At 38.5% G+C, this 72,089-nt stretch overlaps 1 protein-coding gene across 1 annotated transcript; it reads left to right on the top strand.

Moving 5' to 3' along the window:
• Positions 1–42,542: 42,542 nt before the first annotated feature.
• On the top strand, positions 42,543–61,497 carry LOC311091757 (uncharacterized protein). The gene is made up of 3 exons (XM_084127838.1): positions 42,543–42,637; positions 60,597–60,726; positions 61,151–61,497. The coding sequence occupies exons 1-3, from the start codon at positions 42,547–42,549 to the stop codon at positions 61,368–61,370; spliced, it is 441 nt and encodes a 146-aa protein (XP_083983964.1). The 5' UTR covers positions 42,543–42,546; the 3' UTR covers positions 61,371–61,497.
• The last annotated feature ends 10,592 nt before the right edge of the window (positions 61,498–72,089 follow it).

The raw sequence follows: 72,089 nt of genomic DNA, 5'->3' as shown, positions 1-72,089 counted from the left end.
CAGAGAAGTCCAAATTAAACAATTCCCCATCGTAAGTACACACTGATGGCCTAAGACACGAAACGAGCGGTTTGTGTGAGAAAACGAACAGTATTTATATCGTTTTTACCTCTTGTCAAACATAGACTGTAAAAAAAATGCTTTCAAACATCAAAATGTCATTTATTAATATGTATTTGTGTCAAAATGACATATAAACATCTTTTCCTATTCTATTTTGCCTGGAAGCGCTTCCAACACGCTTGCGTGTCGCATGAAAAATAGGCGTCGGTTCTATTTCTAGCATGCACGCGTTTTCTGCGCGAGCCGCGCCTGAGACGCGGCAGTTTCTTACTGTAAGAAACTGTTCCAGTGGGTGGAGTTTACTGATACTGAATATTACCTGTGTATACTCCATGACTGATGACACCCAATCATAGAGCAGAGCATGAGCCTCTGCGTCATCGTTTCTAAAGTCCTCCGTTTTGACCCGTCTTCACTAAAATGCCCTCCGGAGATTCAAAACGCGAAACGGGGTCGGCAGCGTTTCTAAACTTCTCCGTTTTAGGTCTTCGTTTTTGCCGTTTTAGTCTGGACGGGAGGTGCAAACGTAGCAAAAGGTCTCCGTTTCTAAACGAAAACGCAGTAGTGTGGATGGGGCCTTATGGCACTTTTCCATTACCAGTACCAGTACCAGCTCAGCTCGACTCGTCTCGTCTCGCTTTTCGCTCCGTTTTCCATTGCAGATAGTACCTCCACAATAGTACCTGGTCGTCATAGCGACGCCGCAGGAAACTGCTGTGACTTAATCTTCTACGCGACACACACCCGCTACCCTCACACACAGGACAATGGAGGAAATCGAGTGTATGCTGTTTTTAGATGTTTTTGTTTTTGCTGTTTTTTATTCAGGATACTCCATCTGGCGCGTGCAATGATAACGCAGTGAATAGTGACGATTCTCTCTGACCAATCAGCAGTCTGCCGTGTTTTCACGTCACATTTTAGTATTGCCTCAGCTCGCTTAGAATCTCGCCAGAGGTGGTACGAAAAAAAGTACCTGGAAGCGGGTACAAGTACAACTTTTACACAGTGGAAAACCAAACAAAGGCGAGTCGAGTCGAGCCGAGGCGAGCTGGTACTGTGTAGTGGAAAAGCGCCATTAGTCTCCCCTTTTTTATAACTCCGAGAGAAACCACTGGCTTAAAATACTGTATTGATATTTTGTGATTAAGATTTCTTACTCTTTTGTTGCTCAGCTGGTTGAACATGGCACTAGTAATGCCAAAGTCATATGTTTGAATCCCAAGGAAATGTGCGGACTGATGTATAGCTTGAATGCAGGATAAAGACATTCTTTAAAGGCATTCTAACTAAAGTTAAAAAAGTTAAAAAGTATAATAGGACCCCTTTAAGAGCCCAGAAAGGTTGTGCCAATGCTCAGATACCCTGCAGTACAGTTTTGTGAGTCCTTACAAAGTCTGTTGTGAGGTTGTAATAGTTGGGTTGCATATATGTGTGTGCGTGTGTGTGTGTTTTACCTCTTCCTTAGATTGTCTTATTTAATTACTAATACTCACTTCTAAAATCAACACCAACAGATTCACACCAAATCAGGTTTGTTAAGCCTTCTGTGAGTGTTTCATGCATGAGGTGCTTTGTGCTTTCTTTACTCAAGCACATAAATTATTTTTAGGCAAAATGTGCTGATGAATTATTATATATAACTATTTTTAAACTGAAATTTGTTCTTGTGATTTCACAATGTACTGTATGTGCCAGTTATCTTAAATTGGTCCTATTATGCCCTTTTACGAAGAATTGATTTTGTTTTCGGGGTTGTACTAGAATATGTTTTCATGCTTGATTGTTCAAAAATGCATTATTTTTTCACATATTTTACATTATTACAGCTCCTCTCTACCCAGTCTGGTTGAACATGTCATTTTCGATGAAGCCCCTGCTTCCAAAATACAAAATGTGCTGTGATTGGTTAGTTGGCCCAGTGTGTTGTGATTGGCAGCGCCTACCAGGTGTTTGGAAAATGTCACGCCCCTTCATACCTGCGAGCTCTACTCAGATGTAAATCTTCAATTTCAAACCATTTCGAGCCAGATTCAGACCCTGACAATGTTAACGAACAAGAGGATCATTCAGAACGGATTTCGTGCACAGACTTTGCAAGCACGGATTTCACAGGACGTTTCAGAGTGGTATGTTTTTTTTGTTTTTTTTGTTTAATTATAATTTAGTATAATTTAGTATAGTATAATTTTCTTATAGATACGATGTTATCCACCATTTAATCACATTTGTCGGAAAAATATGGTAATACAAACAGTAATAGATCATTTTCCTAAGGGGTGGTGAACAGTCTTCAATACTGTAATGTTAGTTAGCAGGCTAGCGGAGGAAAAGCTTTGCCCTTCAGTTACATCATAGCTATCATACTACAACATAAAACTTATAATTGGAACTGTTAATAGAAAACACAACTACAAATAATAAGATGATGACTAATAACTAATGCGATGATAAGTTGGGATGACTTCATAAGATCCGGAAAAAGTGCATTGTAGTCCAAACAAGCTGTTCGTTATAGTTCTTGAAAAGTGTATTCTTTTAAATAAAATATCTCCCTTTGGAGTGGACTTTGAGCTTAGTAACCTTGCAGATCTTTTTTTATGCTCAAACAGCAACGTTACAGACTAACTAAAGTTAAAAAATTGGAAAAGCATAATAGGACCCCTTTACAACTATTAATAACATTTTTATACATTGAAGTAATGCTGAAATAAAATAAAATATACATATTAGATGGAAAATGTACTAAATTAGAGACATTGCCTTGGCAACTAACTGAAATAAGTTTAAGATGAAGCTTTAAAATGGAAACTGTAAATAATTCAAAATGAACTAGAACTTAAACTGAAATAAAATAATAGTTATATTGAATTACAACTATTGTGACTACTACTACTACTACTACTACTACTACTAATAATAATAATAATAATAATAGTATTAATAATAATAATATTAATAATAATGACAAAAACATAATTAGAAAAAACTATTTTTTAATGAAAATTTTAAATATAAAATTCAGCTAATTAAATATTAATAATTAAAAACTATAATAGCATAAAATTATACTAAAATAACACTGGTATGTGCATGTGACAATGTGTCACTGTGTCACACCATCCTGTAGTATGTGTGTGTGTGTGTGTGTGTGTGTGTGTGTCCCTCACAGTCACCTTCATGAGTCAGAAATAATTACAGACAGGCAAGTGACCAGAGGGAGCGGCAACCCACCTCGAGCGTGTGGACATGTCCTTGAGACATCTTCATTAAGGGCGTCATCTCACTCACACATATAGGCAAATACACACGAACACACACAATCACACACTGCTCACCATCAGCATCGTCAGTATCTTCAGCTCTGCAGGAAGGGGCGACCTCTCTCCCTTTCAATTGTCGTCTTTTCTCTATATTCCCTGTCCTTTATCACACTCTTCCTCAAGCGGTCTCTGTCTGCCAGCGGGGTCAGGCGAGAGGGGAGAGGACGGTTGGGGGAAGAAGGGGAGAGGAGTGAAGGTAAAGGGGTGCTCGACTTGAAGGCATGGAGATAATTCGCCACACTGTTTAAGGTTATGCTGCCATTAGCATTTCAAAAGCTGTGCATGATGTAGCCACCTCAGGGACGCTGCCTGGCCCATGGCATGTCATAATGTCAGCAGGCGCCAAGGCCTTGATGGAATTAATAGAGCAGCCCATGATTGATAATATCCCTCATCTGGCATGCCTACCCTTCTCTTTCCCTCTCTCTGCTCATCTTGCATGCGTCCTGTTTTGGATGCTTGCTCGTTTAAGAATATTACTCGTGCATGTTTATGCATGGGCCTTTAGGTACGCTGCCCCACCAAAGCGATGGTCCCTGCTTCCCCTGCCTTTAAAAGTCGTTTGAACACAGTGTGGAGCACTGGGTGATGGAGAGAGCTTTGCTAGGTGTGAGGGAGGAATAAAAATCCGAAAACAGAGTGAGCGAAGATGAGACAGGTGTGAGGAGGAGGAGGAGTGCAGGCAGTGATGAAGAGTTTTCAGGTGTGAGGATGAGGTGTTGATGGAGATGAGATGTGTAAATAAGAGCAAAAAGTGAGAGAGACTGACACACCAAGTCAACAAGCTTACAGCTGTAAAATATCTTGCACAATTACTTTAAGGCTAATATGACAAAAAATGGCTATATTTCTGGTGAAAAACTACAATTTTCAGATTATGATGAGGGGAAAAAAGATTCTTTAAATATTAGAAAATATTAGATCATTTGACTTTTTTTAATCTCTAGTAAAGATTACATGATGCGACTCCCCGGAAACTTTTACTATTTATATTTCTCACTTATTCACTCATTTGTTTGTTTGTTAGGCATTTATTGATGAAGTTCCCCTACATGTGAACTGCATCCGGATCAAATTACTCAGCACTTGTTAAGAGTTGATCATTGACATCATTAAAAAGCTGTGTTTCTAAGCTTTAAAATGATACCTATTTTGTGTTATTCCATTCGGTGGTTCCTTATAGTAATTTGATTATGGATTATGGACTACGGCGGTACACTTCGGGTGGGTTTAAAGGGTTAAAGGGGTACTTCACCACTGGTAAAATGGGTTTTCAATAAAACTTGACTGCCTATACAGTAGAAAAGCGAGACAATAGTAATAATAATTTAAATCAGTGCTAACTACAGAAAAAAAGGCTGTTGTCTTCTCTTTTGCCAAATAGGTAAGAAAACGATAACACCCATTAAGCACTAGGCATGTTTCCGTCCAAGGCCAATCTCACATGTCCACTATGGATACACTTAGCAGAGTCAAATACCGCCTTGCTTATTTCTTAGCAGACTTTTAGCCATAATGGTGTTGACTTGTCTTGTTCCTGGGTGCAAGTAAATGTTTAGCGGGAGTGAGTTACTTTTAGTTTCCAGTGAAGGGCCCAGTGCTTTGTGGCTAAAGGCTGCAAAGAATCATAAGTAGGGAGAGAAATTCTGCAACGGAAAATATTAAAAAACCTCAGTGTTTGCAGTCAACATTTCAAATTGGATGACAATGAACACAGTGTTTTAACTTAAACGGAGGGGAAAATATGAAAAAATCTGCCGTTCTGTCAGTTCCGCCCAACACTGTTGCGTACAGGTAAGAAAGCTGTTGCCATAGTATTCCAGTTTAACGAGTAAACATTTTTCATTTACAAATACTACCAACAGAACAATACAAAGCAGGTTGAAAATCGGCATAGTTACACTTTAAGACTGACGCACAATTTTTTAATATATTTTTTTTTATTAAATACACCACATTACGGAAGTGTTGCAAAGACATTTCATGTTCTTGCACTTTGAGACAGAACAAGACATTCTGTCAGAGACCCTGGCCTGCAGAGGTTCCTGTTTGCACACCTCTGTTGAGAGGCCAAAAGGGTTAAAACAGGTAATGGGTACATTGAGAGAGTGAAAGAGATGTGACACTGCATTGATGCACTTGGGAAAGGGTGTCAGTGATAAATAAAGAGAGAAACAGCCAGTGTTTAACACCAACTAATGGATGTTATAATCTGGGCATAGAGGTCAAGATGTCACTCTTTTCCCCTCTCCCCCCTTGACTTGCATATCTCCCTCTCTTCCTGATAACACCATCCCCAGTTTTCCATCAGCAATTCCACTGAGGAATACAAAGTATTCCACAGTTCTCTCAGGGAAATGCAGCTCTGTGTTTTTTTGTTTTTTTTTGTTCTTAAACAACCAGATTTATTGTTATCAGTCCTAACCGCAGGGAAAGGGGGTTTGGCTGTGATCTTCAGTGCTGCGGTGTGGGCTACAAACACACTCACTCTGCCTGCGTTGCTCCATATTCATTTCAAAAGCAGTTAATAAGCACATATTATTGCCCCTCCAATCACTCACTGCCTGAAAGATGAAATGAGAGAAGCACTAAAGGGTCTCTCATCCTTCTTGTCTGCCCCCCCCCCCCCTTTTTTTTTTTCTCTTTTTCTCACTTATTCACTCATCTACACTGGCCATTATCCCAGTGTATTGAAGCTGCAGAGATAAAGAGAAAGAGAGAGAGGGAGTGTGCGAAGGAAGAGAAAAAAAAAAACACATGAGAGAGAGAAAAAAAAGAAAAGAACAATAAAACAGGCAGAGGGGCGAGCGTCGTTTGAATCAATTACATCCTAAATAATTTTTCATTTGCATTCGTATCTGCACAGAACCTGAACAAATGCCAGCTGCCTTTGTGTCTGGATATTTTTAGTTTTTTCTTTTGATAATTGTGTAGGAAATATCAAATTTGCATAGAGTGATTATTGTTGATTGTTTATCTAGCCGTCAGGATGGCTCAATATTCTAAGGCTGACAGGTTGTCAAGTACTTAAAACTCATTTATTTGGTGAAATTTGCATGTAATTTGGTGTTAATTAGGGGGAGGCGCAGGGCGTGGATTAGAGCCCAGTGATACAGGAGGAGATAGAATGGACTGGCTGTCATCTCTCCTCACAGCTAACCAAACACACACACACACACACACATCCCTTAACATGCCACCTATCTGTCTGAGTGGACATCTGAGAGCGTAAAACATAAACTAAACCTGCGGAAGTTGAATTGCAATGTTATTCAAATCAGAGAACTGTGCTAGCTCTACCGACTAGCTAAATTAATAAAGGAGGGTAGAGGACAGTTCTGTCCCCTTTGAAAGTGTGATTAATTAGGTTTTTATTAACAAACAGAGAACAGATGACAGACACCTTCACCAAACATGGACGCGAACGGACTGTCCCAGTGGCCCTTCATCCCTGTTTGTTGTTGTTTATCGGCATTTTCTTTCATTATTTCTTGGGTTAATTGCCAAACTCTCCATACAAATGAGTAAACATACACTGTAAAAATAAATAAAAATAATTGGTAAATTTTACGCAAATAAAAATGGCAGCTGAACTTTACCTTTAAAAATATGGTAGCAAAATGTTAAGTTTTACGGGTTAAAGGATATATTTTATTAACTGATATATTGTTGGTAAGACACATGACACTAAATAATGCAATTAACATTAAATTAACAGCATGAAAAGTAATAACTGATGACAAAAAAAAGAAAAAAAAGAAAAACCATCAAATGTGATGTTAATACAAATTTACGGTTAATAGTAAGGGAACTTCCTGTCAACCAACTAAAATGTTTTTACCCTAGCATTTTCACAGTTTTACTGATCATTACAATATTTTTTTAAGTGAACTCCCTGCAACCAGAGGACATAAAACAAGATGCCTTCTAAAGCCAAATTATATTTCTTTTTTTCACGTGTACGCTAGCGTATGCATAGTCAAAAGCGTAGCCTTTCAAAGTACACATGACACTAAATAATGCAATAATTTTAAGGCGTGCGACGTGAACGCAGGCGGTCAACACATGCCCTCTAGAAAGTTTCATCTTTGTCCAGTGTCTGCGCTATTTTTCTCCAGAAGTTATGACCGATGTCTTTGTATTATTTTAAACTTAAGTTGCAGTTATCTCATAACGCCCTCACACAATTGCTTGTCAATGTGGGTGTCTGTTGTTGTTGTTGTTCTGTCTCTTTAGTTTTGTTTTCTACTGTAAAACAATGGCCCTGGCCAGTGTTAACACCTTGTGGAAGAACTGATTAGTGCAATATGCGACTTGTGTATACACGTATACTATTCTGGTGATTCTTTGCGTCACGCACACTGTACGCACCCTTGCGTATGCTTAAAAAAAGTAGTTTACTTTGGGCTTAAGAGCGCTCGAGGGTATGAAGGAACTTAGCGCCATTCCCTCCATCTGAAGACCTCTGATAGAAACTTTGTGTAGTGTACTTTGAGGGGGAAAAAAAATCTCTAAAATCTTTATTAGTGGTCTTTGTGATAGTGAGGAGGTTGTAGCCATCACTCGCAGCCATGAAACATTCAGTCCGTCTTAAAACATTAACCACTCCACCCTCAGAGCCACGTCACTTTAAATCAGAGCTTCTGAAACTTCTGTCTGATTTTATTCTAAACCTCTGTAAATCCAAGCAGGGCTCTTGTGTGAGATTCACATGCATTTGTGTCTACTGGAAATCCACGTGTGGCTCTTAGGTCAAATGGCAGCGTGATCTCTCCTCCTCTTCTCCAGCTGTGGGTCCACCTGCCGACGATCCATGCACCGGTGACAGAGCGTTTAAGGCAGGGGGTGGGGGGCTAATAACTCCCAGAGCGGGCGGTTAAAAGCCTGGGTCACAGCTTTAAAGAGAGTCTGTGCGTGAGCAGATCTCTGCTTAACAGCGCTGGAAAGGACCTCTGAATGGGAGCAAGTTCCTGAGTGCTTTCAAAGGCAGTTAAGGGGAGACGATCACTGCCCTGCTCAAAACTACTCTAATGCAGGTACACACAGAGAGACAGAGAAATGAGGTGTTTGACAAATGAAGAGGCCCTTCACGACTGCCTCTCTTTCACATTCGCTTTGCTAAACCACAGCATGCAGCATCTCTCCTCTCCAGCTCTTCATCACTGCATCTCTCCAGCCTGCACTGACCTGCATTGACCCACACCACCTTAACTCCTCTCAGCACATCACCAATACTGGACAATTGTGAGAGGCTTATAAGGATGTTTAAAGTTAACCACATTGCAAAAAAAACAAAAAACGATTTGGATAATGGGAGATTTGGTTCACAATTTTAGAATGTATATCTCAAAAGGTCATGTTGCTAGATTGCAAATTACTTCTTTGATTCAGCTTTTTATTTTATTTAAAGGGTTAGTTCACCCAAAATTGAAAATTCTGTCATAAATTACCTTTCAGAACTATTTTCAGAACACAAATGAAGTTTTTTTTTTTAATGAAATCTGAGAGATTTCTGCCCCTCCATTGACAGTCCATGCAACTACCACTTTCAAGCCCCAGAAAGGTAGTAGAGACATCATTAAAGTAATCCATGTGACTCCGGTGGTTTAACCTCAATTTTATGAAGCAAAACAAGTGTTTAAAAAAAAAAAAAAAAAAATCCATATAATTTACCGCTTTATTTACAAAATATTAATCTCCAATTCACGTTCATGAGAGCACCACGACAACGTTCTTATTATTGGGAGATACAAGGGTCGATGGCTCTACCATTGCAGAAGGTGTAATGGCTAACTTGGATCACATGTGCCTTGATAACCAATCACATTACAGCCTTGTCGCCATTGAATTTTGTAGTTGTGCGACAGTCAATCACTTTGCGGATACCATAGAAATGAATGAGAAGTGCCGTAAACTGAATCATACCTGCGTGTCGCTCAATTGTCCGTGACTTCTCTTATAAAACAGAACTTTTTTCGATGTACACTGTAAAAATAGATCAATCCAAAACGAATGCTTTAGAGCAAACATGTTGAAGATTAGCTGATGGGCTGTCGATTCATTAAATGATAGCCCGTTTTCCTACAAAAGCAGTTATTGTAAGTGAAACTGAAACCTCTCCTCAATTGACATCCAAAAAAAATAAAAATCTGGTTTCTGGTCTCCTTTCCTGCATACCACAGCATTAGCAAGCACTCTTTTTTTGCTTACTTGGCTTGCAGGCTTGCGTTCAAGTGGCTTTAGGCAGACTCGCGTGTGCTCACGAGAGCACCACAACACATGTGTTGTTTAAGCTCAAACAAAGCACTTGTATCATTTCATAAAATTCAGGTTAAACCACTGTAGTCACATGGATTACTTATGATGTCTTTACTACATTTCTGGGGCTTGAAAGTGGTAGTTGCTTAGGCTGTCAATGGAGGGACAGAAAACTCTCATATTTCATTAAAGATTCTTCATTTGTGTTCCGAAGGTTAACACAAGTCTTAAGGGGTGGTCTGAACTCTAACCTACGAATCTGTATCATGTGAAGCCATGTGATCAATAGAAGATCGATAAGTCACAACGTCACTTGAAAGTGCAGCATTGCAGGAAAGTGGAGATGCTGGCATGATTTTACATTTTGGATTTGCGAATAGATTTATCATGCTCAAAAGTCTAGTGTGACCACGGCTTTACAGGTTTGGAACAACATGGGTGAGTAACTAATGACAGAATTTTCATTTTTGGGTGAACTAACCCTTTAAATGTTCTTGTTTGTTGTTTTTAGTGGTAGTAGTGCTAATAATCAAAGTTATATTATGACTATATATACCAAGGATACTCATGTTCAGACTTATTACATAAGTGGCCTTTTAACCGCATCATTAGGTTTTTAATCATATATAACTATTGATCCACAGTCAGGACATCATACTGATTACAGATGATAGAAAATACATTGATCACAACTATGCTTGGATAGATGACCTCTGTCTGAAATTGTTCTCTAATTTATTGTCTTAAGATAATGGAGTTTAAAACCCATTTCCCCCCCAAAACTGATATTCAGAGTGGTCTCCCTGACTTTCCTCTCGCACTTTCCTCTCGCACATCTCTCTCGAACCTCAGAACACATTATACCAATGTAAACAAATAATTATGTGAATCGAATTGCAACGTGCAAACACCTGCACCATTTATAATTTTTTTTTTTTTAAATAATAGAAAACATAATTACAGTCTTCAGCTGATTGATCACCATTCAGATGACTCTTCACTCTACTTTAGTTTATTCCATACACTAGTGATCAATGTATTGATTCAGATTTAGGAGTAGAGGAGACCAGGGACTGTTGTAACACATTTTGTTCCAATGTGTGTTTTGATTTGTTTGAATGTTTATTTATTTATTTATTTTTTTTATTTTTTTTGCTGTCTTGAACTTTAAACTTTTTTGTATATGTCAAAATAAGTCTTCTTCTTCTTCTTCTTCTTCTTCTTCTTCTTCTTCTTCTTCTTCTTCTTCTTCTTCTTCTTCAGATTCTGCTGCTGCTTTTTCTTGGGCTTTTCACACTGCACTTAACCCCGGGTTATCATCATTCTAAACCCTGCTTTTAACCCCGGGTGAAGGAACACTTCACACTTGCAATTCAGATGGTTTGTTAGCACGGCTTTTTACCCAGGGTTACCCAGGGAACATCCCGCACTGTGGTGCCAAACATCTACAGTGTGAAATTATGTGGTTTTAGAATGTTACGGTTAGATGCTTGGCAACCGACAGCCAATGGTGTGCCCTTATATTCAGATGCTTTGCAAACACTCAAATGCTGTGTGTTGTATAAACAGTTGTTTCAGCGTTTGAAGGGGAAAATGTAAAATGGCAACTGAAAATGCGTCAACTGGAGTGAAGAAGAGACCGTTATATTCTTATCTATATAGTCCGAAAAGTCCATTCAGGATAAACTTGATAGTATATTCAGAATGTTTTGGGGAAAGTTGCTTTGAAAAGTAATGTATCGTAATATTGCGTTACTCCCTAAAAAGTAACTAAATGTGTTGCTTAGTTACTTTTTCTCATCTGGGCTGGGGCTGCTTGTTTGTTTTTTAGTAAAAAAAAAAAAGTAAAATCTGTTTTTGGCAAATGTAAAAGCCCCTTCACACCAAAAGTGAAATGAATAAGCCTCAGGCTGAAGGAAATGGAAATTCCCCCCTGTACAGTAGAGGGCGCAGCTCAGACAAACCTTTCAGCTGTCCTGCTATTCTGAATTGCATAAGGACAAAGAAAAAGAATATTCAGCATTGAAGACATTTTTGCATTTAGAATGGTTGAATTGGATCATCGAAGGTCAGTAGCAAAGACATTGGTTAAAGTGAGATTAAATACATAAAGTATATTTGTGTAATTCAACATTTAATTATTACAGGTTTGTGTAATATTCTTAGTTTGCATTTCACTGTTTTTATTCATTTTGAGGAAAACTGAATCTGTTTTTGTGCAAATGAGACGAGTAAATGCATGCTCTCATTTAGTCTAGAACTACAATAACCATCACGTTTACACAGCGCACATAATGCCTCTGCATTTTCTCTCAACATGGAAACAGGAGAGGTGTCAGTCAATAAATGGTAAAACAAAGTAACTTGCGTTACTTATTTGAATAGATATTTTCTTGTAAATTTAAAAGTGATGTGTTAATTTACTAGTTACTTGAAAAAAGTAATCTGATTATGTAAATGTGTTACCCCCCAACACTGCATTCGGCAAATTATAATATGAGGACACGCAATGCTAGAGCTTTTATATAAACAGGTTGCATGCTAATTAGTAGGGGTGTAACAATACATCTATGGATCGATACGTCAATCAAATGACTTACAATACGATGTATCAATGCAACGTGTAAAAAATCGTTAATTTTTTATTTATTTTTCAAGAGACACCTTTGACAATCCCCACATCTTCACACAATGTCCGTCTATGCATTGCCAGCAGCAACGCATGCATTCTGGTTTAAACTCACCTGTCAGGTCTCGTCAATAAGGACTGCCCGATGAACCGTGTGAAAGACCGTACTGAATCATCATGAAACCTTATCAATTGCACGTGTTTAAAGCCTTGCCAATTTAAGCATTCAAGCGCAAATAGAAGGAAAGGAGAAAATATTTTAGTTTGTACAGTGTGAAATGGCATCTTATGAATACCCAGGATTAGATGTTAACCCCAGGTAAATTATGAGCAGTGGGAAATGTGATGCAAGATAACCCATGACTCCATTTACCTAGGGTATACAATGACCCAGGGTTAACTATTTAAAGTGTGAAAAGCCCTAAATAGTATTACAGCCTATAGTGTTGTAGGCTGTATCAGGCAATTTTTGTGCTTGGCATTTATTTACACAATTTAGGGATATGCTGTATCGATTTCTAAACTACTTTAGTGTTTACCCGAAAATATGGGGATATTAAAGCAAAGTTTGACACGGCACAAAAAACACCCAAGCTACAAATGTTGAAACAAAATGTGTTAGAAAACACCCTATCTCTCCTAATTAGAAGTCGTTTCTTTAGACTAGCTCAAATGCATATGTAGCTATAGGTTAAAAGTTATCTAACTTTTTAAAGACACATGTTACCATTACTTGATTCACGATGCTGGGAAAAGCAAACATTTATGACCACTGTGCTAGTGTTTTACAATTTCTTGAAATTATGTTCCATTGCATTATTATACTATCGAGGTACATTTTGGGTTTTAAATTGTTTAATTCTTATTATAATTTCCTGCTCTGTAATATGAAGGTATTTTTATTAAGAGAAATATTGCATACTCTTAACATCTCTGGACCTCAACATGTGTTCATCTCTCGGTCTGATTCCGTTCTGTACAAACGCTTCGCTGATTTTATTCCATGTTATGTCATCAGAAGCACTCAAAGTATAATACCAAATCCTTTTGGGATATTTTTTCAGTTAAATCTGGTGCACTTGTCATTTCAGATCAGATCATCCCTTAGAATGGACTCAATCAAACGCTGAAGTGAAACACAAAGTGTAGTTGAAAAGAGGCCTAGGAAAGGAGTTTAAAGAGAAGAAAAAGAGGAAGCTCTGGTTGAAGTATGATTTATTCATTGTTGTTTTTCTCAGGACTTTTTTCACACTAAAGGACAGGGTACTTTGAACTGGAGTACAAAGCGATGTATATTTGGGTCACACGTTATTCTGCGTCTCTTCCAGAAGTGTTTTCTTCTTTTCTTTCTGTTGTATGCTTTCGCTTCAGAGAACTCGTCTGGTGGCTGGGTTGGTTTCTTCCTCCTCTTCTCCACGTTCGTCCTTGAAGAGTGGATCAGCGGGGTGCCCTGATGTGTGTGTGTTGGGAGGTGGGGGTGGTAGAAGGGGCAGAGGGGCTCAGAGCTAAATAATGGATGATTTCTTATTGAAATAAAGCTGAGGAGAGAACAGTGCGGGCAGGCATGTCATTACCAAGGAAACGGAGCTGAATTCCTGGTCCTAAACTTGCAGAGTCAAACACAGCCAGACCATCAGAACCGCTGCCTGTTCAGTAACCATTTCATTATTATAAAAAAAATATTCATTGTGACAGCTAAAAGTGAATGTCTTTAACACCCCAGCATATTATACATATTACATTTTGGTTTTTTGGGTCAATGACATGAGGTTTTTTTTGTCTAGATCTAATAATTAATCAAATATAAAATTCATACATGCATTTCAGTCAACCTCTGAAGTGCATGTATGCACTTCTATATCTCTCTCTCTCTCTCTCTCTCTCTCTCTCTCTCTCTCTCTCTCTCTCTCTCTATATATATATATATATATATATATATATATATATATATATAAACATCAAACTCAAAAGTCATGAAGAACATGGTAATCTTTCCAAATGTGGCACAGCCAACATGCAGAAAATAATAATAATAATAATAACAAAAATTAAATGAGGTCTTAAAGACTCCAGAGGACACCGTTGACTCTAAAGACCAACAAGTCTCTTAATGTCACCTTTTAATGAAAAGGTAAGGTTAGTTCAAGTTCTAAAATCTTATGTGATGTGACTTCATAATATGTGAACTCATAATATTTGGAAATATATCAAATAAACATTAGGATGCATACTCTCACATTTATGTAAGGAAAATATACTAAAGGTTACATTAAGATGTTTTACTTGTTATGAAAATTATTTTTTTTACAAAACCCTATGAAACCAACATGAATACAAAGTGTACATTTCTAAGAACTTGGGATACGTGTTTTTAACTGTTTAAAGATTTCTTTTTTTTCTTTTTTTTTTTTCCATTATCATGAAGACTATTGTTTGTGAATTCTCAAGAAGAGTCAAATGAATATAACTATCCAAAATAAATCTCTCCCACATCTTGGATAAAGTGGATTATAGTATAGATGCACATAATTTTAACAGATGGTGTTATGAACATTCTTGTATTATATTAATCAACTAACTTTGGGTAAGCATTTGCTCGCTTCATACTGTAACTCTCTCTCTTATACTGTATGTTGGGAGCTGAGAAATGTTTTTTTTTTTTTTTTTTAGTTGTAGGCCCACAGCAAGGCAGTCAGATACTTGGCAAAAACTCATTACATTTTTTTTTTTTTTAGAATTACTTCAGTTGTGGTTTTTAGTCATTAATCATATAGTATTCTGCTTGTTTTTGCTTCAATCTGCACAATACAGGAAATGGTTTGTCATGTGTATTTTATTCCCTCCCTGTTGCCTTAATCAAAAACTCAAGGTCTAAGAACGACCTTAAAAAAATACTTAGCATATATCAAAGATGGCGATTGCAACTTTCTCTGCATTTTCTCTGAACTCATTAACACTTTGAGAGAAACTTCCAGGGCCTTTTGCCAACAGAGTGAAAAATGAGGTGAGGAGTGGCCCCCGACAGAGAGCTGCATTCGGATTCAACGATAGCATTTGATTGGCTGTTCTCACTGATGAGGCCAGCATACACATTCAGCTCATTGCTGCATCATGCAAACAACCCATACATTTACACCCAAGCCTGACTCTAGCTTTAACCAAGGTCACAGAGCGTGTGTGTGTGTGTGTGTGTGTGTGTGTGTGTGTGTGTGTTTGGCGACTGGCTGACAAGGTTTCTGTAAGAAAACAGTTGCTTGTACGTAACATCATTTGCATCTAAGCTCTGGAAAGCTACTGAAAGACTGTGCTACTAAAAGTAAGCATAAGAAATCAGTACTCCGGGATAGTTTAAGGGATTGGATACACAATGTAAGTGCAGACATAAAGTAAGCCTTAATGTAAAGTAAGTAAGTAAAGTAATGTAATTAAATCTGAAAGTGCACCGTATATAAAGTTATTGTATTTCAAAAGTAAGAGTTGACTCTGAGTCAATGAAATTAAAGGGCACCTATTATGCAAAATTCACTTTTACATGGTGTTTGAACATAAATGTGTGTTGGCAGTGTGTAAGCAAAACCACCCTAGAATGATAAAAATCCACCCAGTGTTTTTTTTACAATCTCAATAAATCATAAGCACTGTCTCAGAATGAGCTGTTCTCAGATTCGGTGCAATGTGACGTAGAATTGCGCAGGCCCCTCCCACGACGTTTGATTGACACCTCAGTTTGAGCATAGACCCGCCCTGAGTGAGCTGGACACAGTCCACCATTGTTCGACGCTTGAGCAGCTGTAGACAAGAATGTCTCCTAAGCGATTGAGGTGTGTTGTTGTTGGATGTAAGAATGAACATAGCAGTCTTCATTTACTCTCGTTGTTACTCGAGGATGAATCAGTACTGTTCGTGATCCAGCTTACAGTCTCTGGAGCGACAGGACTAACGTTACTGACCACGGCAGAAGTGAAAGTGAGAGCGCGCTCTTTATGACAGCTCATCGAGTCGTTTTACGCAGGGTTCACCAATCTCGGTCCTGGAGGGCCGCTGTCCTGCAGAGTTTAGCTCCAACCAGCTCCAACACACCTGTTTGAAAGTTTCTAGTATGCCTAGTGAGACCTTGATTAGCTGGTTCAGGTGTGTTTAATTGGGGTTGGAGCTAAACTCTGCAGGACAGCGGCCCTCCAGGACCGAGATTGGTGAACCCTGGTTTTACGGATATAAGGTTTACCAGTTTATTTAGCACCCACTGAAAAGGTGTGTGTATATTTGTTTACTGTTAGTTCTAACAAGTGTTTTGTGTATTTCGCTGTGTATGTTGTTGATAATGAAAGGGAGGGAGAGAGAGAAAGAGTTTATGGATAAGACTTTATGCGCACTTCTTATACTATGTTTATTCAGCTCTTACAGTGATTCTCTGGAGTAAAACTAACGCTCATCTTTTGTGTGATGTACAATAAACTTCACTGAACTCGTCAGTATATTTTGGTCATCATTCGGACGGGGTTTGCTACAGCAGGCTTGTATTAGTGGATAAAAGCAGATGACAAATAAGTTATAACCATAATTAAACTAAACTATACCTGTTCTATCTCTATACAGCATATATTCTCTGGCTCTGTGGGCATTATTGTCCGACTCCGAGTCGAAATGAACACCGCAACTGAGAGTTTCTGTTCTGATATTATCAGATGAGATTGTCCTGGCCAGGGTTGCCAGGTGCCAGCAAGGTTTTCCAGCCCAAAACCTCGTCAAAAACCGTGAGAATGCACAAAAAAACGCCCAATTTGTTTTGTGGCTTGTTTCTCGTTTAAACACATTGAAATCATTAAGAAGCTTTAAAATTACCCATTTTTAAACTTAGCCTATCCAATTTTAGAAACAACATTCAATAAAATGAACACAAAAGTAGGCTACACTGACCTCAGTCAGACTATTCTAGGCTACTATTAAACTATAAGCTTATGTTACGGAAAATAATACGATCAACTTAGGCTATCAATGAGTCTGTTTTGTCACTAAAAGTAGCTTGGAAAGCATTCAGTAGCCTGCATAAAAACATTGAGTGCATATAATGGACATAAAAAATAACCCATTTTAACATTTCAATTATTTCAAATAGCAACATGAAACATGCATATTCATTAAGGCTGGGAGAAAAAATCGATTCACCTAGGTATCGCGATTGTTTAAAAAAAGTTTTTATTACAGAATATTACCGATATTATTTCAAATAATATCTTTATTATTGCTTTATTTTTGCCCTTGTTTATAGATGAGGTTGACATAAGTTAGCCACTTTCGTTTCAACAGAGGATGAAATGTGTCATTACAGAGCTGCATCTATAAGTGACTCGATTCAAACACTCACGCAATCTTCTTCCATTTCATCTGTCTGTTAAACCTTTGACAAAATCATATCGCAACATTCAAATGTGTTGGTACTGCTGCTGACCCGGAGAGAGTTGTCATGAAACCGCAGTGTCAGTCAGCTAGCTAAGTTTGAAAACCGATCTAGTGTGTTTGAGGGGCATGCGGTGCGTCAGCCAGAGCTGTAGTGTGTGTGTGTGTGTGTGAGTGAGTGAGACTGCTGCCTGCTGAAAAGAAGGATCTGAAGTGCCGGTGTTTCGGCAACAAAAACCCGCCGAACTGATCCGAAACCAGCCCAATTTTTATCCACCCGCCAAACCCATTTTTGCCCGCAAAATAGATTGCAAAACCGCCCAATTGGGCGGTAACCCGCCCAATCTGGCAACCCTGGCTCGAGCGCGAGCTTGTGAAGCACCGCCCCCTGTGACGTGCAGCAGCAGTTAATTTGCATTTAAAGGGCACACACTAAAACTTCACATACATACTCTGGGGACATCAGAGACTTATTTTACATCTTGTGAAAAGAGTCATAATAGGTGCCCTTTAATTGTTTTTTCAAACGAGTCATAAGCCGTTTCGTTGTGATGTCAAGACAAAACATTAGCATATAGCCCGCCCACTTATTGCGCTCAGACACCAGGGAAAACTTGAACCCCCTCAAACCGGCAGCTGATTCCTGTAGATACTGGATAGCATCATGTCGAGAAAACGCTGTGCTCTACAATGTGAAGGTAAAGCCAGTTTTTTTTTTTTTCACTGCCCAAGGACGAGCATGTGAAGAATCAGTGGTTAAAATTCATCTTTACCATGATATCATAGCAGATCATAGCATCTCAAATTTCAGTTCAGTGCAGGATTCACAAACCGCTTGCTCTTGAAAGATTGTGTTCAAAATACTTCGTTTTGAGTTTTATATTGTGTAGGTCTCCTGCTAACTGGCTAACTCACGTTATCACTGTCTTACTTAAATACTTATGCTAATCAGTTTGTGGGCCACTATTCCCTATAACTGTGTCTATTAATGCAGATTGTCTGTCATTTTCACTACTTTGAGGAAAGATTAAGCATGGAGCAAGATTTGTTTTACCAACGTTTATGTTACACCAGTCATTCACATCAGTCATTCACGCTAGAGCTCGGCTAATGTATACATTGCATACATGCACTGTTATTGACACAGTTTCCACCAAGCGTGCCACACAAGCCCTGAAAAGTGAAGCCAAAACGTTTCGATCCCCCCCCCCCCTCCCCGTGTTATTCAACGGGACTTGAGACCAACTAAACAATTTAATTACACTTCAAATATCCTTTTTTCCGAAGGTGGTTTCTGTCATTTACTGTAGTTTTTATCACGCTGATGTAAATTCAAGTGTTTGTTTTTAAAATAAATTTGTTTTTAGTTAGTTATTTGATGCTATAAAAATGGTGGTGTGACGTCATGATTGACAGCTGTGATTGACAGGTTATCTGAGCGAAGCAGTCACTGAAGCACCAACAGACTTTTTTTCGGTATCTTCGGAGGACTGAGGAGATTGGAGCTTTAAATTTAATATCTAAATTTCTATAATTAATTATTTTACACCGAGAGTGAGGGCAGGGCCTTGATTTCGCAGCTTTACTTCCTGCTCACTACTGCGCAGGTCTGGTCCCGAAATCGCTACTGCGCAGACTTAAGCGCCAAGATGTCAGCGCCATATTGGGACACTGGCGGCTTCACTTCTCACCAATGGAAGAGAGTGAAGGGGCGTCGTCCATATTTTTTTACAGTCTATGGTTGCCACGTGTTCACTGCAATATATTACCAAAAATACTCTGTAAATAGATTAGTACAAATAAAATGATCGGTCTGTTGATGGACATGCACTTGTTAATGCTGATGGTAAGGAATTACAGTTGCAATATCTCATGTACCTCAAACTGAGTAACGTTAGTGTATCACTGAAAAACGTCCTGCTCGAGTCGTCCTTGCGATGGAGGTTTGGGTTGAATGACTAGTTCTTCCAATGAATGTTTCATCATCGGACTCGCGCTCGCTTTGATATGGTAAAATCGACTTCATTGTTCGTTACTGTCTTTAGTTTACAGTGTAGGAAGCCTCAGGACAGCTGATGTTGTTATGGCAATGGGCGTTTTTGTTTTCGATGCTCGCGCTCTACGCGGTAAGCCAATCACAACAGACTGAGCTGTCTGGCCAATCAGAGCAGAGTAGCTTGCGAAAAGGCAGGATTTAGAGAGATTGGCTGCGTTCAAAACCGTATACTCACTGAGTAGGTACTTAATTTCAATAAGTACTTACTTAACGAGCGCTAAAAGAGTAGGTACTTTATAGCAAGATCTGTGAAGTATGAATGCGAGCTGTACATCATCCGCCATGTTGACGTTATCATGTCACCTACGACGTTATCACAAGCGCAAGAATTTAAAAGATTTTTGTAAAAAAAAAAAATAACTTAAAAGATATGAGCAACAGGTTTAATTCATCTATCTGTAAATATCTTGATATTGACGAAACTTGCTCATTTTGTGTCTTGTTGAAGAAACAGCTAGCCATTTATTTTGTGAATACATTTATGGTTGATTTCTTATATTTTAAACCCTACTAATGTGACCCAGTTTTATCCTTAACGATATTATTTTTATTACGAAAACCCCAAATCGTCATCTCTTGAATATGTTGTTAATTTCTTTATTTTATCCACAATTTTTCACCCACAGCCAAAAGTGGCTTAAATCTCCTTTATGTTTTCCACTTTTTCTTGTTGAATTTATAAATAACAAATAACAACAAAAAACACATTTTTTGTATGTATTATGATTAATTATTTAAAGTTATTTAACCTTGTCATTGTTCTTTTTTTCCTGTGCATAAAATATCATATTATGATTTATGCAAATCCATTATATTTGTTATTGTATTCATTCATTGTTAAATATACAACCTGATTTTGTATGTAACTAAGTTTGGCAATAAAAAAAATTTATATGAGTGACAGGTGCACTAACACCTCACAACATCAGTAACTTAACAGCCCTACCTAGAATGGTTTTCCTCAGCGTTTGTAATGTCTGCACAAAGGAGACGGGTGGCTGCTCGAAGATCTCGCCTTTGGAGAAAACTGTTGATTTTATACTCGAAAAATATAAGTATCACTCCTTAAAAAATTATATTACCCCAGAACAAATTGTATTGCTAGCCCACCCCAAAACTTACACACAATAATAATGATAAATGCTGGCCAATACTTCATTATATTACCTTTGTTTTACTGAAAATTATATAATTTAATAAAACAAGCAAAATGTAATTTGTTTTGTCATATGACAGAGCTATGCATGGATACTCTAGAAGATGAATGCAGTGAAAACATTACAATTTTCAGTCAAGCAATGAATTAATGCATTAATTAAATAATTATATTTTATTTACTGACAACAATAAGAAACATGAATAAATTAGTAAAAGAAAAAATAAAAGTAACCATGAAACTTTATTTAAACTACAATCACGTATTTACAGGCGGTGAACCCCACATCCTACTGCCATCTCAACACAGCGGTTCCCATTCTGCGGCTTTATTCTGATGAAGCAGCTGACCGCCAGAGGTGAGCCGTGCCGGAGGTTGTCGCGTGCTGCGCTGTGCTTCACAATCGGAGGCAATAAGAGCAGGTGGAGTGATGGAGGGTCTCATAAGGACAGGTGGAGTGATGGAGGGACTCATCCATGGCATCATCTCCAGGATTCAGCTCTGGGCTCCTCATCCTCAGTGCTCACACCAGCCTGCAGAGATTTCAGATCCTACAAAAATACACAAACCCTTTTTTCCCCCACAAATGCCGCCATCATTCATCTTCCCTTGCAGGTCCTACTCCACCACAAAAGATCTGCAGCAAATGCACAGAAATCAAGAATCAGAAAAGTGTTGTAATAGCTCTGTTTGAAATTACAATAATTAAAATAAACTACAACAATACGTTGTCATTCATTTCTGTAGTATACTCACTCAAAGCCTTCTTCAGCCACTCTCCACCGGATAAACACACGTGTTCATATGTCCCTGTAACATCCAGACAAGATTCACGTTACCTCTGTGATTTATGAGCTCAATACTACATTTACATGCTGAGGTTGTTGCTGATGTGTTAACTCACTTTTTATCCAACATAAATGTTCCTCAATTTATCAACAGTACAAATAGACAGATAAAATATATAACTTATGTTTAGTTACTTTATAGATTTGTTTATTTACTTTACTTACAGCACATTTGTCTAATGTAAACAGTGTTGACAACAGTGAATTCTCTTACATAATAGCTCATCACTCAGATATCTATTTCATTTTGTGATGTGCTCATCTGCAATACTTATAGAAGATTTTCCTGTCAGATGTAAATAGACATTTAAAATAAGCGTCTTTAAGATGTATATGGTTTATGTAAATCCACTTTGGAGACGTAAGTGTGCTTACTGGAACTCCCCTGATAGCTATACATAATTAACGTGTTTTTACAGCAAAATCACAACTATAGTGTCTGACGTCTTTACACCTTCAACAATTCAATATAGTTTACTCTACATTAGTTCAACACATGTGATTTTAACACAAGGAACCATGTTTACTCGCATTTGAAAGCACCCGCGTCGCTGATCTCCGCGATGTTCGATTATGACGTATCCTCTCGCGTGGCCTCCTGGCATAGAAAAGTATCCATCGGTTGAGCACTCGAAAATCTGGCCGGAAGTAGTAGATCATCCGGGAACTTCTCGCCTACTCTTTTATGAATACTGATGTTTCGAACATACTACTCCTTTCACGTATTGTTTTCTCCTACTATATAGTAGGTAAGTAGGCATATTCGAACGCACTTTAAGTATCCATACGTCGAATCTCGCGAGAATTAGTACGTCACCCAGGTAATTCTCGCCTACTCTTTTATGAATACTAAGGATTCATACATACTTTTTCGCTCGCCTACTGCTTTTCCCCTACTATATAGTAGGGAAGTATGCGGTTTCGAACGCAGCAATTGATTCATCTGACGAGTCGTTTGAGAATCATTGAAAATGTGGTGATGTGCAAATGTATATTAAGAGGAAATTAAACAGTTTTTTGAACTTTGATGCATGTAAACCTGTTGTAGGAGACTCCAAAACAACATTAGGAAACTTTAAAATAGCATAATGGGGCACTTTAATTTGGCAGCTCAATATAAAACAAAATCATTTTGACAATAACCAAGACAGGAACAACAGTCCTTGCTTGGTGAATCCAGTGCTTTTAGTCAGACATATGGTGATGATAATTAATCCCAGAACCAAAAGAAAAACAAATAAAAAGAGGCTTCATAAATAAAGGGCCAACTAAGAGCTGGAGGGCTCTCCTGTGAGACAGAGGAGAGACGAAAGAGAAAGAACTGATCTTATCATAGGTCCGCAGTGGAATGAGGGAGGACAGGAGAGTCAGGCCACGCAGAGGAGGAAGAGCTCAGACTCTGAATATATGCCTGCGGAACTTTTCCACAACACAGACAGACCCGAGACACTCTGATAACACATCTCTGCATTAACATGGTGATGTGGTATGAGGAATGGTGCACAGTGATGAGGATTCATTGTGTTTTATATATATATTTTGTTTTTATGGAAGCTTGTTTCCGCCACAGAAACATTTTAAAAGAATATTGCGACTTTATATCACACAATTCTGACTTTATATCTCACAGTTCTGAGAAATAAAGTCAGAATTGCGTGATATACTGTAAAGTCGCAATTGCATGTTATAAAGTCAGAATTGCGAGGTATAAACTCACAATTGAGAGATATAAACTCACAATTCTGACATATTTTCTCTGAATTATGAGATATAAAGTCAAATTCTAAGGAACAAATTGATAAACTTTTCCAAATCCTGAAAAGTCAGAATTGCGAGATAAAAAAGTCGCAATTACCTTTTTTATTTGTTATTCTGTGGTGGAAACAAGCTTCCATATGTTTTAGAGTGGTTACAGTAACAACGAGAGTTGCACCACTCTTGCAATTCTGACAAATGACCAAAAAAATACACCATCTTTCTTTCTTGGCCACTGACCTATTTCAACCCAGACCACATTGGACAAATATAACCTAAAATTCACTGCCAGTGCTGTCATGCTATCAGTTACACTACATTCATTATCATGGCCAAAAGAAATGATATTATTATTGTTATTATCATTATTCAGAATTTCTATAGTAATTGTGATAATATCATTATAGTTCTTTTCTCAAAAAAAATTCTCAAAATATGAGTGTAGGGCAGCGGAGAGAGGGTTTGTAACCATAAAAGTGTACATAAAGGAACTTATTGTCTCTCCTCAACTGTCTTTTCCAATAGGCAAAAAAGCCCCAAAATATAACTTAAAGTAATTCCATCCAATATCATTTTCACATGATAAATATTTAACTAGTTTATGATGGATTTTCATATTTTAATATTAAAAGTCTGGGTCTGGGACAAGAGTATAACAATAAAATATATACATAAAAGGCACTTGAAAACTTGAAAAGTTATGACAAAAAAGTTTTAATGTATTATATAACAAAGGGGAAAGTTGATTTTTTTTTATTTTTTTTTTAAACCCTGGGGCAAGCAGTAAAACTGAGGAACATAAATTAGAATGACAGTTCATTGGCACATTATACACTAGGTATTCGTTCCAATAACAAGTCATGTTACAGTGAATGATCAATGAAGAGGGCAACAAAAAAAAAAAAAAAAAAAGAAGAACACCAGAAGAAAGAAAGAAAGAAATCTAGAAATTGTAACCAGTGATGACTCATGAGGAGTTTTTGTCAGCTTTTTTTTTTTTTTTTTTTTTGGTCAAAGCTCCCATTCATTTTCTTATGAGTTTACTCTTTAACATCATCATTCAGACAATTCAGTGTAGGGCCATTGGGAAAATGTATACCATTTAGTGCTGAATCATCTCATTTTATTAATAGCCGTAGTCATTTTTTACAGAGTGAGAGATCTTTGATGAAGAAAAAAAAATTGCAATGATATGGCCTGTCCAAAAACTGCTGTTTGAGATAAATACAAATTGTTTGATTAGATGGACACAACCCCATGATTTTTTTTTTTTTTTTTGGACTTACAAAAACTCTGCAGGGCAAAGGCTTACAGCTTTGATCATAGTGCAGTGTGTGCGTGTGTGTGTGTGCGTGTTTGTGTGTGTGTGTGTGTGTGTGTGTGTGTGTGTGTGTGTGTGTGTGTGTGTGTGTGTGTGTGTGTGTGTGTGTGTGAGGGGCTAAAACGAAGAACAGACAAACATTATAAGCATCTCTAATAAGACGCTTGGGCTTTGGGCTTTTGGGAGACTCCCCCCAGTGCAGGCCTGGTACTGAGATAAGCCAACTCTGTTGTCGTCTCGGTAAAATCAACAAAGAGAAACAGGCAAAGGGAGAGTTGCTCGTCCCCAGTGCAAAGCAGGGTTTTGTGGCGCCGGAGCATTTAGACGCATTAGAAATCATTAAGGCTGGGCTCTACAGGATAGTGTGCCAGTCCAGGCCGAACCAGTTTACTGTGTCTCCAACACCCCTTTTATAAGCCTACTAATCCTGCTCGGAATAAGGGAGAAAAGCGAAAAATGCAAACTATAATACGCAACTCGCTTCGCTGTGGAGTTTTTAGGCCAGGATGGGCCACACATATGTGTATTTATTCAGTTTACACTTACCCTCTGCTAATCTGTGTCCCTCTGCGTGCGATGCACCAGAGAGATAAAAAAAAATGTGTCTGGTTTTTGCTGCCGACCAGCAGGTGTGTGTGTGTGTGTATAAATGGTTCCGGCGTCCTGCAGAATGCTCAGGGACACACACGCCGTTCAGATAATGGAGTGTGTGTGAACTTCACAGGCTCCGTGGGCAGCCCCAGGGGGCGAGCATCCTCACACTGATAGCAAAGAGGACGAAGTGTGTAACTGTGGCAGAAAGTGACTGCCGTAAGCTGCTCCATTCTTTCTCTGTCACACTCACTCATTTTGTCTCTCTCTCTCTCCTTCTCTCGCTGCTCTAATGAATGGCCGGGGCTGGAGGGGTCAGCAACTGGAGTCTAGGGAATCATTAGAGTGGCAGGCTGCAGGGCTGGAGCCCTGGACTCGGAGAACCTTTGGCCCGTGTGTGCTAAGTACCCAAACAGCGCGTTCAGACGACCGTGGCCGTGCTGAGCCGAGCAGCTCTGGGATTTGGCCCTGAACACCGTCATTCGTCTCCAGCCATTCCAGGCAGCCGCTGGGTACATTAAACACTGATCTATGAGAGAGGAGCATCCTCACCCCCCCACGGCCCATAGAACTGACACACAGTGGAAGGCCCTGTTCCATCACACTGCTTATTACAGCTAACCTTTGGACCACTGAAAGTAGTTGTTTGTGAAGTGCATTTGTAGCATTTTGTTTTAGTAGACTGAAACAACAGTGGGGCTTTTTGACACTTTTTGATTGATAAAATCCATTGAGGAGCCAAGAAATTGTTGGGGAGAGGGAGAGTTTGAATCTCCTCAATGAAACAATGTTCATTGCCAGGTTTTTCGGATGTTACAATATTACTTATTAAAAAAGGAGGAAGAAAACACTAAAATATATTACCAATGCAGTTATATATTTTGAAAGAAGAAAAATGAAAAACACAAAATAAGAAAAGAATTCAGACAGATAATCCAATTATAATTCTTTGAGAATCTACTTAAAGTTCTTGAACTATAACACAAATTAATAACACTCTCCAGTAAATGATAAATGCACAACATCAAGTTGTAGTTCAACACACACACAATGTAGAATCAATTCAAAGTCCAGTATCACACGGAAATAAACCAGTATCACACGCAGGAGAATAAACAAGGCAACTACACTTCAACATAGACAACACCGAACAATGAACAGAACTAACTCAGGGCTTAAATACACTGGGATGGTAATAAACGAAATAAGAACAAGGTGTGTAACTCAATTGGAAACCATGGAAACAAACAGTGAACGAGAACTCGGGTAACAGGAACAGGGAAAACCACACTAAAACGCAATGAAACTAAACATAACCCTGACAGTATTTTTATACAAGTATTTTATACCACAAGTTTTAACTGCAGAGTAATGCTATGGGGGGTTGCTGGTAATGACGTGGAGAAGATTTAGCCACTTGATCTTGCACTGGCTCTTTCACATTATTTGGCAAAAAAAAAAAAAAAAGTTTAGTTTTGGGCTGAAGTTCTACATGGCCAAAAACATTGATGGAAACATTAGCGTTTAATTAGCAATTACATTTTTTGACTGTGTCAGTGTCCATGTGTTTAGCTGAATTATAGAGGTGCTTCGTTGCTGTAGAACTCTGCTACAACTCATTTAATTTATCACCTTTTCAGCTAAATGAAACTTTAATTTCGGTGTAATTTATTTAATTCTTAGTACTTCAACCATCAGCTTAGATTGTCTCTCTTTATTTAACCAAACCATGAAAAAAAAAAAAAAAAAAAAATCAAATTAGAGGTGCTGGTGTAAGCCTGGAAGCTAAAGCACTATAAATGTAATACTGCTGAAGCTCTTCTGCACATGTTGCTTATACTGTACATACAGACTTGCAGTGTGAGCATGTGCGTGTATGTGTTTGACGCACATGCTAACATTAACACCCTCAGCCCTCGTTTTCTTCACCTCCTCAGATGGCAGCCTGGCCTCACACCTCTGTTTTGGCCATTTCTTCCCTCTCTCATTCCTTTTGCTCGCCGTCTTATCTCATGTTCTCACCGCTGCTGTTGGGAAGGCCAATCTGTGCGGCCACAGCATCCTCCCCTTCTGCTCTCCTGCCTTTGGTGTTATACACGGTTTTTTGCTGTAGCGTGTCCCTGGAGCAGGGCCAATCACCGCCACTCAACAAGTCTGTCAAACTCAATTCTGTCGATATGGCTGCTGAAAGCTGCCATTGCAAACATCTCTGCCAGAGAAACCAGTTCCCATCTCTCTTTCACTAGCTAGAGCCTCGTCAAATCCCTAGGACTCTTTTGTATTATTGCAACACGTGTGATTTCCTCGATGCGATATGCCTCGTTTCATATGAATTATAACAGCGGGTTTATTTGAGATCAACAAAATGTTCTTATGCAATATAATCCTGTTTTAATGGAGAATGAATCTTTGTTTTCAATGTTTCCTACTGCCAGAGCTCCTTGATGTTCATCCTAGCCGTGTTTGCGCAATGCAGAAATAAACACTCCCGTGAACATGCACAGTGTTTGCGCTGAACATCGTTTGGAGGTGGACAGCCTTAGAATGAGTGGTTTGTCTCTCTCTCTCTCTCTCTCTCTCTCTCTCTCTCTCTCTCTCTCTCCCTGATGAATCACTCCTTCCTTTGTTTCTTTCCCTTCTGGAGGAAATCACATTAAGTGGAGCCCTGTGTTTGGCTCGAGTCTGTCCTGCCTTAATGGCAGTCATTTGGACGGCAAAGAGAAAGACGGAGAAGAATGGGGAAGAAGCGCCCTCACAACACTAATTCCGCACAACAAAAACACCCTCTGCCATTCCTCTGTATTCATTTGCATTCAAATATCCCCTCAGACAAATATAAAATGTGGAAATCTCTGAGCTATTTTTGCGCGCGGAGTTCCTGGGATGCGGTGTGAGCATGTCTCGGATGTCTGCGCCTCTCTGAGCCGCAGAGTTCCAGACCTCCCACACTAGGGCTTCAATGGCACAATGTATATTTATCTCATTCAAAGGCAAAAGAAAGCAAAAAGAGATAGCGAAGCGGCGCAAAATATAAATGTACGCAGGCTAGGATGGAAAACGTGGAGGGTTTGGGAAAAACCGAACAGTTAATGAGCAGCAAATCGAGAAATGTGGTAGAAATTACAGCAGAGGAACAAACAGACAAGGCCCAAACTCATCCGAACATCTGCAATGGACAGTATTTCTGCAATACTCTGCACTCGAGGGGCTTCGACTCGAAATACGGTAGCCTAGAAATCATGTCAGCTTTGTCTGCAGCAAGACTTCCATTTGAGCGACTAAATAAAAGGAAATACAGTAGCTGTACTCACTATTTATGCACAATTAAATCGTCAATTTGTTGCAATGGTTAAAAGGTTGTGGTAGATGTGGAATTAGCCATATAACGGTCATGTTTACAAATTGGCAGCTGAAACAACTGTTAGTTCAAAGCTTTGCTTTGCGTTCCTGGGCTTTTTTTCCCCTTGCTGATATCCGGCGCCCATATCTGCAGATAATGCTGTAATTTTATGGCAATTCTTAGTGCTGAATGGTCTGAATGATCCACATTAATGCCTCTCTCTAATGCTACAATCATGCTGATAATAGCATTATCCAATCCTGCCACTGTGAGTTTGTACCTTTCACTGGCGGAGGAGTTATCCAGATAATTCCACTAACTAATGCACAAGCTTCTCCCTGCTCGCCCCCGCTAAACTAACTCTGCTCTGGTCACGGCCTTTTATCTCGCTGCCAACACACACACACACACATACGCACGCACACGCACAAACAGATGTGCGGCTAACATGCTAGTGTTTTTCTGTTGTTCACAACCTCAAATCAAATGAATCTAGTTGAGGATTCATCTAAATTACATATTTATCTATAGGCTAATCTTTTGCTACTTTACACAAGGACCTGTGAGAGATGAATCATTTTATTGAAACTCCTATGCTTTCACAACAGATTGCAGAATACAGTGGAGTCCTAATGAAGCATGCGATAGATCAGCAATCATGTATTAATAACATGCTACGCACTGTACTGAGTGGTGTTTTTGAACCTTTCTGCCTTTAACTAAATATTTAATTCCAAGCACTGCTAAAACCATTTGGGAAATGTCCTTAACTACAGAAGTCTTCTATAATCAGCTGTGCCTTTGGGGAATGCAAGGAGAAACCCTCACATTCATGCAGTTCAGATTCATGGCTGTCTCTGTTTGGCTTGCCATTTCCTAGTGGAACGCCACTGTTTTACTTGGCTGCTGCTGGAACTCAGGACAGGAGGACAGTTGTCCTCTCAGCTGCTCTGCGCCCCAAGTTTTCGTGCTTACTTTTCCCCTGCTTTTTACAGGGAGAGAAAGAGAAAAATAAAAGGAGAGAGAGGGAGGGAAGAGTTATGGACTTACAAGGAGAAGAGCAGAGAAAGAGAGAGGGTAGGAAAAGCTCAGTTTGTGTTTTCAGTTTCCACAGCACAGTAAATTCTCACCTCTCCCTCTGACATGGCCAGAAAAACCAACCGAAGCTTATGCTGCTTATAGTGACTCATTTTTCAAAGAGACTTTTTCCTTATAGCCCACAAGTGGGATGATAAGCTCATCCTTATGTAATGTGCACAGTTCAAACGGAACACATTTCTAATTAAGCACCAGCTGTCTTTAAGAATACATTATATTATTTGTAAAAGTGACTATTTTTCTGCGTGACTTAACGTAGTGTCAAAGTGGCTCCCTTTTGTATTTTATATCCGAATAGTATCTGGATATTGATTTTACACCCTCATCTCAATGCGTCTCCAATGCATGCAAAATTTGAATCGCAACTCACATATTACTTGAGAGATTGATAATTTACCCTTTGTTGTTAACATTCACAGATAATTCAAAGTACTTTCTGTTGATAGCACTGTAATAAAAAAAATAAAAAAATCCGTAGAAAAATGGAAAAGGTAGTAGTAATTTTCTACCAGTACATTTTCCATTAAGTTTGCAAAACACAACACAATGCAATGGAACACACCTGTGAAAAATCAATACCGAACATTCATTCATTACACTGGGTCCTATTTTTGCTTCGTTTTTTTAGAGTGAGGGTTTACAAGAAAAGTGGAGAAAAGTTTTAGTGTTCTTTTTGGGGAGAAAAATGAGAGAAACTAAATTTCAAGAACAACCATGGCACTGATGAAGGGTTGAATGCGAAAACATTTTGCGCACCTTTCACTTTTTGCACTCCTGCACTTTATTGTGGCCTCTGGACTATAATTTAATGTGAGCTTTTTGGCCTATTTTTCGTGTTCAGATCTTCTTTTGTCATTTTATGATTTAAAGGGATAGTTCAACCCAAAAATGAAAATTCTGTCATTAATTAGTTACCCTTATGTCGTTCCAAACCCGTAAGACCTTCGTTCATCTTCGAAACGCAAAGATATTTTTGATGAAATCCGATGGCTCAGGGTAGGCTCCATTGACAGCTATTAACAATTTGAAGGCCCAAATTAGATTTGATTTGATTTCCAGTTCATTTGGGCATATTTTAATCTTAATGCCAATTTTTATTACATCTAAAACAAATTCTCTCTCAGCTGTTGTAAATTATACAGTAAACTTGGTACATTACAAAGAATATTCATTTTCATTATTTTATTTTTTTCTAAATTAACCACAGGGACCAAACAATGCAGATTTTATAATCAAAATAAACCAAATCTGCTCTGTGGATTCCTGCTGAAGTAAACTTTAAATTGCATTTTTTGGGGTAACATTTTATTTAAATGTGTCCTTGTTACTCATCACATGTATTTACTATAGTAATAATGATAAATTAGGCATAATTGCATGCAACTTACCCTAACCCTAAACCAAACCCTAATTCTATCCTACAGTAAGTACATGCAGTTAATTATTATTACTCAGTACTTAAATGTATAATTACACTGTAATGGGGACACATATACTGTAAAACAAAGTGTAACCCAATTTTTGGTAAAACTGTTATATTAATGATTTATTATAGTATGTGTTCAACTATTATAAAATTATACTCAGGAAAACTGGGTATAATCTTTCAAGAAAGAGTAAAGTTTGTGTGTCTTTTTGAAGGAGTCATTCAAAGAGGACTTGCTCATAAGAATCAGTATTAAGAATTAATATTGGCACGTTCAAATGATGGTATTGGCAACAAATTACCGCATTGAAATATGTTCTGATCGTGATCCGATCACACTGCATCTTGAGCGCATTCACACCTAGCTTTGAATGTGGTCACTTGTGATCTCTTTGCTTTTTACACAACAAGAAGTTCCTTTACACACACACAGACAAAAAAATCTTTGTATATAAAGCATGCCAAATCCTCTGGAAATGGCCCAGAATGCACCCAAACTGTAGAGAGGATTCCCATCAAGATGTCAGAGCTCAACTCCCCACACACAAACACATTTAATCTTACTGTCAAACTAGACTTCAGCACACTGCCGCTACGGCTCTGGGGAGGAAGATCCATTCCTTGTCATAGTCTGTCATGTAAGTCAGGGGGTAACTGACATCCCCGCTGTTTTCTGTCCAAATGGGAAAACACAGGAGTTCACTCAGAACGAGGCTGCTTTCCTTTCCAGAACGCTTTTAGCTGAGCTGAGCATCTCGGAGAACCGAATCAAGTTTGCTTGGTTTCCTTTTTGTATTTTCAGCTTTTCCGGCTTATGGTGCGCAGACTCGACAAGATACGGGCTTTGGCCCTGCGTTTTAGAGAAAGAACGAGTACACCGCAGACAATTTGCTTACAGCTCAGCGGGATCATCACTATAGTGGGTTATTTTTGGGCGTTACCTGTGCTTATGTTTGTGTGCGAGTGTGCGTGATAGCCTATGTGGAAGAGAAAGTAAGATAGAGAGCAAGAAAGAGAGCGGGGAAAAGGATTGCGAAATCCCATTAGAAAGCCGTGTTAGCGCCACGCTTCCCCATACACACTCTGAACCGTGTGTAATCCACTCACACTCTCGCTGTGCGTCTCAACACCCCAACACAGACTCACGGTCAAACACGCACACACTCGGGAACACAAATCTGCCTCCAGACTGGGATACCCAGGCAGCGAAAAGGGTATCGCTCCTCTCTACCGCTTTAGCAGCCGTGTAACATGACAGCTAATCACATCAAGCATGCTTCACAGTTTAAGGGGGTGCTGGTGGGGGAGGGGAGAACTTCTTTTCCACAATGCTAGCTACGTTACAAACAATCTGTTGGTACTACTAAAATACAGTTTTAGACCGCAGCCCACGTTGCTGCAAACAGACCTTTTGACTGCGAAGAAAACGTTTGTTTTTGTGGGTTTACCGTTACACTGTTCCAGTGGAGACTTGTTTGTGATTGTCTGTTTGTGTGTGTCTGGTTGGTTCCCCCATGACTGTAATTAATGATCTCACTAATGTGCTGTCTCAAAAGGCTCCACGGCTGTGGCTGTGCTGAATCTATAGGGGGCGCTGTGCATGCATTTCCATTTCCTACGCAACAGGAAAGGGACAAGTCATCTGAGATATGCTCTCAAACATCCACGTCTGTGAGGTTTCTCTCCTTCTTGCTCTCCCTTTCTCTCTCCCTCCTTTCTCTTCTGACCTCTCCACCATCCTCCAGTCTCATCCTTTATGCATACTGACAATATGCCTCTCAGTTTATGGCCCTGCATACCATCCCTTCATTACCACCTGCGAACCAAAGACCTAAACACCACAAGAGAGAGAGAGAGCAAGAGAAAGGCAAAGACAGAGCTGATAAGAAATCCACAGAGATGAGTGTCGATAGTTGGAAGAGAGGGAGAAAGGAAACCAGAGGAGTGAATGAAAAAAAAAACTAAAGACACGAAGTAAGATGCCAACAGTGTTGTTGTCTAATACAGTGGCTTTAAACTACTGGGCCACGACCTAAAAATAGACCCCTGCTTTTGTGTGTTCGGATAGGGTCGTGGGCAGCAGGGAAAAAAAGATGCTGAATGCAAATAATAATATAAATCTACTGATATAACTGTGCATAGTTATGACTGCAAAATGGAAAGGTTTGTCAGCTTTTAAAAGTGAAGGAAGAATTGCTTCTCATGTAATAAAATGTAATAAAATACAATTGAAATATGAAATATTTGTTTAATGTAATGTTTTTGTCTATATACGTATTTGCCTGTTTTACATTTGCAATTAGTATATTTTTTTATATATATTACATTATTATTAATACTATTAATCAGTGCAAATCATTGTGTATCGAACAATTGCTTATCATAAGTAAGGATGGTGACAGCTTTTTTTTCTGATTGGTCATGGCACCATTTTGTGTGGTGCCTTGAGGTCTGATTGATTAGTGCTGGGACAGTATGTTTTCATTTTCTCATCATGGCTTCAAAAACACACAGTGATGTCTGGAATCACTTGATAAAGTAGACAAAATACAAAGTGCTAGATGTACAGCTCTAAGCGGTCATATACGTAACATTATGAATAGGACACTATTGTAATACAGTGTTGCGAATTCTTTGTGTTTAGTTGCAGTGTTTAGCGCATTACAGGAATACACATTCTGACTAGCACGTATTTTAGTTCAATATTTTAGCACGTATCTTTTTGTATAGATAGTTTTACTAACTCAAATAAGTAATTTAAAGTAATTTAATTTAAAGTAATTGAATTAACTACATATTTACTACATAAATATATATTTACATATTTGCTATATTCTTCACAGGTTAGTGACATCACTAACCCTAAAATGCACATAAACCCCACCCCCAAACAAAATGACAGAATCATGACAGAATAATGCTAATCAATGACTAGAATATGTTAACTCAACATCAGCTACATAAATTCTAAATCAAAAATCAACTAACTATTCAGAAATGTCCTGTTGCATTCTACATGTTGTCACTCCTTCTTGAGTCTCTCCACCTTTGTCCGACTCCGGTTTGAACATAAAAGGCTAAAACTTTTTGAAATTTTCAGTGTGTGTCTGTGTGAGGTAATCGAAGATGCTAACACACAAGCTATTGAAGCTCTGCCCTCTGTGCTGGGATTATTTGCATTTAAAGGGACACCCTCAAAAAGTCACAATTTTAACATGCTATAAAAAATATCTGTGGGGTATTTTGAGCTAAAACTTTACATACACACTCTGGGGACATCAGATATTTATTTTACATCTGGTGAAAATGGCATTATAGGACCCCTTTAACAGTGTTCATTCACTCTTCAGCTTCAGCTCACACAGCTCTGATAGCAATTCCTGACTTTGTTGACTACGATTGGATTTGAAACAATCATATTTCTTTTAGATGTTTATTTTTCCAAACATTGAAGATGCTTCTTTATTAATCCAGCAGTGCTATTTTTCTCATCATATTTTCATCAACAGTTATAATTAAAATACTCACCCCATCCGAGTACTCAAGTATTTGTTTAGTTGATCTATTGAGTACTCAAAAGCATTAATATTATTATTATTTAAAATGAATAATATGAATCAATGTAAATCTATATCTTACAATTGCTTAAGGGACTTTACTTATGATAAACAATTGAACAATTCACATTTTTTTCATGCAATACACAACATACATATTGTGTTTGTTTCCAAATTGGAACAGCTGCCCAATGTAAATATCTGGGTCTTGAAGCAAAACCATTTGAAAGTCACTGCTGCTCTAATATTAATTTTGTTCCTTTGACATATTCAGAGCCATCATCCTTATAATTTGTTGGTTCTGTGTGTGTGTATTAATCCTTCTAGTCACTTGACAGAACTGGATGTGCTTCAGAAGCAACAGGCACACACACACACACACACACACACACACACACACACACACACACACACACACACACACTGGAGTGGGCAGCTTGTGTTGCGTGTAAACAGGCATTCAGGCAGTCTGGTAAATGTATCTCAGTAAGACTCTGCATTCTCAGCCAATCAACCCCAAGGCTCCTGTACCTACCCTGCCCCTAAGCATCATTCAAATGCCAAGCAGATGCTTTCTCTCTCACTCTTTCTCGGTCTCTATCTCTCATTCTCTCTGTTATGTTTTACATCTATATTTCATGGGACCTTCTTGGAAAAGCTCTCTGTTTCACAGAAAGAAATCTATCAAAAAGATCAAGAGAAATGGAAGACGCTGAGCTAAAACAATATCGTTTAGAGCTGACACTTTAATCACTCTTACTTTGCAAATGGTGTGTGAAAACCTGGACCTGGTTTATGTTAGTTGTTATGTCATACTGAAAAGCACACACACAGTGACTGGTCTAAAGTACCCATTTGTCCAATATAATGTGCATCTCCTACAGGACTCTTGTCTGGAGTTTATGACTATAAAGTACAACAGGAAACAGCTGACTTGTGTCATCATTGAAGACTCTTTGACAAAGCGGCTATTGTATGTGTATTTATGTCTGTGCGTACTGTATGCATTTACATATGTGTTACATAGGAGCACATGAAAGAAGTAAATCTCCTCAATTCCTGTCCCATACTGGAATGAGATGCTCCACACACTACAGAGTTGCAGAGCTAAAGAGACTTTCTGTTTTGCTGCTCCAGCCTATATCGGCATGTTTGGCTCAGACCCAGGGAATAGTCAGAAAATGTATATTTATATTTTCAGTCAAATCAACTGTTTATGTCCATAAAGGACATGTTCCTGGTACAACATCCTCCTTATCCCTTGATATCACTAACCCTAAAATTGGATCTGTCTGATCATATGAAAAGCAATCAGTTAGCATTCCCATTCATCTCAATGGTAGTTGTTTGGCTGGCACATGGACCCCTGGAGGAACATAATTTGGAATCTGCCATGCTCATGGTGGCATTTTCTAGCCAGGTTATTTTGAGCCAATCACCTGAACTGTAAATACCATGTGACTAATTGTGTCTAGAGCCACAGGAAAATTAGATCATAACAACACTGATTGGATAATGACAATGCACACTGGGCTCAATGATAAGGATATATATATATATATATATATATATATATATATATATATATATATATATTAGTGCTGTCAGTTAAACGTGTTATTAACGGCATTAACGCAAACCCATTTTAACGGCGTACATTTTTTTATCGCGAGATTAACGTTATTTTTGGCCTAGCAAACTTTGTAGTTTTTTCACATGCCGTTGCAACAACTAGTAACGTTAGAAAAACTACAACACCACACCGGATCTAGCTAGACCGGAAACAAAACAACCGGCACGCCGCACACATTTGTTTGGGCTTGCGAGCCGGTCAAAGAGTAGTAGGCTAACATTACGCTCTGAGTGGATGGCGAGCGCGAGACGCCGAAATGGATGCCAATAAGATTCTGAATGGAAAGTTTACTTTTAAAAAGTTGCCAAATGGTTCCATTGACAAGACCAAAGTGATATGTGTGTTTTGTCGTTGTGAACTGATCTATCATCGCAGCACGTCCAGTCTGAAATACCACTTGATGGCCAAGCACACAGCTGATGTGAATTCTCTGATGCGATTATTTGCTCCGAGTGAGAATGTTAGTGTGAAATTGAGCACTACAGTATATGCCAATGTTGTTTTCAATAAAAAAAACATTTGCACAAAGCAAGCCGATCCACTTTTCCATGTTGATAAGAGCATTAAAATGAGAAAAAAAGAATGGGACAAAAAGAAATCAAGGGACATTTAGAATAGATAAAAATGTGCGATTAATTGTGAGTTAACTATGACATTAATGCGATTAATCATGATTAAATATTTGAATCGTTTGACAGCACTAAATAAAATAATATAATATAGTAATAACAGTTCAGTTACAATTTTTAATTTGCCTTGCCAATGTTTCCATGGCCCCAGCACTGAAGAATTATATTTTTTCATTATTTGCAATGAATTTTTATAATGAGAGTTAAATCAAAGGAACTGAAACCAGAAACATGAAGACAAAAGAAAATCAAAATAAAAGTCCTTGAACACATAGACATGGAAGGCATACAAAGTGAAACATTAATGAGTTTGTGTGGGTGTGTGTGTGTGTGTGTGTGTGTGTGTGTGTGTGTGTGTGTGTGTGCGTGTATGCGTGTGTGTGTGTGTGTGTGTGTGTGTGTGTGAGAGAGAGAGAGAGAGAATTGTGATATATTTTTATTATATTTCACCCACACCTACTCATCTATGTTAGCTAGCTAAATGAAACTATCTTGACAAATCACCTGAATTTTGCAATACTAATATAGAATACATAGCATATTCATATTTTGCAAAGTTTGCAAGGCATAAAACTTGGATGGACAAGATCAGTGACCTTGAATGGGCAAGTAACTGTTTTGTCAATTTTCTCATACTGGCTATTCTTATTTTTGAGCCTTGTGCACAGTCCTAAAACCTAGGTCCCCATTTTAAGCCTGTTGATACCCTACCATCTCTGCTGTTTATGGATAAAGGTTCGACTATATATAACATTCTCGCATTTAAAAAAATGGACAAGTTTGATCGGACCAAATGGGGAGATTACAGCGAGGGACAAGTGTGTGTGAAGTAATCTGAATGTGTGTGAACAGACAGGGGATTCTGCAGGTGTCATGTGGATGATTAGGCAGCTAGTATCTTTCCACATGGGCCCAAGAAGACAACAGTCCTCACGGCTCCCTCTGATCCATCATGACCGTCGACAGCATCATTCCCCTCTATGTCACCCATCCTTACCACATGCTGAAAAATGGCTGTCTCACAGACACTAAGAATGATTGCAGAAAACGAGAGGAGAGGGAGAGTAAAAGTAGGGAGAAAGTAAGTGAGGGGATCTGGGATGGGGGGAGCAGAAAGGTGAAATTGCAGGAAACTCTCTGTAGATTAGGTCTGGGTTAAGAGAATATCGATTTGTGTGCAGACGACTGTTGATCTCTCTTAGCGGGCGATGACAAATGGCAGCAAACAGAAAATCGAGCTCTCGTCTTCTCCAAGGACAATGCGTCTCGTCTCTGTAGGTTGAGGTTGAGCTTGCACAGGCTGCTGAAGGCTGGAAAAAGTGGTTTGTCTGGTAAGGGATGGGTCTGGTCGGGTGGGAACCCTCTCAAGTCTTGAGTAAATATGTAAATGGCAAGACGGCGGTAAGTCAAGAAATGAAGCAAGACGAGAGGCAATGAATTTATCCTCCTTTTCTGCTGCAAATTCCTCTTAAAAGAGTGGATTTCAATTGTTGGTTAAACTATATTTTGACGATTTTTTTTTTGTGACGTGTTCAGGTACCCAAGAAGTCAACCTTTATAATTTCGATGGTTTAGTTTGTCTGTCAAATTCTCGCCGTAGCCCGTAATTCACGAAACACAGTGTGGACAGCATAAAACATGTTTTTCCTCATTGCAAAATAATCTGAGTTGCATTTTCTTTGGATGCACTGATTAAATTATTAGTATGTTTTATGTTATTATTGTTTTTAAAGATTAACTTTAAATGAGCATTGGATTGGACTGCAACTTAATAAATGTAAGAATAGGAGAATGAGTATAAAAAATGAAATATCCAATGTTGACCGCTAGTGATAAATCTCACTGTCAGATCAAACTTTTGACCGATATTTGGGTCACAACCCTAATAGCACTATAGTTCCCAGAAGCACTGACAGTGCTGTGTCAGACAATTATATGCGCATGAAGATTTCAAGTGCAAAAAGTACCCAGAGACATGAATGAGAGGTGCCGTGGTTGGATCTCTGACCCATATTTGCACTCCTTAGCTGTTTTAATCTATTTGTGCCTGAGGTCACTGTCATGCCTCATAGGTAATGTAAGCGAACAACTATTTTTTCAAAACATCAACCAGCATTTTCAGAAACTTGGCCGTACAGCATTATTATTTTTTTAGTTGGTGTTAATCTCAGCATTCATTTTCTGTGTGAATGTATTCTCTTTATTTGTGTCTTGTTGTGTTGGACTGGCAGGCCAGTCATAGATCTTTCTCAGGTTATTTATAATGACTGAGTGAACCCTCGTCTTCACTCCAGATCAAACAGAACTGTGGCCTAAGCCTACAGCCCCAGGGAAAGCCCAGCCTCTGCTTCATCTAAACCCAACCTTCTGTAAGGGGGTCTGGGATCAGAGCCCTGGGGAGAGTCCCGCTACCCTCTCCTTCCTCTAAACTTCCCCAGTATGCTGGAGGGAGTCTGGGCCTCTTCTTCATCCCCACTGTGTGCTATCTCACTCTTTCTATCTCTGTCTGTTTTTTTCTTCATTTGTACTCATGTGAATAATGTGAATGGAATAGAGGTTTCCCCCACTGTCAATCAAATTTGCAGCTGGCTGTTGTGCTGCAACCTGCAGGATTTGGAGAACAAATATATATGAAGAGTTCAGATGCAAAAGCCTCTAAATGCCGTCTGAAATTTTCTTCTAGAATGATCATTTTTATCCAGCTTGTATATTTAAGTTCAGTAATTTCACTTAAATGGCAATGAAAATTACCTATTAATTGTCATTTAAGTGAAATTATCGAACTTATACGAGCTTGATAAAAATGATCATTCTAGAAGAAAATTTCAGATGGCACTTAGAGGCTTTTGCATCTGAACTCTTCATATATATATATATATATATATATATATATACACATATATATATATATACTACTACTAGCTGCCTTTACCAATATTAATTACAATATTTTTACACTACATGACATTTTCGTATAATTAAATTTACTTTAACTTTTCTTGAAAAATAACATTTAATATAACTTTAATATAACTAAGTCAAGACCAAATTCTAGCTAAATTAGCTATTTGTAATGTGTGTTTAGCATGAATAAAACCAAATAAAACAAACAGACACTAATTATTGGAAACACTTTATTTTACAGTTTCCTTGTTGAACATTAAATGCAACTAACCCTAAACCAAACCCTAATCTAACCCTAACCCTATAATAAGTATACATAGTCAATTAATATTACTCATTACTAAAATGTATAATTACACTGAAACTATGACACCTTAGAATAAAATTAATTATTTTGTAGCATTTCTTTACATCAAGAAATCTGGTGGTAATGTTGACTAAGGGAAAAGGAAGCTGATCTTTGTGCTTTAGTGGTCTGTAATGGATGAGTCATGTGTATTAGAGAAGCCGTGTGTGGAGAGAGAAGAAGTGAAGGCTTATTTTCTGCTTCACTATGTCTTCACACTGTGGTCAGCCAGGGGAATACAACTGTCCATCAGCTGTTCTTAGAGCCTGTAACTCTCTTAAATTAACCACTGTCACTGAAACACACACACACACAGATGTTCACGGGCTCTATTGCACTGCTTCGCCTGTAAATCCTGACAGTCGTCCATCAAGCCCGCTGTAGAAGAAAACAGTGGCTAACCTCGCTCCATCTGTTAGGAACAGTCTGCTTGCTCTCTCCAGGCAGGATTTAGTGTTTTCCCGTCCCCTTCTCTCAACTCCACCAAAGCCACCCAGACGTAACAATGCCTTTAGTGACTCCAATTTATCAATCTTGTGATACATTCATGTTTCACAGATGATATCAGTCAAAGATATTCATAGGTTTTAATCAAAAGTTTGGGTGAAAAACTAAAATCTTGTGCTCTCTGTAAATCTAGCTCATCTGAGAGTAACACAGTAAATTGGAAGCTGCAGATTGTTGGTTTTTCGTTCCTTGCCAGTGTAGTGATTGAGAGCGTCTGGAACCCAGATGGCAGCGCCAACCTGGTCATGCCAGGTGAGCAGATTCACAGGCAGAGAGAGTTTGAGCTAGCCGTTGGCATGTGACCTCTATTTACTGACAGCAACAGCTTACAAATGCAGAGCTCCCTCAGAATCACTGGTGCACCTCAGAGACCAAAGGAGATGAATGCAAGTAGCAGAAGTAAGCAGGGGATAGTCTCATGGAGAATATTTGCTTTTTATTATATCTGTCTTTCTCTCACTGTGTGAATTCATTATTCACATTAACAGAAGCCCCTTAGCGTGGTATAATTCAGGGCAGAACGCAGCAGTTGTAGATGTTATTAGCGGCGTTATCCATCAGGGTGGGAGCGTATGGAGAGCAGGCTAATGCTTCTGTCACATCCCTCCGTTTGGCGTATTTATGGCCTCAGATTTGAACTGCATGACTGGCATGGCACAGCCCTCAAATAATAAAATAAATCAAAACATAAGAGTTTTGTCTTTGTGCAATTTCCTTTTCAGTCTTCGAATATGAAACCAGATGTTTCCGGCATGCTGAAGATGCTTTTCATCTCTTTTTTTTTCAATTTCTTGTTCCCTTCTTCTATCTTGCTCCACCTCCCCTCCACCCCATGTGCTTTCAAAATACTTGTACCTCTATGAAATAAAATAAAATAAAATAGAGTAAAAAAATAATAAATAAAAAAAACGGAGAAAAGGGGTGAGGTTGATGGGTGCACGAAAGAGGGTGGCTTTTGAAAAGTGAAAAGTCCTGTTAGCCTCAGGTAGTGGTCTGTTTTGCATTGATAGAGCGGCTGGGAGTGCCTCAGGCTGTTTTGAGGAGTGTTTTCCCTCCGTGATATCCTCCTGCACCATCTCTCTCTCTGGAGTGTGCCTCTAAGTAAGGCATGTGGGTCAAAGCAATATGCCTCGCATCCCTCTCCTTCCCTGCTCGCCTAATTGGGGGTGTGGAGGTTAAAGAATGTCGCGGTTATCACAAAGCCGGCAGAGAATACATTTAAGGAATATAAGTGACCTGCATTTTCAAGCATTGCATCTCTGAAAATGTTTACTGAAAACACAAATCCGTAATCGCTCAGTGTGCATTGATATGTACAATGATGGTAATGAGCACGACAACAAAAATTTGATAGGATATCGGTAAAAAAGTGGCAGGATTGGGCGATAAGACGTCACCTCTTCTCCTAATCTCTGGAGGGAGTGCAGATATGCCGCTGGTGTTTGTTGCAGTCTGGCCTACGTTCTGTGATTCTTCAGTAGTGCATGCTCACTGACAGCCATATTTAGTCTCTCTGAGCCACTGAAAACATGCCCGCTCTAACTCTCTTACTCTGTCTCTCTTTTTCTGAAATCTGCCAGAAACAGCACATTTCCTGGCAGGCTCCAAATCCGGGCTGAGTCCAAACAAACACGTCCTGTAGTGCTGGCTGCTCTCCAGCGGGCAACTCTCACCTGCACAGTGTACCGACTGCCCGACTGCGCTGTGACATGCTAGATGGGCTTTTTGAGGTTTCCAGGGATACAGTGAACGTCCATGACTGTGGTGGCAGCCCGGGTCAGGCCAAGAGAAACTCCTGCGGTGAGGAATTACAGTACGATAGCACAATGAGCTAACAGTCTAGTTCAAACTAACTGTTGGTCTTCAAATAGCTGGATAGTCTCACTTGCTGAAAAGACTTATGAGGGCAAATATTGATAGACCGAAACAAGGGTGGATGGTAAAACGAAACTCCACATGGCACAAAACATTATTTTTTCTTCCATCTATAACGTGGGCTATTCAGTGTGTTGCTTAGACTGGTTAGAAGACATTTAAAGTGTTAAAACAGCTGAAAAATCACCACAGTTATTAATTAGTAATTACTATGTAATTACATTGTAATTAGCACAAATCTCAATTTATATACATATTTAAATGTACAAATGTTTCAAAACTACATGATCCAGGTCTGGTTGTAGCTGCAGTTGCCATGAAGTTTTTTTCAAAGAAATTGGTTGTGACTTATAGCTAAAGGACTTGGCTGATTTTGTATTTATTGCTTTGTTTCAAACACATTAGAAGTAATTAGAACCAAGGCATTGAATAGTGCACAAATTGGGACACACAATATGTAAAATGTTTATTTTAACAATGTTCAAAATCCTCTTTATGCTAGGTCTGTTTAGATAAGACCTTCACTAGCTGGTTGTAACAGCAGAAATGAGTGTCATTAGGGGGAAATCTTAAGTTTCATAGGGGAAAAAATGGATAAACATTTACTGTAACTAAATTTCCCATTTTATTTTTATAAACAAAATGTCTAAATTAGGTCACAAAAGATTTGTGATCAGGGCAAAAGAAACGTTTCTACATTCAGCAGTTCTTTTCACAAACAGCTTTCATTCTGTGGCAAATTTGACCAAACTACATGAGATGGAGACATGGAAAGAAAAGCAGCTTATGAATTCTTGAGGTTACACTTTATTTCGATAGTCCACTTTCGACATTCTACTATATAATTAACTTTGCAGCTACATGACAACTAACTCTCGTTAATTTGCAACTGCATGTCAACTAACTCTCAGAGTATTAGTAAACTGTTAGGTCAGGGTTTGTAGAATAAGTTGACACACTGAAAAGTTACTTATAGTCAATAGAACGTCTGTTTAGGACCATCAAAATAATGTGTTAGCAGATTTTAAGTAGACAGTCTACTAATACTCTAATGACTGGTGGTTGACATGTAGTTGCAAAGTTACTTGTAGTTAGTAGAATGTCCAAAGTATAGACTATCGATATGTGTTACCATTGACTACAACAAGCTGTTTTTCTTCTGTTTATGTATATGTTCGTCACTTTGAAAATTTGGGGAGTGTTTGTTTTTTTTCTCTTTCAAAACCTTTGAAATCTTTGAAAAATAGCATTTTTATGCTATTTATGAGGACTACAATGCCACCACTTCCCCCGGTCTAGTTTTATACAAACTTAAAGTATATATTTCTCTTGAGCACTTGGACAAGTTGAAATCTTTTAATACTTAAATCCAGCCTGATCTAGGTGTGCAGAGACTGACACTATTCAGAGGAAGCCGCAGTTTGTTATTGCAAGGCCTAACTGTTCACGTCAAATCTGGAGTGTATCCACCCCATGGCAAGAGCAGGAGCAGAGAAATTACCTCTGGCAGACTAATACAGCTCATAACAGACACGTCTGAAAGAGGAACCAGACCAAACATTGAGAGCCTTTTGCAGCGCAAAGGACTTACATAGGAACAGTTGACCAATTAGGGCTACATTCTGCAGGTACCTCGGTGTGTGTCATACCTTAGCGTAATGACGGTTGTCTCTATTAGCATGACAGCATGTCAAACAACCTCTTCCTGTGAATGGAGGCTTATCTTAATTGGCTCCGTCTCTGTGGATTGTCTGTGTTGTGCAGTACAGTGGCCGAGAGCTCTGCTTCATGTCTGCCCTGGCCACCACACACCAATATTTCATGTCAGACACTCAAAACGAGTAAGGCATATTTCATCAGATGCTATAAGGGGGAAATTAGCACTGAGGCCCATTTATTTTACCATTATATGGATCCTACATCAATCACTGGAGTTTGGAAATAAATTCCAGACTCTGTCACAACCCAAGGCTATAGCACCCCTGTCCTAAAATGCATTCCAAAGGCGTACAGTTGCAGGTCTGGTCTTCTTCCATGTTGAGCATGTTTTAATTTCTAATTTTAAATTAATTTTGCCATTTTTTGGAGGGTATAAAGTAAAAAATGTTAGGGTAACACAACAGTCCTTTCAACACAATGAAGAAAAAGCTTCATTAAAATAATGTTTTTTAAATAAACTATTGTGGCCTAATCTATTTCATTTTAGAATACTGATCCAAATAATTAGTAATTCCTTCAGAAGGATTTGGTAATACTTGAGTCATTACTAGTGGGCTACCATGAATTAATTATGCATTATTCACATTAATCATGAACCTGAAAATAGTAGTCCTTAGTAGTGCTCTAGGACAGCGGTTCTCAAAGTGGGGTCCGCGGACCCTTGGTGGTCTGTGACCTATAGCCAGGGGGTCCTCGAAATAATTTGTTACAGCCTACCGTTTTTTTTTCTTCTGGACTATAAGTCACGTTTTCTTTATCATCTGAAATGCTGTTTATTCCAAAGTGACTTATAATGCATTTAATGTCAAATAAATAGTCTAGAAGGTATGAAAAAAAAAGTAGTTACTGATTAGCTAATAGTGAACTACCACATTCAACTGAGTGCTATTACTTACTAATTCATTAATCTGAGTTTCTTGTTAGTTAATAGTAGTTACTAGAGTGTTAATAATGCATTACTCATTTGTTCCTGTGTAGTTATTCATTAATGATGGAACCGTATTCTAAAGTGTTACCAAAAAGTTAAATAGAAATAGAAATAGAAAAAGTGAAACTGAATTTTCTTTTTTTTTTTCTTTTTTATTGTGATGTATAACCGAGTGAAACTGCTTCTTGAATGAGAAAAAAGGTATCACTTTGTTTTGATGGTCAACTTTAGACATTCTACTAACTATAAGTAACTTTGCAACTACAGTACATGTCAACTAGCAATCATTAGAGTATTAGTAGACTTTGATGCTCCCCTAACAGACATTCTAATGACAAGTAACTACACATATATTAAATATATTAAAATTTTAATAAATTAATATCGACATTTTAAAAGTAATTATTATGTTGTGTACACATATTTAAGCTTTAAGGAAATATTATTTTTTACTTGATGGATAAGTTTACTTGATGATAAGTTTAAACTTGTTCTTGAATGATGTCAAAGATTTTCAAAACCAAATGAAACCAATATTATGAAATTTGAAAACAACCAATGAATGCAAAGAGTTATTTCTAAAAACTTGGAATATCTGTTCAAAGACTTTTCAGAATTTTCCTGTTAATCTTGGACACTCTTATTGATCACTGTTCATTTGACACTCGATATAAAACAAAACCAATCAAGCTTCTTCATAACTACCTAGTAACAAAAAAAGTCAACGTTTAGATCAGCGTGATTCATCACCTGCTCAGTTCACTCACGTATTCTCTCTTCTGTCCTCTTAGTTAGTGCCACTTCCCCTTTAGCAGTCCTTGGCTCCCCTGGGTTTGGGGCAAACGTGGTACAGAAGCAAAGCTAAGCTTCTAATGAAGCTTTGCCGCTATCTCCCCCTGACCTCGACGAGATGGAGCTACAGAATAGTTTCATAATACTCTATTCATGTTTCTCTCTCTCTCTTATTAATCTGTTCTTTCCTCTGGCCATTTTTCAAATCACTCCTTTTGTTTACTCATGAATATTTTTGCAGCTCATTCCTGGGTGGCTGCAGGGCTGTTTGGCCGCTGGCCGTGCTCTGCGGTTCGAGGTAGGAGAAATACTTCTCTCTTTCCCTGGGTAATTTGCAGCAAGAAGGCCCTGTATTTCATCATAGGATAATCTAACCTTTGAGGTGTTCTCTAGTCTGCTTGCGAGCCTAAAATAGGTCACTTAAGCGGGCTTAGCGTGGCAGAGCGGGCAGATCCAGCAGCCTGATGCCCAGGGGAGGGAGAGCCACAGTAATTGGTAGTTATGACTCCGGGGTTCCATAAGCGAGGAACAAAGCTGGCCCACCTATTGTCACATTTAGGACAACGCCGCTCCCGGTGCCGATAAGAACGAAGGATTCATTAGATCCGTGCGATCCTAATTACCGTCTATATAAATAAATAAAAGAGCAGTCACCTGAAAAGTCAGTGTCCTTCATATTTGCACCAGTATTTTTTGGGATTAGTACACTCTCTGCGTTTCGAATGGCATAGTAAAAATATTATCCGTCTATAAAAATATTTTCATGATTTGTTATCTCAACTTTTTTTCTTTTGTCAAATCACCATAGATAATCAATGTGGTTCAGATAACATAATATTTTGAGATTATGTTGATTAAACCAATCTCCTTCTTTGAATGAACTCAAATTGTTCATTTCAATGAACTCAAAATTTAAGGCAACCAGGTTACTTACTTAACTTTAAGTTAAACCAACAATTATTTTTTACAGTGTGACATTAGGCTAATCTGTCACTCGTTCCAATTTATTTCTGTCTGTCTGTCTGTCTGTCTCGTTCTCTCTTTAATGTAGGGAGGTGGAGAAAGAAAGGGAGGGGGGCTAAAGGCATAATGAAAAGGCCTAAATGACAGAAGCCTGACAGTAGGATTGGCTGGTAAATGACTCCGGAGTGGCTTGCCTGCAGAGAGCGGCTGAGGGAAGTTCCCAGAAGGACTGATTAATTCCAGTCGCAGTGTCTGCCGGGGGAGCAGCAGGGTTAGCGGCAGCGCGTAGAGGAGCCTATTACCACTCCACATCTAATCAGAGCCAGAGCAACCCACTCCCCGCGACAAACTTTCCGGGGCTCGCTCCCATTCGTTCCACACGGGGACTTTAAATACGGGGGAGGTGAGCCCAGGCCAGGAGTTTTGGGAGGGGTACAAAGGATTTGCTTTTCAAAAAAGATGGTTAGGAGCTTGCTAAGAAATCCTCTTCCCTGGCTTTTTGCTGGGAGAAGATTCCAGGCAGCTTTGATAGTGACAGACCTTCCTGCGCCCCAGCTGAGCGCGTGACCAGATATGAATGCGCCGTTGTGTTTAATCCCAGCGGTTTCACTCCGAGCTCTCCGAAAGTATGTCACCGATACACGAGCAGCTCGCAGACATCAGTATTACGCCAACTGGGCTACGGATGTGCCAAAGACAGACATAAATAAATGAAATCAAATTACACAGCCCATCCCTGTAAAAAATCAATTTTTTACCACTTCTATACGGTGTTAGATAAGCACCTGAGCTTTGATGTGAATGATGTAAATAACATAAAAATGAAATGTACAGTTGAGGAAACAACAGCCTTCTACCCTACAAGATAATGCAGAAGCTAATGCCAGAGGTGCACTCTTGAGGCTGGCATAACGATATGATTCACAAGGGAGTTTGGAGGTGTTTTGTTCTGATACAAACTTTCTGTCATCTGAGACAGCTCAAAAACAACCGAGGCAGCTCTTTAGTCATTGTAAAATACCAAAGAAATACCATGGTATTACCAAATCGTAATGGTCAATGACAATGAAAAAGAGGTTCAAAGACTAAGAAAATAATAATATTAATAAAAGAGTACAATAATAATAATTAAAAAAAAACTTTTTTATTTTGTTAAATTATTTTACAAGAAAAGATTCAATTGAATGATGGTTCAGTTTTTGGAGGGTTGAACCACATGACATTTTACAGCCTACATTAACCTTGCCCTTGCCATGTCATAAAAAGTTGAAATAATCCGATATTTTAAGAGATTTGTTGACCTTGACACATAGTCATTAGAGTCCTTTGTGTGATATTATTACCTGTTTTTTCCCTGCATATTTCTCCACATTGGTTGCACCACATGGCAGACAATATTTTGTACAAAAATACCTCACTGCTTCTTTTTATTTGAAGAAATAATGATAAAACTGTCTTTTAATGAGACTTTTTCCCTATGAATTCAGGACAGTTGTATCAACCTGACTTTTTTTACATTTATGCCATCCCATAAATAGCAAGGTTTTTTAACCCCATTTGTTTGGCCACATTTGTTTTTATGCATATTTATAAACCAAACAGATACATTCAGTAGTGAAGAATGTTACATTTTCCATCTGTATAGTATTCTACATTTTCCATCTGTATAGTATTCTACATCCCTCTTTGCTCTTTCAGTCCACTGGCAGAATCATAAGTATCTTCTCTCTCTCTCTCTCTCTCTCTCTCTCTCTCTCTCTCTCTCTCTCTCTCTCTCTCTCTCTCTCTCCACTCAGTCTGAGACACGCTGCCCTCCTGCGCTGACAAAGGTTATGAATAATACATATTAAGTACTGTACTAAAGCCTGTAACCGAACTGTTAAAATATTGATCTTGCCCAATCATAATAAAGCGGAATTACTGAAAGTGATCCATCATCCTTAACGCTTAGCGTCCCTGGCTTCAGCTGGCTTAACTTGCTCAATTTCTCCTCACCATGAAGCTCCATCACAACTCCATTATGACGAAGATTGTATCACAGCGGCAATTGCTGGTTTACTAGCTGACCGTTGTCATGCAAATGTGGTGACAACAAATCCATAGAATTATGAAATATATTTAGATGTGTACTCTGTGGACGAGTGGAGTATTTAACACTGTTCTCTGGATTCCTCATGGCATCTGTGCACATGTGCATGCACTCTAGAAAACACTGGGTTAAAACAACCCAATTTGGGTTGTTTTTAACCCAAGGGCTTGGTAAATATAGGACAGAACACATGTTGGGTTAATTCTACCCAGCAAATTGGGTTGTTTATTTAACCCAGCATAATGGGTTGTTTTAACCCAGTATATTTGATTCATTTTTACTATAATATAGATTTTTAATGTTTTTTTACTTCATACATGAATTAATGTACGGATTAACTTAAAATCCTCTAAACTTTAAAAAAAAATACTAGATATAACCACTGGCTTGCATAATAATTCCATTATTTTCAATCATATTTCACAGTATAGTATATTTTAAATCATTTTTAATACATATTGACAACATATAAGCTCGTTTAACAAATATTAGAAGTAAAAATTAAACATTTATAAGTAATTCAAATGTAATCGACCAGTCTGTGTTGTCCCGTTTCCACCGTAATGGTGCTGGATCTCGTGCCGGAGCTTGTATCATGTTCAGCAGGAGAACTTCAGACTGCCGCCATGCGTTTCACTCGTAGCTGAAATATGCGGTGACAGGCTCCATAACCTGTGCATAAACAATCAGTGTACAGTTCTTTGAACATATTTTAATATCATACGTATTTATATTCTGTATCTTTTTGAGCATCAGGCGTTTTCATCACGCGAAAAGATCGATGCAACACTTGGTGACTCACATCACGCCCCTGTTTGTTACTCGCCTAAAATTAAACGATATGCAGCACAAAAACGTACACAAACCTGTATTTTACCGAAGACATGCACCATTTTGACGGAGCTGCACTGCTCTCTCCTGAAGAGGTTGCAAAAAGCCAGTGATAAATAATAAATAAGATATGGGTAACACAAGAAAACTACCCAAACACTGGGTTGTTACGTCTGACCCAGGAGCTGGGTAACACACAAACTACCCAAATACTGAAAAAATAACCCAAACAAAATGACCCAAAAGGCTCAACCCAGGATTTGGGTAGAAAAAATAACCAAATATTTTTTAGAGTGTGTGTATATATATATGTATGTGCATATTTGAAAGCATCATATGTAGGCCTATGCAGTTTGTGTGTGTACCATTGATCATGTTTTAACGCTGTCTTTGTTTCATGTGGTCTTTAATGTCCTTGTGGGTGACTACATACTTAACTAAGCCAGACATTTCCACATCTAATGACTTTTTAAATATTAAAACTGGTCCGCATCGTCACAATTGTGAGCTCTTAATTTACTGAGCAATTAAGTCCAGACCCTCATTTATCAAGGGCTGTTCATTTGCTCCAAACCTCGTCACTTTTTATTAATTGATGCTATAGAAAACACTGAGGTAAAATTAATGTGCACACACCCGAGGTCACGCCAGCAGTCGTTGGTAACTATTGCTGAACTAGACGTGAGATAAATAGTAACGTCATTTCGCCGATTACACCTGAGATACGTGGAGACATTAAGCATTACTCTGGGGATCATCCTCAGCCGAGGAAACGGCTGGAAAAGACTAGCTGGCTTTTTCTGTGACCATCTGTTTTGCAGGAAAATTATCTTAATGCTGCTAAGAGGCAAAACAATTATAGCCTTAACCTTTGAGCCTGCACCACTCTTCTATTTCATCCTCTGCTTTCTGGAACACTTCTTCAATTCTATGGAACTGCCAGAGTGCCAGAACATGGTCTGACAGTGCCAGTGGGTTTTCCAGTGATTGAGAGAGGTTTTGATGCATATTGTTGTCTATTTTAACACATTATAATATTCATATTGCCCACAAGTAGAGCGGTGGTGCGTTCCAGAAACGTGCAGTGTGCGAGTAATAGTGCATAAAGTGCTGAACTCAGCAGAAAATAAGGTTAAAAATGCACTACAAACCGATTTAACACAATATTTTGTTATACCGGCTTTTATAAAGCAACAAAAGTAAACTACTTGCACATCCACAAAGGACGGGAGATTCGGACATTTGAAGTTCGCCAAACAGTATTTTCTATTCAGTAAATCTGACTGAATAGTATAATCAGTTTAAAGCTATGGGTTGAGTTCTATTGATTAGATCATAGATTAATACCATTTCATTCATAATAATTCTTGATTCTCTCCAGAGAACCCTGCTAATAATTTAGCATGTAAAGTAACCCAGAAACAACTTATTTTATATAATATATTAACATATAAGACATTTATGAATACATGTAATATACTGTAAATATATTTATAAATTTAGATTAATAAATGCAGCTTGCTGTTATGGATATTCCATTGTTTTTGCTTACTCTGCTTGAAAGTGCAATGTGAAACAGGCCTAATAACAAAATGTCATTGCTGTTGTACCACTACAGGATGTTCTCAAGACAAATGCTTTTAATATTTTCTGCTATCTCAGTCTTATACCTTGTCAGAAGCCCTTTCTGAAAACACTCATAATTTCTTGAGGACAGCTCTCAGGCTGTTGAGAGTCGTGGAAGAGCAGGCACTAATAATAATGTATCAATCTGCGGCAGCGGGAGACGAAACAACGTACAGCGGTCCACGAGCCTCATACGCTGCTCCGCTCTTGACCTCTGACCCTGGGCGGTATTGGGGGCTGTGATGGTTCTGTGCCAGGCGCGACTGTGCAGAAGCAGCCCGGGTGCTAATACGCTCCCATTCCTCATTCAGACAGTCAACAGGGCCAGCAAAGCACTGGGGCAAAATATTCTGTCTCCCACAGCAGACGGTAATAAATTGTCCTTTCATCGATGTAGAAGATAAATTTTTTCTCTTTCTCTCTCACACTCACTCACACACACACTTACACATTGACGTTTTATTCCCGCCCCCTCGGGAGGAAGACCTGGTCTGGTTTTTTTGGGCCACTAGGCAGGTGAGGAACGTTATACAGTCCTGCAGTGTTTCTGAAGGAAATGTGTGCGTTAGAATCCGTGTCCAGCTGGGATCTCGTGGGGAAAAGCCTGGGCTAACCGAAATAAGCGAGTGCCATATTTAACGGCGCCTCTACTAAAGAACCTAATTACCCAATGAGAGTGTGCGCGAGGACTAGAACTACTTCTTTTCCATTTTTTTTTGTTGTTTTTTTTGAAGGAGACCACGAATGAGAAACAGAACGAAAAAGAGTGGGAGGGCCTGCATGTTTCACCATACCCCCTCCAGTTTGCACACCCTGCCTCACCACAGCTCGGCTTCCGCTTTGTAATTGTGCAATTAGTGCCACAGCTTGGTTTTCATATATCACAAATGGCTGAGTGGAGGTATTACAGTACGGAAAGTTCCAGCCTAGCAGTCTTGGCTGGGAGCAGGGCATTAGGGCCAGCGGTTTGTAAAATGTGAGCCAATTTATCATGATCTGTTATCCTCTCACGCCCACCACTCTCAACCCCAATGTCTCGTCTTTCCGCCTGACCTTGTGCCGCTTTTTGTGGGGGTTCAATTTGCTCATTGTTACTCGCTTGCATAATTTCAGCAGCCACACACACGCGCGCTAGCAGCAGATAAACATTCCTGCAGCTGATTACTGCTCCTGCCACTTCCCTGCCTCTGTCACCCTCTTTCTCCTTCTCTCTCTTTATCTCTCTCTCTCTCTCTCTCCCTCCATGTGAACTCTATTTATTTACATGCCGAGGCTAAACGGGATTCATTTGTAAGATGGCAGGCTGCATAGCTCTTGTAATTCCTCCTAACCAGTCGCCTCCTCTCGCCGCCTTAGCTGTCATAAGCGGCGCGCTGGAGGAGAAATCCTCTACCGTTGTACAGGCGTCCTCTCTTCTCCCTGTCACCCACACATCACACCCATCTCCACAGCTGCAGGTTGCCACGGCGAAGATTTACAATGCACGCCTATTCACTCAAGCGTATCCTCTCTAACCCTCCCCTCGTCGTTTCCCTCTGCTCCTCGCTCTCCACGCTCCTCTTCTTTTCCTTTGTGAAATCTGTCGCTCTCTTTCTCTGCCCCGACTCCCTTGGCTCACGCTGGCTTATCGCCCCCGGCAAGCCCCCGCGGCTCCTCACCACGGCAACCAGCTGGCCCTCGAGCGGGGTGCGTGCGGGGGGGGCGAGGGCTCTGGGTTTAGGCTGATATGACGCTCGGGCTGCAGGATCCCTCCTGACCTGCCAGAAGATCAGTCTCTCTCTTACACCCTTATCTGCCATCTTAAAGCCTGCTTAGAAACGCCTGTGCTCTCCTGTCTTTCCGCGCTCAGTCTCACTCCTTTCTTTCAAAAAGTTGCCGCAGTGGTTTATCCACCGGGGGGTTTTGTTAGCCGGATCCCCGGTGGCCCCTGGTCTTACACGATCGAGGGGCCACCGTCCCACCCTTCGCCATTTCCCACAATCCCCTTTGCGAGCCAGAATCACCGTTATTAACTGATTGTAATCTGAGGCAGAACGTAAACTGATCACTCACGGCTCTGGATATGAGAAATAAATAAATAAGGCAACATTTTGTTTACTCCTCCGTGACAGACTCTCTATCAAGTGGTATCATTTGAATTCAGCAAGCCTACACAGGTTATCATCTTTGCCAGAGGAAAGGAGAAACAGAATAACAATAATAGTAATATCAATAATGATAATAATTATCACAAAGAACATGCCCATCTTGACAGATTATTTTCAATCACAGCTTTTGCGAATGTCATTGTGGATTCATGGAGACATGCTGCATGATGTCTGAGTGGGATTCTGTCTGGCACAATATTGTTATATTTCTAGGCAGATAACTTTCTGATTGTCTGCCCTCTATAATCTGTCTGTCTGTCAGGGTTCAGCCATATGTATGATTTGAATCTGATACTGTAGATATAGGTGGGGGTATGTATGTATTTTTCTCTTATTGTTTTCTCGCTTTGAATGACTGTCACATCAATACCGCTGAATATTCAAATCATAAAATGCATCAATACACAATCATGCTCCATTCTTTCTATCACAAAGCAAACATATGTTGTCTTTAACGCGGTGACACAATGTTTATGTTCACACAGAATTTTAAGTTCTCAAATGCATTGTAAAATGTTTGCCTTCAGAGAAGAAGGTGTATCATGTTCACATGAACTTTGTTTCATGAAAAAAGTTCATTCAAGCTCAATTTCTTGTGTCTGTTCATTTAGCAGCTTTTACTTTTTCACTATAAGAGGTTTCACACCCCTGTGTTCACGTGCAAAGTGAACAAGCACAAGTCTAATTTGTTTAAAATGTGGTTAATGTTACAAACCTTTTAGGACTTTTATTTGTTCCTTGCTACATATTTTGTTGTTTTAATGAGACCAAAAATACCATAAAATTGAGGCCTTATTGCTTAAATTTGAACTGCATCATTGAACATTGAACGAGTGACATCTGTTTGGTAAGGCAGTAAAGATGTCACTTGTTTTAAAGAAGGACCCTGTTCAATGAGACAGTTTCAGCAATAAGGCCTCAACTGATCTCCAAGCAAAAGGAACTGGATTGAATGCTACCGATCCTGATCTGAATTCTGACTTGTGATGCATCTTGAGTCACAATCACACCGTGTTCATTCGTTGGCCAGAGGAGAACTAACCTCCCGACTGAGCCTCATTTCTCCCAAGTTTTTTCTCCATTCTGTCACCTGGTGGAGTTTGGGTTCCTTGCCACTGTCGCCTCTGGTTTGCTTAGTTGGGGACACTTAATATTCAACAAATATTATTGATCTGACTGCACTGATGCTGTTGTATGAGAACTGAACTGAGCTGGACGATGACATAATTTTTTCCAGAACTGTTTTTAACCCTTAAATGCTTGAATGTTACGACAATCATTATTATATATTTGGGTCTTTAGCGACCCGGGTATATAGTATCTAACACGGATGGATTTCTACCTGTCGCAATAATATAAAACTCTCCTAATATTAGAGTAGCAATTACAGAAGAATAAAATAAAGCAAATTTTGTTATCTTTTGGAGCTTGGATGGGTTCAGTTTGAGCAGATGTTTTAGAGCAAATTTCCCACTACATTCAGCATCTGGCTCATATTCACAATCTCAAACATATTCTCAAAACCATAATTTTAAACATCTTCAAAAACAATATTTTGATCGATGACAGCTTCTTCATCAGATCCACCATCAAGTGACAGTGACACTGATATTTGACTGCGTTCAGTACTTGCTCTGCAGTAAATCGCCCATTTTTGCTGATGATACTTCCTATTCTTTTGTTTTCTGCCTGCGGTAACTATGAATGAAACGTCACTTCATCGTTGTGTATCAGACCTTGCCACCTTGTGGAATAAAGGTGAATTACATTTATTCAGTCATCAAAGATTAAATTATTGTTGTGCAGAAAAAAATATACTTACACTGTTACACACCTTGGGTCGTTATAGAGACTAAAATGAATGGAAAACCAGGCATCCTTTTATAATTGTATTTTTTTTTTTATATATATATTGTTTATAATGAATTGATTGAGGAATACTAAGAAGGTTGATGTCTAACTTTAAAAAATGAATTAGGAGGAGGGTAGTAAATGATGTCCTGGGTCACTAAAGACCCAAGGTATGCGTTTAAGGGTTAAATGAATTAATTTAATAATTAATGATCTTTACAGAATGGAACTGAATCAACACTGAACTGAACTGACTATAGCTGCTTTGAAACAATCTGTATGGTATGAAGCGCTATATAAATAAAGGTGACTTGACTTGACTTGAGATATGTGAAAAAGCTATAACAGGGTTGACGGTTTCACTGACGGTTTTACCTTTTAATTTGCAAACAATGTGCTTCTTAGAAACAGATTTTAAATCTGACATTTCTATCCGCTGTTTAAATTATCAGTTGTTTGCTAAAATCATGGTTGACATTAAGGCATAAAATAAAATTGTTTAAAAAAAAAAATCTGATGCAGTTAGAAAAAATATATAATATATAATAGTTACCATAAAAGTTAAACAATTTTCACATGCATATTTACCCAGCCAACATTTGTAAGTGGCGCCCATACGGGTATGAAAAGGGCTGAAAAATGGGCCCTATATAGGATTGTCCACGGATTCCATAATAGCCCACGTGGATTTCATGCAGGATTGCACTTGCTAGGTAGGTCCCAACTGGGAAACTTGTGCCAGACCCATCCCGGTCCCAGCTTTAAGTATTGTACACAAATGGCACCTTCTTTGTAGAATGACGCACGTATTCATTCTGATAATGAAATGATATGAATCAAAGTTACAAAACGATCCTTTAATGTTTTTAACCTTAACACAAAATCACAAAGGTGATGCATGAGAAAGTCTGAATTAACATGTTGAACTGGATCTATTTCTATCCTGTTGATGTTAGGACCTGGCAGACAGTGATTCTCTACCACAGGCCAAAAGGTCACGCTGTCCAGTGTTGTGGCTGACCTGTCGGATGACATTGCTTAAATATTCTCCTCTCTTCAGCTAGAGGAAAAGAGAAGCAAAGAGCACACAACGACTGCTGATCAGAGAAGAATACTAAACACCTTCCTGCTCATCTCCCTATCCTCCTCTCATTTTTTCTTCCTATTTCTTTCCCCATCATTCCGTCCACACCCCTCCTCCTCCCTACTCCTGTCTCTTTTACATGCTGGCATAGAAAACATTCTATTCTTTGCTAGTTATTTTGAATCTATTTAGTAGCACACAAAAAAAAAAATGAAGAGAAATATACGGTACAACTCACGGGAATGACCTTGAACTCCTCCACCACCACCTCCCAACTTCATGGAGGGAAGAAATTGCACAAAAGTCGAAACTGCCCAGTTTGGTTGTTGTTTTCTCCCATTCATATGTTGCTAGTCAGCGCTAGCCCACAAGCGCGCACTTACAGGGGTGACACGCCGGCTAATTGAAATTTATTTGCAATTATATGACTACAATAAACACAATCTTCCATTTCTTTCATTAATATCGCCATGGCCCATGAGGAACAATCTCCTCGCTGCTTTTTACAAGCCGAGGAGAAGCAGAACGCGTTGTAATAGCATGGAGAGTTAATGTAGCTTGAACAAGGATCCTAATTGTCCCTGTCTCTGTCATATTTGTCTACTCCAACAGGCCTAAATACCACAGCGATTAATTACCACCGGGCATGCAGGTACGCTAAGGCAGTGTTTGTGTGGGTGTGTATGTTTATATGTGAGCATGTGTCTTGCTGTATAATCTGGTAAAATATTCCCTGACAAACAAACGTGCGCACACATAGCCGTCGTGGTTCATGTTCAACCCGTAGTAAAATGTTCTGCGCCACACAGGTGGGCTGGAATGGGATAGATCATTTGGATGATTATGTTGTGACTGCATGTGAAGTTCACGAGTCTCACCTCCTCGAGATTTCCGCGTTGAAATTATTTTCCCACCATGCATCTCTCCACGGTGGTAGCTCCCACCTACTCATCAGTGTGTGCATTAGTTGTGATCAGGGCGACGACTGCGTGTTTACGCACCTCCTGAACGGCTGCAGATCGCAATTTAGCCTTGACCTTTCCGCTGGGCCACCGAGGCTAATGATGGTGCAGGGACAGCAGGTGTGTTGCATTAGTCCAACTTCACTGGTTGAGCAAATGAACACACACTTTATCACCAGCACTGACTGTGAGTATTGAATCTTACCTTCACACATATGCGCGCACACACACACACACATATGTCAGAGTTAATGTGTGTGTGTGTGTGTGTGTGTGTGTGTGTGTGTGTGTGTACCTATACTTAACTATATTTTGGGGACAAATTTGTTACCAGGAGTGACCAAAACCTGACAAAATCTCCAAAAACCTCCCTTTAGGGACGTCCTCATGTGTAAATCTGGTATAAAAATAAAGTAATTAAAGTTTTTTTTAAAAAAATGTAAAAATGCAGAAAGTTTTGTGTGATGCAGGTTTATGGGTAGGGTTAGTGTGAGAGGATAGAATATACAGTTTGTACAGTATAAAAACCATTACATCTATGGAATGTCCCCATTTAGATAGTAAACGTGTTTATGTGTGTGTTTGTGATCTGTATTATGCCAGGGTATGGAACCCAGATTTAAGCATAATCAAGCACATATTTAATGAATACAATTGTCATTTCTGTGTGGAATCATACATCCATGCTGCCTCTAAAAGCATCTAGATAGGATGTAATGCACTGATATTAAAATTCTGGCTGATACCAGTAAGCCAGTTATTATTTTCATGTTATGGCCAAAAACCGATAAATGGTGGATATTTAAATTATATTTCAATTCAAGTTTATTTGTATAACGCTTTTCACAATACACATTGTTTCGAAGCAGCTTTACAGAAAATGCAAGTGTCTACATTACAATTTAGAGTATTCTGTGATCAGAAGTGTCCAAGTAATGTCCATATGTCAGACATGTACAGTTCATGCAGTTAGCTAACATAATTTAAGGAAGAATACATGAGCTCATTAAAATATTATTACAAGTTGTGAACATAATAATTACAGACAAGGGAGTCTGTAAATATAATTTAATATTGTATTACGATTTAATACTATTTTCTCTAAATAAAAAAAAAAGAAATTTAGGCAGCACGAGATTCTAATGTACAGTATGGGTATTCATTTTGAGAATTGCTAAAGATTTAAATATTAACTATTAAGTGTTAAATGGCAGCAAAGGTAATCTAATTGTAAAACATCAAATTAGCATTCAGTATTTGATATATATATATATCAAATACTGAATGCTAATTTGATGAAGACCTCAGATGCACAATTCTCTAAAAGCCACCTCTGTCAAAAATGAGTTAATAATATTGAGTGAATGCTCTCCGCACATAGTATACGTACATCAAACTTACTAAATCCCTCCCTCAGCCCATTCAGAAATGCCGGTACTTGGGTAGAAACCCTATATATATATAAATATAAATCCTATATATAATATTAAACAAAAACTTTAGATGGACTTAGAGGCTTTTGCATCTGAAGTCTTCATACAGTATATATATATATATATAGTACCAGTCAAAAGTTTGGAAACATTACTATTTTTAATGTTTTTGAAAGAACTCTCTTATGCTCATCAAGCCTGCAGTTAAAAAAAAAACAAAAAAAAAACAAAAAAAACAGTAATATTATGAAATATTATTACAATTTAAAATAATGGTTCTCTTTTTTAATATACTTTAAAATGTAATTTATTTTTGTGATGCAAAGCTGAATTTTCATCAGCAAGTACTCCAGTCTTTGGTGTCTTATGATCCTTCAGAAATCATTCTAATATGCTGATTTATGATCAATGTTGGAAACAGTTGTGCTGCTTAATATTTTTTTTATAACCTGAGATACTTTTTTCAGGATTATTTGATGAATAAAAAGTTAAAAAGAACTGTATTTATTTAGAATAGAAATCTTTTGTAACAATATACACTACCATTCAAAAGTTTGGGAACAATAACTATTTTTTTTTAAAGAAATTAGTACTTTAATTCAACAAGGATGCGTTAAATTGATAAAAGGTGATGGTAACGATTTATATTGTTAGAAATGTTTTTATTTTGAATAAATGCTGTTTTTATGAATAAATGCTGTTAACGTTTTACTCATCAATGAATCCTGAAAAAAGTATTCCAAAAAAATATATTAAACAGCACAACTGTTTCCATCATTGATAATAACTGAGTATCAAATCATCATATTAGAATGATTTCTGAAGGATCATAAGACACCAAAGACTGGAGTACTTGCTGATGAAAATTCAGCTTTGCATCACAAAAATAAATTACATTTTAAAATATATTAAAAAAGAGAACCATTATTTTAAATTGTAATAATATTTCATAATATTACTGTTTTTTTTTTTTTTTTAAACTGCAGGCTTGATGAGCATAAGATACTTCTTTCAAAAACATTCAAAATAGTAATGTTTCCAAACTTTTGACTGGTACTATATATATATAATTTTGATGGATATCATCATTTTTTATTTAAAATTTTGTCCATTAACTGATATGGTACTGACACATTGTGTATTCCTAACGTAATTTGAGCCTTCGTATACTGCCAATGAAGGTTTTGGACACATAATATATATGGATATACAAAAGAGGCTAGTCCATCATTACAACATTATTAATCCTATTACAAACACACAGTATAACATTAGTGAGGTTGTGAAGGAATTCTCAGTTTTTGGGTTGTTTTCATCCTTTGTGTGTGTGAAGAGAGCAATAGACTAGCTTGCTAAGACAGAGATCTATTGCACTGACTTCTCTGTTTCTTATTTTCACGTTATATTATGCAAAACATTCCCCTCCACCACTTCATTTCTCTCTCTCTCCCTCTCCCAGTGTCCTCTCCTCTCCTCCTCTCTGAAATCCAATCTGAGCTGTGCTCCACGTCTGAATCAAAGAGGAAAATCAGCTTGATTTGGACTCCTGCTGATCCAGAGGATGTGTGTGCGTCTGGATGTGCGTGCGGGTACGGGGGGTGGGGGGGGGTGGGGAGGCTATTGGTATTCTGATTTTATGTGAGAAAAAGAGAGTGTGTGCGAATATGGGACCTGCTCCCACAGTCAAATCAAAGGCTGTTTTAATGCCATTGTCTCCTTCCTGTAAAACAGGATCATATTTACTGTCATAATTGCTTGTTGATGTTTTAATGAAATAAGAGAAGCACATAAGCTATCTGTCTGCATGGATGCTCGTCTCAAGAGGCTGACAGTAAGCTCATGGGCTTTCGCCTTATTCTCCCTGTCTGATATTCAAATCCCATATTAGGCACATAAATAAGAGATGCAGTTATTTAAAATGGCTTCTGCACAGTTAAACTGATTTTGCTTTTTTCTTATGCTGCTTGTGCATATGCGTGTGGTCTCGCTACATTACTCTCTATTGTCCAGCAGTCGGAGTCTAGCCCCAGTGCAGAGGTGGAAGCCAGTGGCGGGAGTTTTGGCAGGCTTCGGTGGAGCCCTGATGCCAAGAGCGCAGGTCAGTGAGGCGTGGAGAGAACATCCAAACATGGCTCCTTTCCTCCACGGCCCTGGCAGGGCCAGCACCTCTGTTCTCTGCCCAAGCTACACACGCTCCGTATTGGGATCTGGAAGCACGACCGGTGTGCGCTAACCGAAAGTCAGATTTATCGCCTTAATGATGCGAATAAGTATCGTCCCATGACAATTTTTTTTCTGGGTTGTGCTAGCTTGTGGTTAACAGCTGGATACAGCTGTACCAACTGAAGACTGGCAGCTGCAGACACAAACGTCATTTTTCTTTCCTGGGTCAATGCACTGACGCTCTTTTTTTGTCCTGTATAAATGTATTAAAATAAAATAAAACATTAAAAATGCAATTCATACATACAATAAACCTCTTATATGAACATATTTCTTAAAATTGTGTTTCATATTTTTTGGGTGGCAAGAATCAGAAATGCCAGGGTAAAAAAAAATACTCATTAAAATAACAAAACTATTGATAAGAAAACAAAGTAGTTTGGCACACTCTTTTATTTTAAATTCATTCATTTCAATATTTAGTTTTATTTGCAAAAAAATTAATAATAATATTTCAAAAAAAATTCCACTGGAAAATCAAAGTCATGTGGAGCAACCAACTAAGTCACGTGATGCATGTGATGCCAACTAAAATGCAGATTAAAAAAGCACAAAACAGGAAGTGATATCTTTGATACAATATCACTCATGACTGTTCCAAGGTCAATAAGTTCAGTTTAAAGCTCAGGCTGTAAACTGTCATTTGGTGCGACCACGTGATATTAAAATTGATATTTGTAAAAAAAAATATATATATCTGATTAAGATGTGTACATGCACATGTATTCAAGGTGTAAACAAATTTTACTTGCTGATTACACCACATGACACTTTAAGAGTCATTGAGTTTTAAATTTTGAGTTTTTCGAAAACATATGAAATCAATGAAAATACAAAGAGTTTCAAAGAATTTGACACGTTTTATGCCTGCTACAGACTGTGCGATTTCGACCTGGATCTAATAAACACATGTATCTAATAAACACATCTAGGTACAACATGTATGACTGCATGATGATGACACCCATTAAATCATACAGTAGGTTACGATCCAAGTTAGTCTAGAAGAATAAAACTTCATCATCATGCGCTAGTGGTAAACAAATAAAGCAAGATGAATTGAACTATGGCAATTGTGATTTTTATGTCCGCTGAAAAATAGAGGAACCGAAAGAGAAGAATATGGAAGAATATGACTAGGGAAAAGAGGCCAATTTGGCATGCTAATTTTGCAAATGGAGCTTGAGGTAAGTAGTTTTAAGTTTTAACACCATGTCGTGTTGATCAATACGCCATTTCATGTTGCACTTTTATTGGCTAGTCAGTAGATGTAGGTAGTAGCAGCAAACACACTGTGAGATTATCATGCTACATTTCTGACACTGTCAGAAAGTTATAACAGGCTACACTGTCAAAGACATGGCCGTCTTTGAACCTCTCTCACTGTATGACTATTAGGACCACCATTTGTAGGAGCCGCGACCACAGAATACAGGGGCATAAAACTAGATTTTTTTTTTTAAATGTGTCTTTTATCATAAACACTCTTATTTATCAATGACCTTTCTGTGTATGTTGTCTTCACACGGCAAACAGAGGGCATAGAATGTATGCAGTCACACTCATAAAGCACAAGTATGAAACATTCTCAATCAGTTGTGATGTTAACCTCAATTACAGGCTTCCAGAATGTTCCAAACACGCTCATCCCACTGGCAGACTGGGAGGAGAGGAGAGAAAATTAAACACAATTTTTGACGGGGTGGAAATTGGCCCTCTCGGTGTGCGCCCATAGCCGCTTCACCTTTGCAAATCACCACCTTGCAGCGTCCAGCTTATTTTCTTTACTGTCAAGCTCTGCATTTTACCCCGGCGTCGCACCCGTGTGCCGCAGCTGTGATTATGGGCATCAGAGCTGCTTGTTAATACATTTGTGCGTTTGGACAGTGTGTGTTTGTGTGTACGGTCCACATGTGGACAGTCCTTTGACTGACACCCAATCTGCATTCAGCAGGATTGCTTTCTTCTCTCCTGTGTGGTTAAAGGGAGGAGGGATACAGACGACAGCAGATCTCCGTTCACCTAATCAGACATCTTTGATTGATCTGCCCCTATTGCCGACTGTGATTGGTGTCCTGGATGGACAGAGATGGAGGAGTGTCTGGATATGTGCTTCTCCTCTCCACTGTAATAACTGTAAACAAGAATGCGGTAAATAGCAAAACCAGGCAAGAAAGTTGCCGAAGGGGCAGATTGATGGTCATTGCTGTGTAAAGCTTGGTGGGGGAACTCACAGTAGCTGTAAGTCTGTCCTAAATCACAAAACCCCCATGAATATAGCAAAGGTGACCAGATGACCATGATAAAAATTATTTTTATAATGACATCTTTGACAAGTTTTGAACATTTTGGTTGTAAAAAAAAAAGGAAAAAAAAAAAGAAAAGGAAAAGACCTAATGGCAAATGCTTACACCACCATTCAAAAGTTTGTGGTCAGTATTTATTTACTTTTTTTTTTTTTTTTTTTTTTTTTTTTATGTATTAAAATAGAAAGGTTATTTTAAATTTAAATAATATTTCACAATATTACTGTAATGGATGTTCTGTGTCTGTGCCTGTTTTGAGTAGGTTTTGCACGTGGTTTGGTTCTTTTTCCTATCTTTGAGTTTGGTTTCCATAGTTTTCCATTGATTGATTAATTTTGTACACCTGTTACTTGTTTCTTTGATTATTTCAGCCTTGTGTATATATTGTGCTTGTTTTCATTTGTCAAATTAAGTTGATTGTTCCATTTTGAGAGTGTTTTTGTTACATTTTTGAGTTTTACAATAAAATACTACACACAAATAGATCCAGGTAGTGCATTAAATCCACATATGACATTTAACAAAAGCTGAGTAATTTCAGGTTTTAATTAGCATAATTTAAACATCAACAATAAAAATATATTATATATATCTGTTGTGTTGTGTTGTGTTGTGTTGTGTTGTGTTGTGAATTCATTCGTTTTAACAGTTTAACAGCCCTGGTAGTTTGATTTGAAGTTATACGTTTGACCAAAAATCTTATTAAGTTAACTTTATCACTTTGTTAGATGGTGGTCAACAAAATGTATTTACTTAAAAACAAAAAATCCTATCATATATTATGCAACTATAATATTTGTCATGTATTTACTCCAATGTGTACCTTGGCAGAGAGGTTGATCTCCCCAAGCTGAGTCTGGTTCCTCTGGAGGTTTGTCTCACAATTTTCACATAAACAGCTTGTGGAGGGGTTTTATTTATGTTTTATTTTTATTTTTTTGCTTGCTAAAATCACCATTGCCTTGCTCACTAGGAGCCTTAAGGTACAATTTTCTCCAAACCTGGTTTTAATCGTACAGTACCTGAATATATTCGAAAAACTGACTAGACATGTTTTTCCTATGGGTCTTGATACTTTTTTTCATCGTATTGCTGCTTGTTTCTCTTGATAGAAATAGTAAGAAGCACAGCGGTGTTGGTTTAAAATGTTTATTTATTGCTATCTAAAGCTAAACTAAGCTTATTGGGACAAATTACATGCACAAGACATAGCTTGTAGTAAAATTGGGACTGTCCTGATTCTATCCGGGATGTCTGATCACCCTACACATACCTGAGAAGAGTCTGTCTCGCACTCTGTTCCACACACTGCCTTTACTGTATAAAACACACTGTGTCCTTAGAGGGCCTCTCTCTGCCTCACTTCAGCTCTCGTTTCCACACGGACCGGCAGTGTCAAGTTAGGGGATATATTTTCACATGGGCCTCAGGAAGTAGCAGTCTTGCCCAGCTATCATGTGGGGACATTTGTGTTTGTGTATGTGAGTGTTATTTGGTATGCTTAGACATGTAACATGCTAACTGTGTTATTTATTTATTTTTAATTAGAGTAATATAGGCTATACCATAATCTACTAATATCTATGAAAACATGGAGGGTGTAGTTTATATTTGGCGCCTTTCTTACATGCAATTATTTACAATGTACTTACTGTGTAAAGAAAGTAAATTTTCGGCATCGGCATCGGTGCTGCTTTAAAGTCTCAATTTTAATTTCAAGAGGTTTAAAATCTGGGGTCGGAAAAGCATGAATCACAATATTGCTTAAATGTGATAATTAAACTTTAAAGGCTATGATTTAATTAATTAAACGCCAGCACTGCATGTTTCAAAATAAAGACGCAGTTCTGTTGCGCGTTCCACGTGCTCGCGCTTTTAGAGCAGTCTGCAAACACCAAATAGTGATGAAGAGCCATTAGGCTCGAAACTTCACCTGTGGTGAGAACACTAAATATTGTTCTATTTTTGGAGCCGTGGTGTGGCACATTTTATCTTCCTTTTTGCAATCACAAAAAAGCCCACATTTATGCCAAGTGATTGTTTTAATCTTGTGCTGACGGATAAACATTTTGTATACCGTTATTTTGTGGTGTTTATATCATGGAGCGGTATCTGTAAATTCGAATTTCGGCCAGGAAAGTTCCGATGCCATTTTCTTTTCATATTACCTCCATGTAATGCCTATAATAATGTAGTGTTTATAAGCGCATCACTGCTTTGTTAATGTAACCGCTAAAACTTCGCTTTAATGCGCCACCTACTGGCAAAGCGTGAATTTGAATAGACTATTCACCTATATACACCACCCATATTTTTTACGTAGCATTGCACACAGTGTTGTAAATGTTAAATGTTATTGACGATAAATTTCGACATAAAAAATTGGCAGGGAGCTATAAAAAAAAGAAATCTCTGTGGTAGCGGGACCTATCGTAATGTTGTAGCCCAGGGGCCTTTGGTTATCTCAAGGCGCCCCTAGTTACACGTTACATATACTTACTTTAGTAATAGTAAATTATGGACAATTATATGCAACTAAACCAAACCCTAATCCTAACCCTAACACTGTAGTAAGCATTGTTAATTAATATTACTCAGTAATTAAATGTATTGTAACACATGTAAACAAGAACACCTTAAAATAAAGTGCAACCCAAAACACTTTTGCTGCTATTGAGGCGGGATACCGGTAAGGTTAGGGACAGGTTTGTTGGTATGGTCAGGTTTAATGGTGGGTTAGGGATACAGGAAGGGTCAACAGGGTAATTATAGATTTAATTACAGAAATTAATTACAGCTGTAATTACATGAAGGTATTTTTAAAATATAGGAATAAAATCATGCATGTACAAAACCAGTGCATTGTATCAAATGATTAATTTAAATGTTAGTACAGTAGTCAATTTTTGTGATCATATAAAACCAAGACTTATGTAGCGCTAATTCATAATAGCCACTTTGAACAATAATGTTCCTTTTACCTGATCTTCGCTGCTAAATGCGTGACAAATCCCAACAAGTGAATGCGATCAGACCTGTGAATGATTAGCTGGATTTGCTAATTGTGCTGTTGGGGTGTTTTCGAGCTCATTAAGGTATGTAGCTCAGGTGTGTTTAAAGAGATTGTTTCAACACACAGTTTGATCAATAACCCTCTGGTGTAGTACAGCGGTGATCAATTTTATAGTATTGACTTGGTCCATTGTTATGCTTTTCAGGGGACTGTGTGTGTGTGTGTGTGTGATAGAACGAGGATCTATTAGAGCATAAATATAAACATAGCTTGAATGCTGGAGAGATTATTTCTATGGTTATTTTGGGTGTGTATGTTTGTGTGTATTTTCCTTGTTTTCTGTAAACATTGCCAGGCTGGCGGTAGTTCTGTGCCATATCTCTGCTGTGAGGAGAGGCTGGTACCTGGCATGGGGGCGCTGATTACTCTTATTAAAGCCGAGGAAGTGGGCCGCGTTCCAAAGCCTACCGAGCGGGCCGCTTCCCTCCACTCACCCATACCGGCCCGCGAGCGGAGCGGGGATAGAGCCAACCACCAGACGGAACCCCACTAACCTGCCATCGCGCTGCCACGGGCTCTGGGGGTGACTGTTGTAACAGTTGTCAGTTGTTTAACCAATTAATGTATTTCTCTCTTGTTCCTGTGTGTGGCGTGTTATGTCTGCCTCCCTAGGTAATAGCGCCATATTCAAAAGCTTCCAGAAATGAGGATCTCACAGCTAGGCTGCAAGAAACATTAGTTGTTTATCGCTTGTTAGAAGTGGATAGAGACATCCAAGCCACAATAAAACAATGTGCGTTCTGTCAACATTTAGACACATTTCACCGGAAGCTTTTTAAAGTAGCTGCAATCTTCTACAATGCATAATCGGAAAGCGGTTTGAAATATATACAGTATGTGATAAACATTCGTTTAACTAAAGATGAATAAAAAGTGCAGCCTAACACAAATGAGTGTGTAAAAAAGCTGTCAGATGTGTTTCTCTCGCTTTTCTTTGTGATGTTTTCATTTCTGAACATTGCAGTGTGATTGTATATTCCTTCGGTGAAAGCCGGTTCTTTCTCTAAGTGCAGATTGGCTTCCAGAGAAGTTATTAAATGTAATTGCAAACTAATTAGTACAATGATGGCTTGGCACCTCAGTATTGTGTGAGCCACTCGATGTGTCTTTACAACATGCATTTAAATTTTACTCTAATTAGTGATGTGTGATTTATGCATAACTAGGGTGTACTTTGTAACAGTTATTAATAGAGTTGTATAGATTGCATTAGTAATTAATGCACAAATCAAAACCAAATGCAGCATGATCGGACATTCACGTGGAACAAATAGCGACTGAAATTGCATTGGATGTAGTCATGTTTTGTGGAACATAACAGTGCTAAAAGTTATCCATTGTGATGAATAATCAGGCAGTCACCTTAACTTGAAGAGTTTCCACGAAAAATAAAATAAAATGTGTTTGGGAAAACTTTTATTAATAATTATCATTATTATTTTGGGGAAGTCACACCAGTTACATTTTACATAAAATGTTCATAAAAAGCCTCGTCATACAAAGGTCAAATTATCTGATATTTTAAGTGCCTTATTGGCTTTGGCACACAGTAATGAGGGTTTTTTTTTTTTTTTTGGATGGTGGTTGCACCACATGACATGCTGGACAAAAGTAAAAAAAAATATATATAAAAAAAAATATATATATATATATATATATATTTATATATATATATATATATAGTATTTAACTTCTTCAATGATTCCTTTTTCCTAAGAAATAGTAAATTATACCAAAGTCCTTTTTTTCTCTTATTTTATTCTTTTGATGAGACTTTTTTCCTTCGTAGTGATCAAGGCATTTCTATCACCCCGATGTTTCTGACTCTATGCACCTCAAAAAAATCATGCTCATCATAAAAGAGATGTATTCAAATCATTGTATGTGGATCACCTTATTAATGTATTATTTTAATAGATTAATAGACTAAATTTGACCCATGTGTTTGAGGGTAAATATCTTATTTCTTGGTTACTCTCCAGTAAAACAGCAGGGCACAATGTTATACCGCACTGGTGTAGTGGCTCGCCATGTTACAGTATTGAGGGTCTATTAGGCGGTTCTCTGCAGTCTCATTAGAGCGGAGCACAGTCTCCCGGTTGGAGGCTGACCTGCATGAATCCCCATCTTGTTCTGGAGGGATTAATCCTGCACGACACTGTTCAGCCTTCCCTCACACGTCTTAATGAGTTCAGCATGGACCTCACAGCGACTCCTTAATTTCACCTAATTGAGCAGTCGTTAGCGGCCATGTGCCCCAGCTCTGGCGTGTAAGTACGAGCACGAATGTGTATGTGTCGGATGGTCTGGCACAGTTAGCGCAAGGGAACCCGTGGCATGGTGAGATCATTCATTTGCCCTTGCCTCTCCACGTTGATCATTTTTATGCTTTCATAATGAGTGCCTGTTATGGAGTATAAACAGTGGGAATGCTGCTGAGCGTGATGATGTCATACGGTGGAAAAGGAGCCTGAAGCGGGTTTAGTGGAACCAGGACCAGCTTCTACATGTGATTGTCTGCTGCATCTGCTCTCTGTGTGTTCATGAGCAGAACTAGCCACAATGCTCCTTTTACAAGTCCTGCACTTATAATACTATCCAACTTCTTTTTCAAGTAACTAGAAGAAAGACAACGTGCTGTCATTAAATCTATTTTCTCTTCAAACCTGTGTGTTAGTGATTATGATATTAAATTTAAATAATACACTCACCTAAAGGATTATTAGGAACACCTGTTCAATTTCTCATTAATGCAATTATCTAATCAACCAATCACATGGCAGTTGCTTCAATGCATTTAGGGGTGTGGTCCTGGTCAAGACAATCTCCTGAACTCCAAACTGAATGTCAGAATGGGAAAGAAAGGTGATTTAAGCAATTTTGAGCGTGGCATGGTTGTTGGTGCCAGACGGGCCGGTTTGAGTATTTCACAATCTGCTCAGTTACTGGGAATTTCTAGGGTTTACAAAGAATGGTGTGAAAAGGGAAAAACATCCAGTATGCGGCAGTCCTGTGGGCGAAAATGCCTTGTTGATGCTAGAGGTCAGAGGAGAATGGGCCGACTGATTCAAGCTGATAGAAGAGCAACTTTGACTGAAATAACCACTCGTTACAACCGAGGTATGCAGCAAAGCATTTGTGAAGCCACAACACGCACAACCTTGAGGCGGATGGGCTACAACAGCAGAAGACCCCACCGGGTACCACTCATCTCCACTACAAATAGGAAAAAGAGGCTACAATTTGCACAAGCTCACCAAAATTGGACAGTTGCAGACTGGAAAAATGTTGCCTGGTCTGATGAGTCTCGATTTCTGTTGAGACATTCAGATGGTAGAGTCAGAATTTGGCGTAAACAGAATGAGAACATGGATCCATCATGCCTTGTTACCACTGTGCAGGCTGGTGGTGGTGGTGTAATGGTGTGGGGGATGTTTTCTTGGCACACTTTAGGCCCCTTAGTGCCAATTGGGCATCGTTTAAATGCCACGGCCTACCTGAGCATTGTTTCTGACCATGTCCATCCCTTTATGACCACCATGTACCCATCCTCTGATGGCTACTTCCAGCAGGATAATGCACCATGTCACAAAGCTCGAATCATTTCAAATTGGTTTCTTGAACATGACAATGAGTTCACTGTACTAAAATGGCCCCCACAGTCACCAGATCTCAACCCAATAGAGCATCTTTGGGATGTGGTGGAATGGGAGCTTCGTGCCCTGGATGTGCATCCCACAAATCTCCATCAACTGCAAGATGCTATCCTATCAATATGGGCCAACATTTCTAAAGAATGCTTTCAGCACCTTGTTGAATCAATGCCACGTAGAATTAAGGCAGTTCTGAAGGCGAAAGGGGGTCAAACACAGTATTATATGGTGTTCCTAATAATCCTTTAGGTGAGTGTATATTAGTTTGCAACAACATGCAGCATAATGTAGACCTCTCCATTTGAACATTTCTGTATAGTGCCACACTGAGAATAACTGTAGAAATCAAAAATATCTGTAACTCAGTGTGTTTTTGCAATATTTACCTACATCTCCCTGTTACGGTGTAATTATACTTTTAAGTACTGAGCAATATTAATTAACTACATGTTACTTACTATAGGTTTAGGGTAGGATTAGGGTTTGGTTTAGGGTTAGTTGCATGTAATTATGCCTAATTTATAGTTATTACTATAGTAAATGTAACTTGTAACAAGGACACATTAAAATAAAGTGTTAGCAGTCTTATCCTTTCCTTAAACGTATCTGTTACAAATTGTTTTTAAATCTACAACGTATTGGTAAACTGTGTGAATAATGTAAAGTACAAAGATTGCTTATTCTTGTAACAGTAAATGGGGTGTGATGTAACATTATAAAAAGTAACATCAGTTTGTAACATTCAGACAATGAATCCCTTCTCTGAACTGCACCCCATTTCATTTGAAAGATTTTAAGATAAAAGAGGAAAACAAATCAACAGTTTATTTATAAATAAATAAAAACATGTAGTTGAAATTAAATATAAATTATATATCATAATAAACAAGAGAATCTGCTGATTCAGATGATGCCAGTTCTGTCATTTAACATCCATTTACCTGAAGTAAAATTGTAACTTTTTTTATAATTATTATTATTATTATTATTATTATTATTATTCCACCTTTAAATAGTTTTTACCCATGCAGCAAATGATTTATATGTATACTTTTTCTGTGACCTCGGTAAGATAGTGTTTATACTGTTTGATAGTGATTTCAACCTTGTAGCTAATTTCTAAATTGGCTAAACTGGCGATATTACAACTCATCCTGTCACAACTTTCATCCAAAGTTTGTGATAATCACTACTGGCTACTGTTCTGTTAAATTTCAGAGCAAAAATGTTCAAAATAAGAATTGATAAGTGAGGTATAAGGAGAAAACCTGCAGCCCACATGCCACTATCAGATCCTGTATATTGTGTGTGTTTCTCCGCAAAATACGCAACGACACAACAGAAGGGTGATGTTACGACTCGTTGTAGCACAAACAAAATATCAGGGTGATGAGACACTATTATGCAAATTCACCCATCCAGAATCTCCAGGAAAACGGTCCCTTGTGATAATGATCATTCCACTGATTGCAGGGAGAAGGTGGCCCTCGGAAAAGGGTATCAGGATGGTGGCCGGTGGAGATGTAGCGAGAGATATATCATAACCTCAGCAGGTGTCTGGTTAATGTATATGAAAGGACATGGCAAGGTTAGACCGTCTCGCTTAGATGTGAAAAAATATTCTCAGTCAAACAGAAAACAGTACCGCATTGTTTGACATCTGAATTATGGTCATTCAGACCACTCTACTGCCCACG

Source organism: Abramis brama (genome assembly GCF_963993115.1).
Source record: "Abramis brama genome assembly, chromosome: 11".
Taxonomy (NCBI): Eukaryota; Metazoa; Chordata; class Actinopteri; order Cypriniformes; family Leuciscidae; genus Abramis; species Abramis brama.
Note: the sequence above shows the minus strand (reverse complement) of the source record. Positions and strands in the feature narration are given on the sequence as shown.

What these genes read in the sequence shown, in the direction of transcription:
- LOC311091757 (XM_084127838.1), top strand. Translation starts at nt 42,547, where the DNA reads ATGCTAGATGGGCTTTTTGAGGTTTCCAGGGATACAGTGAACGTCCAT. An exon ending in GGCCAAGAGAAACTCCTGCG is followed by an intron (nt 42,638 to 60,596) that starts GTGAGGAATTAC and finishes TCCCTCTCCCAG; the next exon opens with TGTCCTCTCCTCTCCTCCTC. An exon ending in GCGTCTGGATGTGCGTGCGG is followed by an intron (nt 60,727 to 61,150) that starts GTACGGGGGGTG and finishes ATTGTCCAGCAG; the next exon opens with TCGGAGTCTAGCCCCAGTGC.